This window comes from Mytilus galloprovincialis, chromosome 12 (assembly GCF_965363235.1).
Source record: "Mytilus galloprovincialis chromosome 12, xbMytGall1.hap1.1, whole genome shotgun sequence".
NCBI classification, from domain to species: Eukaryota; Metazoa; Mollusca; class Bivalvia; order Mytilida; family Mytilidae; genus Mytilus; species Mytilus galloprovincialis.
The window spans coordinates 18948141-19020229 of record NC_134849.1 but is presented as its reverse complement, the minus strand read 5'-3'; the positions used below and the strand labels follow the sequence as shown (position 1 = coordinate 19020229).

At 32.1% G+C, this 72089-nt stretch overlaps 2 protein-coding genes and 1 long non-coding RNA gene across 3 annotated transcripts; 1 reads left to right on the top strand and 2 right to left on the bottom strand.

The window, feature by feature from the left end:
* Positions 1-24777: 24777 nt before the first annotated feature.
* Positions 24778-26164, bottom strand: LOC143055236 (uncharacterized). The gene has a single exon (XM_076228369.1). It carries the CDS (start codon positions 26162-26164, stop codon positions 24947-24949), a length of 1218 nt encoding a protein of 405 aa, XP_076084484.1. The 3' UTR covers positions 24778-24946.
* A 3682-nt stretch (positions 26165-29846) lies between these two features.
* Positions 29847-38088, bottom strand: LOC143054280 (uncharacterized). Its single transcript, XM_076227234.1, has 8 exons — positions 37575-38088; positions 36488-36613; positions 35092-35199; positions 34088-34195; positions 33187-33315; positions 32041-32135; positions 30782-30911; positions 29847-30054 (listed from the first exon to the last, which is right to left on the bottom strand). Exons 1-8 carry the CDS (start codon positions 38062-38064, stop codon positions 29885-29887), a joined length of 1356 nt encoding a protein of 451 aa, XP_076083349.1. The 5' UTR covers positions 38065-38088; the 3' UTR covers positions 29847-29884.
* A 23838-nt stretch (positions 38089-61926) lies between these two features.
* On the top strand, positions 61927-71838 carry LOC143055408 (uncharacterized). The gene is made up of 4 exons (XR_012972019.1): positions 61927-62547; positions 66981-67068; positions 68417-68568; positions 71630-71838. It is a non-coding gene; the product is annotated as an uncharacterized LOC143055408 (long non-coding RNA).
* Positions 71839-72089: the final 251 nt, after the last annotated feature.

Here is a 72089-nt window from a genome sequence, read left to right as displayed (position 1 = left end):
CCTGACATTTAAAACCTAGCAAAACTCATGCTACATTGTATATGTTTATGTCTAAGAAATGAAAAATGGAGAAGTACAATAATTTATTTAAGGAATGACTGTAATATTTTATGAAGAAATAACATAACAAATCTGGTGCACACTGATTAACGCGCGTAGCGGGTTATTTAACAGTGTGCACTACATTTTTTATGTTATTAAGAATAGACAGAAAAAAATATTACAGTCACTTCTTATAATTTAATTCTAAAATTCATTTTAAACCGTAGAAAACCATGAGAAACGTTGATGACGTCACGGTCACATGGCTAAATCAAGTTTATAGGAAGATAACAAAATAACGTCACCCAATCAGAAGACGCGTTACATCCAAAATTAAATCATTACAATATACCTTTTTAATGGAAATCAAACAAAAACATTGCTGTTCTAATTCTAACAACAAATCTCATTCAAAACTTGCCTTACGTCTATTCTACTTGAACGTTTTATTTCTGATGCCGATTATTAAATATGTACGTACCTACCTCCTTGCTATTCGTTTACTTTTTAGGTTATGAGAAAATTTTATATACAAAATTTGGTCAATGTCAGAAAAATATCAACTCTATTTGTATGGGGCTAAACATCTAGGGAACAACGATAATTAACGAGTCGTTCAACAGTTTCGTGGTGAATAAAAACAGTTGATATTTTTCTGACATTGACTTTATACTTAGATTGATTTAGACAACAGAAAAAAATGGCTGCAAATATATTGATAAGAGTTCAAACACACAAAAAAGCTTATTATTTTCCCTAAACGGACCCCATATTGGGAAGATAAGTAAGAGGATATGACATCGACATTTGTATCGATATATTTGTTCGATACAATAGTCTATACTTATACATCCCGTCATTGTTGTATTGGGCATGGGATTTTTTTTTGTATTCGTGTCTTTCATTTTTGCGATGGGACTGTTTTGTACTCTGGTCTTTCATGCTTCCTTATGTGCTTTTACTTTATGCCTTTTTGCGCTTTATGTTATATGTTTGGTTTGTTTTATAATGATAAAGATTATAACACAATGTTTACTGCTGTACCCTATATCATCGTACTTTAAGAACTGTACATTGTATCAAAACTTACCTTATATTTTACCTATAACTCAGCTTTTTGAAAATGAGAGGTGGCCATTTGAAAAGATTAAAATTGGTTATTGCCAGCAGCTGCTTTTTTTCATTATCATTTAGACAACCTTTATACCAAATTTCATGCTTGTATCAAAATTTGCACAATTATTTTCAGAATACCTCCCACTATCACACTTTGTGACTTAAATTCAATTATTTATCTGCAATGGAGTGTGACTAAATAAAAACTAGAAGAAGTTTCTCATGAATTAACACTTGATGACTTGATACCCATTAATGCGTTTGAAATGTGACAATACGACTCAGAAATTAAACACAACATGCACACATCTTATACGTTAAGGTATTTTACATCAAATCTTTATGGTAATATTCTTTACAAAGCACAAAAATGTCAGTATTCACCTCAAAGGCTAACAAAACCTTTAGACAGACGTATTAAGAAACTGTTGTCAGGTCATTAAAGATTGCATCGAAATTTAACACATTTATTCTAAAACCAGTTGTTGGCATGACACGGGTTATGTTCTTCTCATATAATTAATGATGGTATAATACTAAACCCCTAACCGGAGGGAATGTGCCTGATATTCATATGATGAAAACATAATCTTTCTATCAGTTTAATGGAGGTCTGGAGCATGCATGTAAGTAACTACTAGTAGTCTGTTGTTTTTATGTATTATTATCATTTTGTTTAGTTTCTTTTGTTACCTATTCTGACATGGGAAGCAGACTTCTCTTAAACTGTGCGTAATATTGTTGTGCGTTTCTGTTTCTACATTGGCTAGAGGTATAGGGAAGGGGGACACCTAAAAAAACCATGTTAACCTCATCGTATGTTTGTGCCTGTACAAAGTCAGGAGCCTCTGGATTTTATAAGTCTTTTATGATTTTTTATTTTATTTTATTTTAAATAATTCGCAATAAAGTATGACGTCCATTATCACTGAACTTATATACATAATTGTTTAGGGGCCAACTCAAGGACACATAGAGTGCGAGAGTTTCGCGCCGCATTGAGAACCCACTGGGGGCCTTCGGATGTTGTCTGCTCTATGGCCGAGTTGTCTCTTTGACACATTCCCAATTCCCATTCTCAATGAACAATGACCATTCCGAGTTCCGAATAGTCAACTATTAAAGGTCCTAATATGACAAATAAAATACATTTCAAGCGAAACATTAAGGCCATAATTCATGAACAAAATAAGGAACGAAAAACAAATATGTTACACAGCAACACACGACAACCACTGAATTTCAGGCAAATTCATGATACATCTATTTTTTGGGAGTGAAAATAGTAAAATCTCGCCAAAACCTCCCCCTAACCTGCAACAGTTCTTACGATTAACTCATCATAGATAGCAGTATTCAAATTGGTTTTGAGTCAGACTCATCAGTGACCCTCAAATAAAAAAAGATAGAAAGGCCAAATAAAACACGAAGTTGAAGAGCATTGATGACCTAAAAATCCTTAAAGTTGTGAAGTGTTTTTGTTTATTTACCTTTAAGGGAAATACTTCAAACCTGAATCAGAACATGTTGATTTGTACGAATTTGATACAAAAACTAATAGTAAGTTTTCAGATATCCAAGTAAATATAAAAGAAATAATAAATATTATTCAGATATAAGATCCAAACAAAGCATCTGGTCCTGATTTGATCAGTCATAATATGCTAGAGCTGTGTCCAGAATAGGTAGCAGTTCCGCTCCATATTATATTAAATAAATCATTAAGAGAGGGGATATACCCAACTAGCTAGAAGATAGCAAATCTAATACCCATTTTCAAAAAGGGAGATTCATCTCTGCCATCAAATAATTGACCAATATCCTTTATTAGTTTGTAGGAAAAGTTATGGAAAGAGTTGTGTTTAAGCACTTATACAATCATTTAAAAGCTTATAAATTAGCTTATGAGTATCAATCAATATTTCTCCCTAAAAATTCAACTGTCAATCAACTCGTAGAAATATAGAATTGCATATTTAACTTCTGGAAAAAAAGATATAAATTGTTTTGTATTCTGTGACTTCTCTAAAGCTTTCAAGACAGTTTGGCATAGGGGCCTTATATTTACAATGAAAGCTTATAGTATTGACATAAACGTATCGAATTAGTGTCAGGATTATCTACACGACAGAAAACGGAGTAGTAGTACATAATTCGTCTTCTGCCTTCTGTAATGTTTCAGTTGGTTTTCCACAGGGATGAGTTCTGGGACCTCTTCTCTTTGTATTATATATTAATGATATTGCTGATAAGCTTACTTCACTGTGTCGGCTACTTGCTGACGACACCTCATTCAATTATTTTGGTAACGACAGAGAACAGATTAAATCTGTTATCAATCGCGACCTGAAAGAGCTGGATGTTTGGTCTTCTAAATGGCTTATGTCATTTAATCCAGATAAAACCGAAATTATGATTTTTTTCAAATATTGAGACTCCAGACCTTAGCTTTTCCTTAAATGGTAAAAATATACCTCTAAGTATATCTCATAAGCACCTGGTTTAATTTCAGTAGTGACGCAAAATTGAACAATCATATTGAAAGTATGATTACAAGTGTAGAGAAACACTTAAATATTTTACGTAAACTTAAATACCGATTATCTCGAAACAATTTAGAAAAACTATACTTAGTTTTTATTCGACCCATTTTTCAATATGCCACGGAAGTGTGGGATAATTGTGAAATAGGCTACTCACATAAATAAGAAAATTTGCAATTAGAGGCCTCCAAAATAGTAACAGGTCTACCAATATTTTCAAAAACTGAAACTTTATATTCTGAGGTTGGCTGGAAATCTCTTTTGAAAGAATAAGTAGAAGAAAATTACATATGTTTTATAATATAAACTAACAGCATGCACCAGAGTACCTATGTAATCTTGTACCTCCTTGTGTACAAAGTAAAACCAACTATCCGTTGCGCAACGGTCATGATATTATTGTTCCATTTTGTAGACTTTCCTTTACTACTGAATCATTTATTCCCTCTACAATACGTGAATGGAATAAACTTGATCCAAAAATTCGCAGTGTCGACTCTATTTCTAAATTTAAGGAAGAATTAAAAAACGATAGTATATTATGTAAAATTGAAATGTTTTATTTGTAAGGCACAAGGAAATTAAATATTATCTTAACGCAATTGCGATGTTCCGCTTCATTCTTAAACAATGACGTATTTAGAGCTTATATTATAAATGATCCTTCTTGCCATTGTGGGTCCGATAATGAGGATGTCTACCTTTACTTCTTTGTTTGTCCAAAATATACATTATGTAGAAAATCCTTATTCAATAACATTAACTGGCTATCCGAACACTTTGTTTTAGATACAAAACTTTCAATTTGTGGACACTTGGAACTTTCGAACGAACAAAATATTCAAATTTTCAAACATGTTCAAAATTTCATAAAAACGGTCAAACAGATTTCGTATGCATTGATAGAATGTTATTATTACTTGCACGTCATCGTCGTCATCAATACACAAGTCATCGTCACAGAATTATACAACTTTTCAAACCTTCTTTTACTGTTTTTACTTTCTTCCTCTTTTTTTACCTATGAAAACTAGTATTATATTCTATAAACTTTTTGCTTGATATGCATGTCCATTATATTATACTATTATTGTAACTTTATATTGTATTATGGAGAAGACCTCATAAGTATGATTTACTTGTGCCTAATCCATTTTGCTTTAATTCAGCAAATAAAAAAATTTGTTTAAACCAAACTTAAAACCAACCATGTGAAATTCAGTGATGTATAAATACGTAGAAAATAACAGTCACCTTAAAAAATATATATAAATGCGGTAGCGCTATACTCATTAATGGAGGTCGTATGGTGACCTATAGTTGTTACATTGCTGTGCTATTTTTGTCTCTTGCAAAGAGTTTACTCACTGGAAATCTTACCACATCTTAATAAGTTTATTTTAAACTCAGAAAGTTAGACCCGTAATGTTTAATAATTATCAAATAACCATTTATTACTGTCAAAATCACTTACGCTTGTATTGTAAAGGTTTATTGTTTATTGCTTGAACGAAAAGCTTTTACATACATCTATTTCAACGAAAACAAAACAAGAAAACACTTGTACATACTTGGTAATGACTTTGAGTTTTTTTTAGAATCAAATAAAAGAGGGAAGAATATAGTTATTTGTTATCTTATAAATACATCTAAATTAGATGGATGAAGATATTAACATATAGGAAATGTACACTCAGTAATTGTGACTTGGATGAAGAGTTCTCTAATTGGCACTCAAACCATATTTTCTTATATCCATTGACGCAAAATATCAGATAAAATAAGATTTAGACGTTATGTTCTGTACCCTTTAATAAAGAAAAAATTACTGTGGATTGATTTATTTTCGTACAAATTTTCGTAGATTGAGACAAACTTGCATTTCCGTGGATATTTGATTTCGTGGTTTACCAAAAGTCTACAGTTTATAAAACAGCAAATTTACAATTCGTTGAACATTTTAATTCATAGTTTCCCTGTAGCCACGAAATCCTCGAAAATTGGTATCAAACGAATAATAATGAATCGACAGTAGTCTATTTACCAATTACCGATATGAGAATGTTATAACATACTCTTAACACGGATTATTTTTCTTTTTCAGATTATTAACTCTGTCAATTACCGACAAAATGGGCTGATACAAAAGCATTGGCAGTTGAAAGTAATCAAAAAAGATTTAACCATTTGTTTTTAATAATAAAAAAACTGTTTATCTTAACCAACAATTAAACGAATGTGATATATGGTATGTAGGTAAGGGAAAGGGGGAATGAGGTGGGTGGTCAGAAGGATTTTTCCAGATTGATCATTTATATACTCCATTTCCTAAGGGAATCAAATAAACAAATAATTTCAAACTACAGAGCCTATTCAACGAGAAATCTTGCGGCCTGAACTGTACATAAAATAATGCAAAAAATAGTATAAAAATAATAAACTGTAAAGCAAATACAAATGTATAATAAATATAAATAAATTATTTCTTATCCTCATGAGATACAAATGATATCATTTATTTCTACACCATAGTTGTTTACATGATGACCTAAAGTCCGTATCAAACATCAAATATATGACAGGATTTACAACAGTGTTAAGAAGATGTCCTCTGTATACACATAAAGCTATGACGTAGTCCACATCCGTTAAATTATCCCAAAAATTAGCTTTAGCAGATTCTATGATCATCATTGCAATTCTAGGGAGATACGAAATACAATACAGTACTGTTATAAGAAAAAACATCACAGAGAATCGATGTTTGCGTGTAATAAGACAGAAATTGCCGCCAAATTTCGATTTTCGTCTGCTTTGGATAGCAGAAGGGATTGCAGTTATTTGCCTCCGAGTATCTGATCCTCCATTTGTGACCTTTTCTTGGTTGTTTGACGTCTTTGAAGTCATTTCTTTGCTGTTGGAATCAGTTTTGTCAACAGAATAATCAGCATCTGTTAAATTGGATAAAGCTGGTGGAATTGTATGTCTTGTACTATGTTTTTGAATTTCGTTTAAAGGTTGTTTATTTGGTCTGTAGATACTTCTCTTCCTGAACGGTTCTTGTTTGAATATTATTCGAAGTATTAATGAATATTATATGATAAGTGCACAAATCCCAGACAAACAAATCAATAGTAATGTTACTGAATAACCAAATAGAAAATCTTGATTCACATTTGGCACAGCTCCGCAATTAAACCCTGTTATTGTTTTATTCTTACTTTTAAATAGAACCTCGTCTTTACCGTACACAAATAAACAGGGTACTGATATAACAAATGATGCAATCAAGATTGCTGTAATTGTAAATCGTTTACTGCGCAGGCTCATGGAAGAGTTAACTAGTCGACTGACCTTGACATACCGTTGCACAGCAATTGCCAATAGCAACAGAGACGAGCTAAAGGAAATCGATTGGTGTAAAGTCCACACTAATTTACATATTAAGTCAGATCGAAAATTAAATGGATTAAAGTTCATAGAAATCGCATATGTTGATCCAATGAAACAAGCTATCATATCAACCAAAGATAAACAAGGAATAAAATATCTATCATCCGTTTTTGATTTGAGTTTAAATTTATGAACTACCAAAACCAAACCATTACCAACGACACCGGTTAGTAGAAACGCAAATACTAGTACAGTATTCGGTATCAGTAACTTAATCTTCGCATTGTTTAGTTCTACCAGATATATATTGCTGTGACTTCCGTTTGAAACCATCGTTCTTCTTGGAATCACGGGATTCTAAAATTATAGCGAACACAAATTGCGTCAAACAAACTTTGATGTCAATTACTTTAGTGTGTTATCTTTGTGTTAATACAAGCATACATATTATAGTAATACTTCTGACAAAATATTTATATAATTTCAATCAATTGATTTTATGAAATAGAATGAAATTATTTTCTTATGAATTGTCTGCCCATAGATGGTGTTTTAGGTTAATTGTTTTGTGTGATTTGGCGGTTAAATCGTTTGGTACGACAGGGTCTACTCGATAGGTCACGTTAATTTTGATATCCATACTATTTGATGTTTTGTATCATTCTTTACGAGATTACTTGAATGATTTACGAATGATTGTGTTTCTTCAAAAATATATATATACCTATATATGATGACATTTCGAACTGATTCGTAATTTGTATATGATAAATATTACTAAATTGTTGTTATTAAACCAGCCATCGGCTCTGTCGTGAGGTATTGCACTTTACTCTATTTTTGATATTATAAGTATGATTATTTTCTGTGATTGTTATGTATGGGTGTTAATGTAAGAGTGCTTTCATTCCGCCGTGTATTTATTCCGGGTAACTGTTTTTTCACTAGAGAATATTGAATGTAAATAGTGTGAAAGCATTGGTTTTTTTTTTTATATTAGACCTGTTTATTGTTTACTTTAATAAATGGGTAACAATTAAATTGATATTTAAGGAACCAGTTTAATTAATCTAAGTCAATCTGGTACATAATATAAATAATGACGAGGAGGATATTTTTATAATTTAAAATACTGAATCAATGATCAGGACATTGAACTTGATATAATAAAAATTAAAGATCAGGGGCCGGTACCAAGAAGCATTCTTATGTCTTACGAACGTCTAAAGGGCGTCTTAAGATTTAAGAATGTGACAAGACCCAACCTCAGACCTATCTTAGAATGATTGACAGCCCTTAATTTTTGGAAAAAGCGCATGATTTAAGAACGAGTCTTACGTCTACCTTAAAGCGATCTTACTAATTCCGGTAACACAAAATCATTCTTAAATTTTGGTCAGTTATTAAGTGCTCTTAAAACAAACTAAGCAACTAAGGGGTGTACCAAGAACAATTCGCAATAGCTTCACTTGATATATTTTTAAAGAGTGGTCCCGACTACTCTTAGTCGTACATTCACTTGTTTATAATAGAATAAGTTGCTTAACAAAAGTAAATGCGTGAACCTTAGAACTTTTTTATTCTAATTAATAATTCATCTTAATAAGAAATTATATATCAGTGTTTTCTCGGCCATGTGTGTGGATGTGGTAGTTTCTCTTTATTGTAAATCATTACAATTTTGGCTTGTTGAGAGAAGTGTTAAATTTAAAGCATAGAGTAATTTGTGACTTTTTTTCCTTTTTAAACCAAGAGTTCCAGATGGTGAAGCTGAAATCATCACTTTTTAAATTTTACGGAAGCCATCATGAGTTGGTTGACCGTTTATGGAATATCCATAAATACAGATGATATCGGATATGTGCATTATGTCGTAACTACAGTCCCATTCCCTTTTCACGAATGTGACCTAACGAATTAGACTATTTACCGGTTTCGTAATATAATGAGCAACGCGATGGGCGCCACACGTTGAGCAGGATCTGCTTACCCTTCCGGATCATCTGAATCCATCCGCAGTTTTCAGTGGGTTTCGTGTTGCTGTTATACACCTATTTGTGACATTTTTGCCTATTGTGGTCGTTTTGTTCACGCACTGTTATCAATATAATGGAATTTGATAAGACTGTCATAAGTGAGAGGTTTAGCGCTTTCAACCAGGTTCAATCCACCATTTTTTACATTTGAAAATGCCTGTTACAAGTCAAGAATATGATAAGTGTCATCCATTCGTCTGATGTATTTTATCATTTGATTTTGCCTTTGGTTCGGGACTTTCCGTTTTGAATTTTCCTCGGAGTTCAGTATTTTTGTGATTTTATTTTTTGTTCTAGAAGGCTTTCAAAATGTGACAAAAAATATTGTTTTAAGTGAAAAGATATTAGAAGATGTGGTATGAATGCCAATAAGACAACTCTCCATCCAAATAACAATTTATAAAAGTAAACTATTATAGTAGTGATTTGATCGAAATGAAAGTAGGATAGAAAAATAAGCCTACATCATTTATACAAGATTCAAATCCAGTACCATTGGCCTGGAATAATAGGACACCCAAAACGCAAAGCACTGATTGATTGTCCTGAGACAAGCATATTTTATTAAAATAATAATGGTCTATAAGCAGTTAAATTTATTTCATGTTTGAAGCGGTGCAAATTTTTTAATTATTAAAAGAGCATTGTGGCAAAGGGGAAGAATAATGGTGGTCTGACCAGAATTGTTTTCCTTAGGTAATAAATGGGTAGTGGATTGCTATGCGCATTTTATCGTTCATGAAAACGTTTTGATGATTCATTTAGGGTGATTCTAAATTCTTTGCGAGGAACCAAAAACGGAAACGTCAGAAAATTATTAAGAACTCGTAACTTGAAAACTATTATGATGCAACTTAAGGGGGAAATAAGACCGATCCACGAGCAACCTGAGGGAGCTTTGATTTACACTCTTTGAATGATCTTAGAATGATCGTATCTTCCCCTCAATTCAATACTTCCGACCTCTCTTAATACAATTTCTTGTTGCCGGCCCCAGATTTGTTCTTACATTAAGTTTCATGTAGAAGCATCCTTCGACATTGACAAAGATGATATGAATTTATGTCCAAGTCAACCGAAGAGCAAATACAAAGAAAACCTTCGGCAATCCAATAAATATAAATATGACAATAAGTGACAATTTAAAAGCTTAGGATTTTATAGATAAGCATAGACAAATTATTTACATCTAATTCGTTAACAAGCCTTATTGTGTCATCGTGTGTTCAAAATAAGTACTAATCACTTCGCCAATGTTAGGATCTAAAGCACTCGTGTAATTAACCCAGTATGATATTACTAGTGCAATCATTCCGATACAAAATCACTTGTGTAATCATTCTGGTTCAAAAACACTAGTGTGAACATTCCTTAGATGAAAACTCTCCACTTTTTATATAAATCAGCTATGCAAGTTTCAAATACACTAATAACTATTAAGCAACATTTCATATATACTAGTCAACAAAAGAAACGATACAAGACTTTTTTTTAAATTAAAGATAAAGTTTTCCGTTCATTGGACCAATATTGAAGGAAGTAATACTTAATCATTATGGAAATATAAATCCGTTTAAAAAAAAATTACTCAAAAATGACTTTTGCTTTTGTGACGTTTTTTCGCGATTTTTTTTTTTTTTTACAAAATTTACATAAAACGACAATTTTAAAAACAGAAGTTCCAACTGATGATGTAAACCTCTCATTTAAAGGTAAAGACAGTGTTTGCCATCAATTTGTTTTTAAAAATCATACAATTTCTTCGTTCATTAGTTAAGCAAAGTTCGGCCCCACGAGAAATCGTTAAAATGTATACATTATCAACTGATTTACCATAGACAGTATGTGTAAAGTGATATTCAAAAAGCGGTAACAATCTTAAAACTAATCCGAAAGGTTCCAAATTTACTGTGTATTGTTTTCATATCTAAAGCATTTATTTGAGACGAAAATAAAAAAAAAAATTTTTTTGCAATTTTTGAGATTTCAAAAAACACTTTTTTTCCCAAAAATTAAAAAAAAACCAATATTTCAACCCATTAGTTACAACATGAACATAACTTGATTAGCATATTGAATATTTTCAAACAAGTTTGAAATTTTATTTAGTACTTAGAAAATTATGTGTCGATTTTTTATTCAACTTTCCGCAAAACTAACTTACACTCTATGATCGTTTACACGGAATTTAGATACTTTCCGAAAAGTTTTGATTTTCATTATCACATGTGCATACATTGCAAATGAAAGCTTTTTAAAATAATGTATATCATTTTGTTTTATATGTAACACTTTTTGATAAATTTTATTTCAAAGTCGTGTATCGTTTCTTTTGTTGACTAGTATATATTTCCCCTTCAAATTTCTTTTTTTTTTTTTTTTTTTTTTTTTTTTTTAAGACTTGAAATTCATTTATTGAAAATCACCTGATTACATTTTCCTTGTGTAACCCAGGGAAGAATACACAAGGGGCCCTGTGTTTACAATGATCCAACGTCCAGGGATAAACGGTGGACTCTTATAAAAAAAAATCTATTTTATATTTTTTCCATACATAAGTTATACATTCATATTAATTACACAGATTGAGTTTGCGTATAAATTATTCACAATATTCTACCAGTAAATAAAATACATCAAAAGTCCCCCAAAACACACTATAATCTACACAATAATTTACCTTTACTTATACAATTGACATTTTATTTTTTGTACTTTTAACACCTGGATTACATTGTTATGTGTCGGTCAGTGATTTTATAGGTCACATGCTCGACCTTGTAAATGCGTGTATTGTATATTTCTATAGTTGGATGTATTATTATGTTCTAAACAGAAAAGGAAAGTAAGTACAAATTATTACGTCACTTACTAATGTATAAGATTTATTATAAGTTTTATTTCAGCTGCAACATTTTCTTTTTTAGATGATAATGATTTGTCCATAGATTCAATTAAACTGCTCAGTTCCCGTTTTGCATATGCTATCAATTGACTGGAAGTAAAACTTTTAGACTGATATTTGATTATATTCCTACATTTCCAAATAATCCATTTAACTGTATTCATAATCGTATTAGTTATGACATTGTACTTTTTGTTGTAATCGTACATTCCTAGTATGATAAGTTCTTCGCTCAATGGAATATATACAGTGTTATTAAGTACATTATATGTTTTAAGCGCATCAAAAATGTGTTCCCAAACAACCATTATAATGTTACAGCTGTGAAAAAGGTGTGTGAGAGTTTCGTTTTCAGTTTTACAAAAATGGCATTTGCCATTATTTGATTTGCCGATTCTAAATAGTTTTTGCTCCGTATAGATAATGTTATGAACAATTTTCCAGCTAATTTGATTTGCTTTCCTAGAGGACATACTTTTATTTAAATTTATCCAGATCTTTTTCCACGGTAATTCCGAATTATACTGAATATTCCATTTTATTTGACAGTTTGGAACTACATCTAAATTTAACGAATATTGGATTAATTTCAAAGATATCTCACTTGGGATTACTTCTTTATTCTGTTTATCGTAAAATTCAAATGTATTTTTAATGTAATAACCATTTTTGGGGGGTTCTGGATCAACGTGGACGTTTTTTAGTCTGTCCTTGAACAATTTTGGAATAGCTAATTTCAGCCTTGTCCATTCCGAGATCCAGTTTCTCTTATCTTTAAGAGTATTGTATATAAAGTTGTCGCTTTTGATGTTTTTCGTTTCTTCATCCCAAATATCTTTTATTGTATGAATTCCACTTTTTCCGAAGTTAGCGAAAAAAATAGGTTTTTTGTTGTATTGAATTTTTATGTTTCCAAAAAGTTGTTGGTTTAGGATATCGTTTTTATTTATTGGACTTTGTATACTTAAAAATTTTGACCACGTTTTAATTAACTCAAGATAGTATTTTGGAAAATTTTCCATTTGTAATCCTCGTAAGTCCGAACACTTTGCTAAAAAATTATCACAATTATATTTGATATCAAACTTCTGTAGCCACCATTTGGCCATTGTATTCCAGTTATCGGTTTTTGATCTTAAAATCTTTTGCATACTTTTGATTTGTTTGGATTTAATGAACGAGTCTATATTGATCATACCAATCCCCCCTTCCTCTACCGGTAAGCAACACACGTCCCTTTTAATTAAATTTACTTTCCCCTCCCATATAAAATTCCACATGACATTGTTTATTTCTTTTTTATATTTTTCAGGTATACCTCGCATTTCGATTTCGAACCCTATTTTAAATATAATCAATGATTTTAATATTAAGACCCTGCCCTTCAATGTTAGGTCACGAGATTTCCAAACCTCAAGACACGCCTTAATCTTCTTTATTTTTTCTAACCATATAGCTTCTATATCAACACTGTATCCATGCATGACTCCCAATGCTTTAATTGGTTCGCTTGACCACCTAATTTTTTTATATTTTGGTGTTTTATTTTTCCAACGACCCAAATATACCCCTACAGTCTTTTCATAATTTATCTTCGCACCCGATGCTTTTTCGTATATTTCTAAAACCTTGAATGTTTCCTCGATTGATTCCTCTGTTCTATTAAAAAATTGTGTATCGTCTGCAAACATGTTAATCTTAACCTCTTTCTTTTCATTTTCTATGTCAGGGTGGGGTAAATTTATTCCTTGAATTTTCGGATTAGCCCTAATTGTGGCTGCCATCGGCTCTGCTTGTAAAATGTATAGCATCGGCGATATTGGACAGCCCTGACGGATTGATCTAGAAATTGGGACGTATCTTGATTGAAAACCGTTAGTCATTAAACAAGTTTTAGCATTTTTTAGTAACATTTTAACCCATTCCCGAAAATTTTCCCCAAATTGAAATTTTTCTAAACATGCATCTAACCATTCCCATTCTGCATAGTCAAAAGCTTTTGTTTGATCAAGAAAAAGGATTGATCCTTCTTCGTCTTCCATATCTATAAAATCGAAAATATCTTGCAGCATTCTATTAGAATCAAAAATATTTCTGCCCTTAACAAACCCTTTTTGATCTGTTTCTATAATAGATGGTAGAACTATTTTCAAACGTTCAGCCAGAATTTTTGAGCAAATTTTATAGTCTACATTTAATAATGTTATAGGTCGCCAGTTTTTAATATCCTCCCTCTCCCCACTTTTATATAATAGGCTTATCATTCCAAGTCTCTGCGATTCGGAAAGTGTTTTATCAAAAAAGGTTTCTTTTAATATTTGCGTAAGCTCATCCTGTATCAAAAACCAATATTCCTGATAAAATTCTGCAGTTATGCCATCTTCCCCTGGTGATTTATCCCTTTTCATTAATTTAATTGCTTTGAAAATTTCATCTTTTGTAATTTCACTATCACATAACCGTTTTTCTGCTTCAGATAGAGTTTTATTTACATTATATAGTAATTTTTCCCCAGCCTCTCTATTACAACCACCCGAGGTAAAAAGTTTCTCGTAATATTTTAATTGTTCACCTAAGATTTCATTAATATTTCTTTTTTAAAACCTTACAATGACTGGTGGATGTTTTACACTGGACCCGAATAGAAAAACCTAGTGAGTGGATAAAATCACTGGGGATTTTCTTCCTCCGGATAAATTATACTGGCGGAATCAAACCACTGTTACATTAACGTAAGAAGAACAAATTCTTCTTTTTGTAACATCATTTTTAGTCGTAGAAATAAGAAAATGGTGATGACCATGATTTAGTGCAATATACATTTAATGGAAAATAAATACTGTAGAGAAAAAAACAGTTATTCTCAATTTTTACAACAAAACCTCATTTAAAATCTGCCTAAAGTCTGTTTCATTTGTCATGTTTGTAGGTTTTATATTTGCTGATAGTTATTAAATATGAACGTACCTACCTCCGTCTTATTCGTTTACTTCTTATATACATAAGGTTCTTAGAAAAATGTTTACATTTTTAGGTCAATCTCAAAAAGATATTAATTTTGTTTGTATGAGGATTATACGTTGGGGAGGGAACAGCGATATTTACAGTCCTAAAACAGTTTCGTAATAAATTCAAAAAGGTTGATGTTTTTCTGAAATGGACTCAATTCTTATATTGTTATAAACTTCAGCTAAAAATGCTAAATATATTTATGAGAAATCTAACACACAAATAAAGCTAATTTTCATTCCCTTAACGAACCCCAGAGATGAAAACGGAAGTGATATGAACTCGACATTGTATGATATACTACTTTGTTTAAATATTCGTTCGATAAAGACACCAGGATGTCTTCTGGATGCAGAATACACTAGTCTACCGACCTTTAGTAAGAATTCAATTGTTCAAACTGAGAAAATTGTTATCACTTATTAGAATGCAAAAAAAAGGAAACTGTAAAAGGAGGAAATCTTTTTTTTATAACTGAAATGATTTTATTTGGTTAACAACAATTTATATATTGTTTAATAAACATCCTTATTTTGTATAGACTATGCATGGAAAATACAATTTTGTGTGATAAAAAGAAAACTACATGATATGAATGTGAAAAGATAGCTTTTATAACATGCTTTCAGATAAGAAAAAGAAAAAATGGGTTAACCGAACTCATTCTCTTACTACATATCAAAAAAGGTAAATTTACAATGCTTGCTATTATAAAATAACTTCATCTGAGTTATCTTCCCTGATTTGGCAAAATCTAAAATAAATGAATCAAACACATATACGATGTTTTTAAGAAATTGCAGACGTTAGTATGATACAACACATAATTCTCATAAAAATTCTTACACATGAATTACATACCACTCTCACCATGCTCAAAATTTGGACACTTCATTAAAGATCTAAACCTACTGTCATCCAAGATGGTGAAAGACACATGCGCAACCTTAATTAGGTTAAACATGGAATACATGATTAAGCAGTGGTAACAGAATTGAACTTACCAATGGAAACGGCTTGATATATTTCAATGTTATTCAGAAAAAAATTTGTATGCATGTATAAATATCCGTTTTTCCGTCGATTTGAGAAAAAAATATTTATTAAGCTTAAAATTGAAACATTTACAACCAGACACCAATAGGAAATAGGAAAGATACCAAATGGATCTTTTAACTTAAAATAAAAAGAAGAATGACATTGCAAATACAAAATATGACTTACGAAAGCTCACAAAGCACAACATAGACAACTAAATACTGTGCAACACGAACCTCGCCAAACTTCGTGGATGATATCAGATGGACAGATGTTTTGGAATGATAGAGTGTAAAAATAAAAATAAATCGTACCGTACTCCAATGAAAATTTTAAACAGAAAATGTCAATTTTTTTTTTATTTTTTTTTTAAATTTGATCATACTTTATTGATAGTTTGACATTTGTTAGTGGATACATCAAATACCGGTACCTTATCCCGGCCTCGTTAACCGTTAGTAGCATATACAAAATATAGTCAATTTGGTTAGTATTTGTTAGTTTTTTTAACTGTAATATATACATTTATAAATCATTGTAAATTATAATATATCCAACTAAAACATTATCAATACAGAATGATCAATAAATCTGAATAGATAAAAAAAATAAAAATATAAAGAATAAATAAATAAAAATCACAGAAATTTGGAATTTTGGAAAAAGGAAAAAAAAATTAATGTACATAAAAATAATTCCGGTACACGATGTACCAATTTTTTGATAATCAACCTAGTCTTCTAAAATTGGAAGCCAGGGGTCCCAGCAGATATTGGCCATATGAAAAGGTTTTCTTTTAAAAAATAAATTCTTTTCTAATGCCAGAGATTCTTTAAGGTAGTTTTTAAGTCCTGTAAAATTTACCTTTTTTTCACATAGTTTTGTTCTGTAAATATAGAATTTTGTCAGGAGTATTATTAAGTTTTTTATCATATTATTTCCGTTGTTACCTAAATTTCCAAATAAAATAATATCTATATTAAATGGAATCAATATTTGTGTTTGGTTATAAATCCAATCACCAAGTTCAATCCATAAGTCTGAAATTTTATGGCATGTCCAAAATATGTGCTCAATATCTTCAATAGCTTCATTACAGAAAGTACATTTATCTGATTGTTTTATCTTAATTTTAAATAAAAATTCATTTGTGCCAATGATTCTGTGCACTATTCTGTACTGGAACCAATGAAGTTTAGAGCTTTTTGTGGTGAAGAAAGACATATTATGCACTTTTTTCCAATCAAAATTTTTATTTAATCTTAGAGACCATTTATCTTCACAACTAGGCCTTGTACTACTTTTTTCTAAGAAAACATTATACATATCTTTTGACCCTTTATTTGACAAAAAAAATGTTCTAATATTATTTGGTAGAATTGGTCCATGAACTTTATTAAGATTTTCTATAGAGATATTATGTTTAAGAGAATTTTGATATGATTTTATTGCTGATATAACTCCATTATAAACTAGAAAGTTAGATTTAATTTCATAAATATTTTTGCATTGCTCAAACGACATTAATTTACCCTCATTATCTACCAGATCATTAATCAATAAAATACCGTTATCAGCCCAGTCTTTATAGAACACACTTCTGCTACCTATTTTAATATTTCCATTATTCCAAAGTGAATCTGTTAAAAATTCTTCTTCATTTTTTGGTTTAAGTTTATTTAGCATTTCTGTCCATGCTTTAAAAATCTCTTTCCAAAAGGGGTTTTTACATTTGTTTGGTGGGCCTAGAAATACTAGTTTTTCAATATCAATATTTTCTGTGCTTTCTATAAGCTTTTTGAGTTTTGTATTGTTTTTTAGCAACCGTCGGACCCACGTTAATTTTAACCCTTTTATATATTCTTCAATATCTAACATTTTCAGCCCCCCAAATTTATGTTCCAGACATAATATTTCTCTTTTAATCTTGTCAGGCTTGTTTTCCCAAATAAATGAATAGATTGTACGAATAAGTTGTTTAAGAGTAGTATTGCATGGTGTTGGTAATGTTAAAAACAGATGATTTAATTTTAAAATAATTAGTGTCTTGATAATTGTTATCTTTCCCACTGGAGTAAGTGTTTGTCTAGACCAAATATTGATTATATTTTCAATTTCTTTTATTTTAGGATAATAATTCAAAGATTCCATTTCTTGCAAATTGACAGAAAAGTTTATTCCTAATAGTGTAAACCTACTGGAACCCCATTCCAATCCCCACTTTACACACATGATGTCTTGACTATATTTTTTCTTTCCTATCCACACCACCTTTGTCTTGTCTAAGTTCATATGGATACCAGACATTTCAGCATATTTATGTAATAAGCGGAGAGTTGCGTCTAGGCACTCTGGTGAACCGTCAAGAATAATTGATGTGTCATCAGCATATTGAGAGATCAAATATTCAGTATCATCTATTTTAATTCCCTTTATATCTTTATTTTTTCTAATTAATATTCCAAGTATTTCTGCACATAAAAGAAATATATAAGGTGATAAAGGATCCCCTTGTCGACAACCTCTTTGAATTTCAAAGAATTCAGATAAAAAACAATTTTGAGAAACTGCAGAACTTATATTTTTGTAAAAGGTTCTTACCCATTGTTTTATAGAGGGGCCAAAATTGAAAAAGTCTAAAACGTCTTCAATGAAATTCCATGATACAGAATCAAAATCTATGAGAAGGAGCAATCCTGGTAAATCATTTAGTTCTGTATGAAATAATATATCTTAAATAAGACGAGTATTCTCCCTTATAAATCTACCCGGAATAAAGCCAGTCTGATCACTGTTAATAATTTGAGGTAGAACTAATTTTATACGCTCAGCTATGCAGCTTGATGCTAATTTATATGTGGTATTTAGTAAACTTATTGGTCGCCAGTTTTTCATGAATTGTCTCGGTTTATCTCCCTTTGGTATACAGGTTATAATACCTTGTCTTTGAGTAATTGATAATTCCCCCTTTTCGTAACCATTAATTATAGAACGAAATACAAATTTTCCTATATCTATCCAAAAAAACTTGACAACTCATTTGTGAAACCATCTGACCCAGGGCTTTTTTCATTTTTCATTTTTCGCAAAGCAGTTGTCAATTCACCATAAGTAATTTCACCCTCCAAAGATTCTCTAATGGTATTATTTATTTTTTTAATATCAGTATCAGGGATTTCATTGTTTAGGTTAACATTATTCAAACTTTCTGTTTTAGTATATAGCCTTTTGTAATAATTGTTTGCTTCTTTTAATATTTTATCTTGCTCACTGATAATGTCCCCTTTTTCATTGACTAATTTTGGAATAGTTTTATTTATAAAATGTTTAGTTTCTAAATTTAGAAAAAAGTTTGAAGGTTTTTCTCCTTCTTCTATCCATTGGATTTTGGATCTGATGTAGGACCCCCTCATCTTTTCTTGTCTTAATACTTTTAGATCAGTTTTCTTTTTTTCAGTTTCAATAAATATTTCTTCTGTCAATATTTGTTCTTCTAGTTTTTTTAATATCTTCTGATAGTATTCTTTCTTTTTTATCTTTTTGTTTCTTCCTAAAAGAAGCATATGAAATTGATTTTCCTCTAATTTCTGTTAATAAAGTTTCTAGAAAGAGTTGATCGTTTATAGTAAATTGAATTTCTAAATCATTTATCTTTTCTAATGTTTCTCTCTTGTATACTAGTGATGCGTATTGTTCTTTAACTTTATTTATATTCTCTTTAACAGCAGCTGAATATTCAATGTCATGTAAAAGTGAATTGTTAAATTTCCATAGACCTTTACCAATTATAAAGTTATTCCTCTTTAAATGTAACATTATTGGGGAGTGATCGGATCTATAACTGTTGAGAATGTGTATATCATGAACATGTTGATTAAGGCCTTGCGATATTAAAAAGAAATCCAATCTTGGTTGTTTAATGGGATTATTTTTTCTCCATGTAAATTTTTTTAGTTCAGGGTACAATTCCCTATAGGGATCTGTTAAATCATAATTTTCTATTATATTTAAAACTTTCTCTTTGGCTTTTGGGTTATATACATTTTGGTAATTATAAGTATCAAGATTTTGGTTTTGGACTAAATTGTAATCTCCAGTTATTAAAACTGATTGCTTGTTCAAGTCTTCTATTGTATCACTTACTCTAGAATAAAATTCAGGTGAATCTTTATTTGGACCATATAAGCATATCAAAGTTATTCTTTTTCCTTCAATTTCAATATCAATTCCTAACAGATTTCCTTGATCATCTTTTTTTAACCTATATATCTTGTATTCAAAGTTTTTGGTAAAAAATATTGCTACCCCTCTTTTGTTTGTTGCAAAAGAATTGAAAATACAGTCTCCTCCCCATAGATTTTTTATTGATATTTCTTCTTTTTCTGAAAAATGTGTATCTTGTAAACAATATATGTGGCAATTTTTTGCTTTAGGATAATCAAAAACATCTCTCCTCTTCTCCTTTGAATTTAAACCTTGACAGTTGTATGAAACAATTTTTATACCACTATCACTCATTTATTCAATTTTATTTTTATAGCTGAATAATAAATACTTGAGATTTGATGAGAGTATTGCGACCGTCTTCTCCGATAGTGTTTTATATAAGTAAGTGATAATGTAACTCTGAAATGTCTGATCTCCTCTACCTTAATTTCCTGCTGTATCCTAAATACATCATAGTTTCCATACAATAAGTAATAATGTGTCAAAATGAAAAACAAACATAAATAATAAAAAAAACAAAAAAAAATTTGAGATCATAGTGTAAATATCAAACATCTAATAATAATTAAAAACAAATTACTATTGTATTGAAGAGTAACCTATCCACTTGTGTTCAAATATTTTTTAATACAGAAATACTATGTACAAAGGGAGATAAATCTATTTAATTTAAATTATAATAAAAATTATCTCCATTATATAATGTGTTTTCATATCAAAATCTAAATGCATTAAATATACACTGTTTTGGTTGATTTAAGTAACTTTTTATTTCATTTCAATTCAAATGAGTCGGACCGAAAGAAATAGTGGGTTAATGAAGACAATAAATATGTGTATATTTAGTTTTTGCTTTCAACGTGTACAAACAGACAAAACAAATGTTTGATTTTCAATGAAATCAATAGATTTGTTTTGTTTATATTGTTTATGTAGTGTTAACATTTTCAGGTTTGCAAGTGTTTATTTTTTTCTTAATACACTTCATGATATTTACACCATGAGCACAGGAAAGCATGTATAATATGTAACTAATAATTAATAGCAGCTAATCTAAAAGCTCTTGACATGTACAAATTAAGCTTCAGTCATGCACAAATTCAGCTTCAGGCAAATCAACACAAATAAAAATCATATTAATATAAGCTAAGCAGTAAGCAGTAAGCACTAGTAGAAAACATAAAGCATGTTTGATAGGGCTACAGGATTGATTCTCTTTTAAAAGAAATAAAATATAAAATTTCGCAATAAATTTTCAATTATTAGTACTATTTGTTAAGTCAGCTACACTTATTCATTCAAGTCATTTGTAATAATCTCACCTTTCTATCATGATATTATTTGAGACAGGATAACAGCAAAAAAATTCTGTCCCATAAAGTTTCATTAGAACAAGGCTTCTAGTGATGAATTTTGTGTAAATTTAACTGGTTTACGGTTTATATTATCTGGTGAGTACTGACCTTACAACCAGTCATTTAAGCGTGAGAAAAAAAAATTATCGTTAAGCTTTAAAATTTGGAGACTATATAATATGTATATATGACATACATAGTTTAACCTAGTATCCTATCTTGGCTATTTTAGTGAGGTAGAAAAACATTCCTGTTTTACCGACATTACATGCTGGAAAGCACTAAAATAAAAATATTAAGCTGTAGCAAACAAAAAACGCACGAAAAAAAAATTCCAACATACACACATCACAAAAAAAAAAAACAAAAAAAAAACAGAACATTAACACATCTATACTTACTTTATGTCACACCCTAAAAAATATTAAAGTATTAAATATACATTGTCAATTTTGTTAAGTAAATCCTGCTGATCCTGCACAAGTGAGTCATGTGTTGCTCGTGCAAGTAAACACATCGGTGATAAGTCTATATCGATTGGTCTTATTCGATGAAAAACGCACGGTATCGGGATTCCAACATTTGAACACATTTCTCATATACTAGTAGCAGTTACCATCTAAAGACCACCGGGCGGCCTACATAATGAGTAAAACGTATTAAGTATTGTCAGCTTTAAAATGATCTACCATGTCCAAAGTTAACCAAAAATGATCCAGTAGAACAAGAAAAAAATACAGTCTTATTTATGTGCAAAACATAAACGAAAACCGGTAACGGCTTACAAACGACAACCACTTTATCACGTCTACAAGTTTGTCTATTTTTAAGGTCGATGGCACTGCTGGTGTTGTTTTATTCCGCGTGGGTATCAATAATCAAGAAGTCAGCACTTCCCTGTTGACATGAATTATCATTGATATGGTCATAATCACAAATTGACTTTTGATTTTTGAAATACTTACGCTTTTTACCTCATGAATAGATTACATGTACCTTAGCTGTATTAAAAGAAATTTTTGGTCCTCAATGCTCGTATTTTATTTTGTTTTGTTATCCTTTTATAAGTCAAGTGTCACCGATGAGTGTTCAGTAGACGAAAAGCTTGTACAGCAAATACAAAATTTAAATTTTGGTATCTATTGTGAGCTTATTAACATTTTCCCTCTTTTAACATACTTCGCACAATGAAAAGTAACAATGCATATATGGCATATAAAACTGTTTATTTGTGAGACAGCTTTTTAGATAACATTATTGTTGCCAGCGCGCTCTCTACTGATTGGAGGATAATATATGTATTGGATATCTTGATATCAGATGGAATACATAAAAGAGAGACAAAAAATACCAAAGGGACAGTCAAACTCATAAATCTAAAACAAATTGACAACGTCATGGCTCAAAATGAAAAAAAAAAACCAGACAAACAATAGTACACATAATACAACAAAACTAAAGAATAAACATCATGAACCCCACCAAAAACTAGGGGTGATCTCAGGTGCTCCGGAAGGGTAAGCAGATCCTGCTCCTCATGTGGCTACCGTCGTGTTGCTTATGTGATAACAAATCCTGTAAATACTAGTAGTCTAATTCGGTAGGTCACATTCATGAAAGGGAAGGGGATTGTAGTTACGACGTAAGGAACATATCCGATATCATTTGTCAAACGGTTATTCCATAACGGTTAACCAACTCGTGATGGCGTCCGTAAAATTTACGAATGGATGATGACCTACATAAGAAAATGCCTGTACCAAGTCTGGAATATGACAGGTGTTATCTATTCGTTTGATGTGTTTGAGCTTTGGATTTTGTCATTTGATTAGGAACTTTCCGTTTTGTTCTACAATTCTGCTTTTCGTCTGTTGTCTGCTCTTTGATAAGGATGTTGTCTCTTTGACATATTCCCAATTTCCATTCTCCATTTCATTTGAATGAGCAAAACAATCCGCATCACCATATGTTTTGATTGATAATAGAAATGTGGCTGCACACTTACTCCAAAGTATGATATAGGTAAACTTCTGATTTTTAAGAAATATATTTACAGTCAATGGGAGATGTTTGATACTTTTTTTGTTTGAGCGTCTCTTATGAGTCTTATGTAGAAGAAACGCTCGTCTAGCGTACACATTTTTTATTCTGGTATCTAATTTCAGTTTATTCTTATGATCCCATGTTGACCCTAAGTCGGTATCAAAAAACTAAATATATGACAGGATTTACAACAGTTTTAAGAAGATGTATTCGTAGAAACATCAATAGATATAGGAAGATGTAGTGTGAGTGCCAATGAGACAACTCTCCATCACATCGAAGCTTATTTAGAATGTAAACATACATATAAAACAAATTAGCTTCCTCTAAGCAAAACCCACATAAAGTAAAAACAATTAAGTGATATGATATCGGCATTCAAATGAAACAGGGAAGAATATAGTTGTTTGTAATTATTTTAAATACAATTAAATAAGCTTGATAAAGATATTGTACACTTAGTTATAGAAAATTATATCTTGATGATAAAGTATACATACAAACTGGACGTAAAAATTGCAGATTGAGAAAGATTTGGATTTTTTGATCTGAACCGTTGAATACAGAAAAAAATATTTACCATCATGGTAATATTCTATTTGCCATTTGGCGATTTTACTTATTTCACACTCTTACCACGGATTGTTTTCTTTGCAAATTATTAACTTTGTCAATTCTCGACAAAGTGGTCTGATACAAATTTATTTTAAGTTGAAAGAGATAAAAAAAAAAAAGGTTTTAATCATTTGGGGTTTTTTTATAATGAAAGAAAAACTGTAACTGTTTTGTTCACCTTAGCTTACGATTAAATGGAATAAAAAAAATAACTTTTGAAATTCTGGACGAGAAAAAAGGGGGCGGGAGGATTTTTTCGGATTGATAATTTATTTACTTCGTTTCCGAAAGGAAGAAACTAATTAAGTAATCTCTAATTACCGAGCCAAAAAAAAACAGCGAAAAAAAAGCGGCCTGTTCTGTATACCAAACATTAACAAAAAACAAGTATACAAAATAATAAATCGAAAAACAAAGTATAGCAACAATCAGATTGATGTAAAAGGAAATCGATTGATTTCAAAACTAGACTAATTTACATAATAAATCACTTCGAAAATTAAATGGATTAAAGTTCATAGAAATCGCATATGTTGATCCAATGCTACACGCTATCATATGATATACAGCAAAAAAAAAGATTATAGAAATATATTTTTTTATCCTTACGAGATTTATATAGTCTCATTCATTACTACAACATAGTCGTTGACATGATGACCTAAAGTCCGTATCAAAAATCAAATATATTATAGGATTTACAACAGTATTGAGAAGATGTCCTCTATAAAAACATAAAGCTATGACGTATTCCGGATCCGTCAAATTGTCCCAGAAATTAGCTATAACAGATTCTATGATCATCAGTGCAATTCTAGGAAGATAAGAAATACAAAATAGTATTGTTATAAGGAAGAACATAACAGAGAATCGATGTTTGTGCGTGAAACGGGAGACATTTCTAAAAAATTTCGATTTTCGTCTTGTTTGGATTACAAACGGAACAGTAGAGTTTTTCCGCTTAATAACTGGTCCTCCTTGCATGGTGCCTTGTTGATTGTTTATCGTCGTTGAATCAATCTGTGTGGTGTTGGGTTCAAATTTGTCGACAGAGTAATCATCATCTGTAATATTTGATATCTCTGTTTGAATTGTATTTCCTGAATTATGTTGTTCATTGTCGTTTAAAGAGTGTTTATTTGGTCTTTTGAAACTTCTCTTCCTGAACGATTCATGTTTGAATATTGTACGAAGTATCAATGAATATAATATGATGACTGCAAAAATCCCAGACAAACACATCAATAGTAATATAACGGAATAACTAAACAGAAAAGTTTGATTCACATTTGGCACAGCTCCGCAATTGTATCCCGTAATTGTTCTGTTTTCGTTTTTCAATAAAAGCTCATCTTTGCCGTACAAAACCAAACAGGGTACTGATATAACTGTTGATCCAATCAAGATTGATATAATAGTCATTCGTTTACTGCGCAGGCTCATGGAAGAATTTACTAGTCGACTGACCTTGATATACCGTTGCACAGCAATTGCCAATAGCAACAGAGCCGAGCTAAAGGAAATTGATTGATGTAAAAACCAAACTAATTTACATATTAAATCACTTCGAAAATTAAAAGGATTAAAGTTCATAGAAATCGCATATGTTGCTCCAATGCTACAAGCTATCATATCAACCAAAGATAAACAAGGAATAAAATATCTATCATCCGATTTTGATTTGAGTTTAAATCTATAAACGAACAAGACCAAACCATTGCCAACGACACCGGTGACTAGAAACACAAATGCAAGTACAGTGTTTGGTATCAATAACTGAACTTTAGCATTGTTTAGTTCTTCCAGATATATGTTGCTGTGACTTGAGTTTGACATCATCATTTCTCTTTTACTCTCTGGATTCTGAAATTATAGAGTTCATAGTGCATTTCTTCAAGAAAAATTTGGTGTCAATTACTTCAGTGAGTTATATTTTTGTAAACATACAAAAACGAATGCCCAATTTTAAACCATTTGAATGTATTAATCTGTACATTACTCGATCTTTATTATCTCTGCATGGCAAACAAACATACAAAATTTTGAAAAATAAATAAATCAAGGAATGTATCTCCCTTTTGCTAAGCTCTGATTCTGTACCAGGCTGTGGCTATACTCTTTTGTTCTTTTTTTTATTCATAGTTCTTCAGATTTTTAATAAACTTTGGATTTTCAAATCTATCGGCATAGAGCATCACTGAAGAGACATTTTAAAATGTAGAAATAAGAATTTGGTGCAGAAACATTGGTACTCTTTATGTTATTAGTACTAAAGTTCTGACAAAACAATTCAGAACTCTTCTTGTTGCTACATGATTTGACGTATATAATACGCTTTTAAGAAAATATTTTTGTATAAAAATTTAACAACAAACATAATTAAACACCCGATTAAGTCTATTTCATTTTGGTAGATTTATTTCTGATGCCGATTATAAAATATGTAGTACGTACCTTCCTCCTAACCATTCGTTCACTTCTTAATGTTCTGAAAAAAGCTTATAAACAATATTCGGTCATCTCAGAAAGATATTATTTTTGTTTTTATGGGAATTATAAACTGGGGAACCACAATGTTAATCGAGACTTACAACAGTTTCGTAATGAATACAAAAAGGTGATATTTTTCTGACACTGACTTAATACTAATATTGATTTATACTACAATTAAATTAGGCTAAAAATATATTTTATCAAAATTTAAATACACAAAGTACCTCCTTAATTGAACCCCACATAGAGGAGAATAATGGAGAATAGGACATTGGTCTTAAAATGAAACAGGGAAGAATATGTTTCTTTGTAATTTTTTAAATACAATTAAATTAGCTTTACAAAGATATTGTACACTTAGTTATAGAAATTAATATCTTTATGATAAAGTATACATACATATTTGCGACAAAAGTGCACGGACCATTAATTTGTTACTATGTTCGTTGAATAAAGAAAACAGGACGTTTCTAGTTATAGAATACAATAGTCTGTTATTATACCTCCCGTCAATGTGTTATGTGCTAAGGTAATGTATTGTATTCCCGTCTTTAATTGTTGCGTATGTCCCCATTCTATATGCCTTTTTGTGCTTCTTTGTTACATATTTGTTTGTTTATATTCTGATTAAGATTATAACACAATGTTGACTGTTGTACCCTATGTTTGACATATTTACCTACTCTGTCAGATGGTTTTATTCACACATCGTTGTCAATATCATCGAATTTTATGCGACTGTCATCCAAGTGAGAGGTTAACCTAGCTATAAAACCATATTTTATCCAATATTTTTCATAAGAACATGCTTGTACATAATTTCATGTGTGTGATGTTTGATATTGTCATTTGGTTAAGCACTTTCCATTTTGATTTTTTCTCGGAGTTCAGTATTTTTGTAATTTTAATTTCTACTGAGTCTGACTAAGAAAAGCCTTTTTTGTCTATCCTTTAACTCAACTGCTATAAATCTTGAAACATATAAAATTGTGGTCACAAATTAGTAAACAGTAAACGATAATGTTAAGACATAACATCTCTATCTAACTGAAATGATTTTATTTTTTAACAACAAGTCTAATTTAGTTTGATAAACTTCATCTTTAAACCAAAAAGAAATACGACCACTTGTATTTTTGTCCATCTAATTTTAACTATATTTTATAGTTCGTTCGAATGCTGTACTCATATACCACTGTTCAAGGTTAGGGGAGGGTCGAAATCCCGCAAACATGTTTAAACCCGCCACATTCTGTATGTATGTTCGTGTCCCAAGTCAGGAGCCTGTAATTCAGTGGTTGTCGTTTGTTTATGTGTTACAGATTTGATATTCGTTCATTTTTTGTACATAAACTGAGGCCGTTAGTTTTCTCGTTTGAATTGTTTTACATTTTCATTATTTCGGGACCTTTTATAGCCGACTATGCGGTATAGGCTTTGCTCATTGTTGACGGCCGAATGGTGACCTATAATTATTAATTTCTATGTCATTTTGGTCTCTTGTAGAGAGTTGCTCATTGGCAATCATACCACAGCTCCTTTTTTATAGTTAAACTGTGTGTTTACTTTCTTCTATTTTATTTGTTTTGTTTAGAAATGTGTAGACTCTAAACAAATGTTCTCCAATTTATTGACAATAAAACAAGACAACTATCGACCATATGAGGAAGAAAAATGCATTCTTGTCATTTTACCAAATTATTAATTCTAAATGAGTTTTAAAAAAAAAGATTGTGGCGCCATTTAATCAAATAAAGTGAAATTCGTTGCCGGATTAGGCTTTATTTTATATGATAAAAGTGGTGTAATTCGACACACGACTGGAAAGAAAACAGCATACGTTTAGACAATTAAAGACTGGAGTACTGTTATACTTTATTTACAACCCCCTGGACTAAAGTGTATATCATCTAAAGCTATATCTCCACTGACACCACTTCCGCGAACTGCTTCAAATATGATCTGCAAATAAAAATTAGAATTAGAAACTGTATAAAAATAATTTAATGATATATTTATTGTGGTTTCAAATCAAAGTAATGTTACGTTTCTGTAAATAATGGACGCTACAAAAATATCGCATTCTGAATGAGTTCGTTATAATCTACTACAGCAAATACATGAATCGCATTACTTACATAGGAGGCAGATAATACCACGTGGACGTTTAAAACTTATAAATTGAGAAAAAAATAAAAAAGTCAATATCATGACAAAATGCAAAAACGACGAGAAGACGAACACATCTATAAGATACTACATTGAAACGATTGAGCAAATCGAACCCATACCAAAGACCGCGTTCAAACGCATGTGCTCCGAAAGGGCTAGCAGATCCTGCTCCACACCTCGTATGTTTGTCTAGATACTAAACTATTGCATTTTTGCATTTAGGAAACTTCGTTTTGATGATGTATTTATTAAAAAACTATTTGTCTAACATCAACAGTCGTACGCACAATTTCGTGTTAACCAATATACAAATCTGTGTCAAAAACTAGGGAGTAAAACTACAAGTTTGAGACAAATCAAAAAGCGACTAAACATTATAGACGTATTTGAACTCGAAACACCTTACACTGCAAATGTGTACAACGCAATGAAACTACTGCCGGACCTGTAGATCTTTTAAGTAATAAAGTTTTTTTTTAAATGAAATAACGCTTTATAGATTTCGTGCGTTCAAGGCGTTTTAAGTTTATTCACTTTACCATGTTGACTTTAGTCAGGAATATGACACAGTTTTTTTTTCTCACTAATTACGTTGGTTGATATAGTCAAGAGCTTGGTTACACCATTTATGGAGGTTTTTTAGTTGAACGTTCGTAACCAAAACAGGGGATGCATCAGTACTAGTTATATGACTAAAAGGAGCCGGAACGGAATTACTCCCTTTTACAAAAAAAGTTGTTTTCAAAACTCAATAAAATATATAGTATTCAAACAGAATTCCAAATTTAAAAGTGTATCCCTCCTTTTAAAAGTGTAAACCCTTTGGTTCCTTGTGCAGTTTTCAGCTTTTTGGTCGGCTTGTTGTCTCTTTGAAACATTTCCCGTTCAATTCTAAATTTAACTTACACGTTTGTCCATTGCGCCATCTACTTCTAGTGATAATGTATTCCACATATCACCATGACTACCAGATTGTGTCCACAACTTCTGATCCCCATGGTAAATATTAAGAGATCCTACAGCTGTACCGTACATATGGTAGCTAAACTTTAAACACCTTAAGCATGCTAAAATAAATAAGTATACGCACATCACCTCGTGTATATTTTCAATGTCGACGCAGTTTATAAAAAATGAATCCACACTTTATAAATTGCAAGTTTCGGACGCGCAGTTCTGGATTTACCGGCTTCACCAGAATCGCTCGAATATGAATATTAGAAAGCCAAGATTGAATAAGAAACGAAACATTTTAAGGTCTATTACTAAAAAATACCTGAAATCAAAATAATAGAAAATTCCATCAAACTGTATAATTTACACGACATTTTTAAATCATTGTCTGAGGAATTATGGGTAATTTTATTTTGAATTTAGAGAACTTCTATGTAAATGTTTTAGTGAATGAGATCAGATATGAATTTGTTTGTATACGAGTATTAGTCCGTTGCAATAAAAGTTTTTCTTAAACATTGGTGTAAAATGGAATAGAAATATTAAATTAGTCTGCATCAGGTTGGAGCTTAGAATATTTTATGAAAGAAATTCATTCACATAAACATAGAACTTACACTTGAAAGCAAAATGTATGTCCTTCAAGGTTACGGGTACTTAACTTCGTGATTTCACAAACTTTTATGAAACTTTGCATGCAATTAGGTCACGAAGATCTGCTTATGAATATTGTAAAAAGTTTAATTTTTCTGTGATGAAAAAAAATCTTTTCAATTCCTTCGAGGTACACTTTTGAAAAGATTCTTTTGATCTTTAAAGTTAGAAATATTTTAAACTTACTTGACAACGATTGGCTAGATATTAACCTAGCAATGTTTTTTTCCTGGACCGGAGGAGATGCCTCTATATACAGATAATACGTCCCTTCAAAGGCCGATGACGGACCTGTATATTTACTTGGTGTTGTACCCTGTTTTATAACATATATTTGAAGTTATTAGAAATTAGAACGTCAAATTACAACCTTCAACACTGTGTGTTTTTGCTCTCATCGAACAGCGAGCTACAAAGGCTCTACCCTACCTCCATTTGTTATTTATAAATAAGATATTTAATTTAAATCTTTTTTTCTATTTGTATTTTTTTTTTTTTTTTGTCAACGACATCTCATGTTATCAGTTATTTACAAATATCTTGTTAACAATTTTTTTTCACACGTAATCGAATTGTTGGTTCAGAGGTCAGGGGAAATTTTCAGATGCTATCGGAACAAGGAACTGAAGAGTGAAGGATGTTATTATGTATGGGAATTTTTATAGTTATGGTTAATGTTCCGGAGGAGTGTCGATAGAAATTCATAAAAAAATTCAAGGCATATAATTATATACGCATTGATGGTCTAAAAGAGGGGTTCCAACACTTGCCCACCCCCCCCCCCCCCCAAAAAACCACCTTCTTCTCTCCCTCAGATCGCTACCGGGTAGATAAAGGAATATGTGACATGAGTGCCAATGAAACAAATCTCCATTAAAGTCACAATTTGTAAAAGTAAACCATTATAGGTCAAAGTACGACCTTCATCACTGAGCCTCAAAGTGCTCACACCGAACAGCAAGAGAAAAAAGTAAAATCACAAAAATACTGAACTTGGAGGAACATCAATTCGGAAAGTCCATAATCACATGGCAAAATCAAATAACAAAACGCATCAAAAACGAATGGACAAGAACTGTCATAATCCTGAATTGGTACAGGCATTTTCAAATGTAGAAAATGGTGGATTAAACCTGGTTCTATAGCGCTAACCCTCTCACTTTGATGACAGTCTAATCAAATTCCGTTATATTTACATTGATGCGTTAGCTAAACAGACATTAAAATAAAATAGTCAAAATACGGGTACATCAGTCATCATCGTATAACAATTTTAAAATGAACATTTTTACAAAACACAAAAATCTATCTACAAACACATTCATTTATTTGTGTGTCTGACGTCAGAAAATTTTATACGTCACATAAATTTGTCGTTCAATGTGATGACCTGTTCAATTATAGTATAATTCATATATTAATAAACTTTCATTTTGACTATATACCGTATTTCTAGTCCAGTTGAAATTATCAGATAAATCATTTTGTAGAAAACATCCGTCTTCATGTTCTTCGAATGTGCAGCTGTAGTACTGTGCTCCTTAAAATGTATAAACAATAATACTAAATTATTATCATTGCAAAATTAGAACAGAAACAAAACACTGTTTTATAAAATTGTTTTAGAAAAAAACCTACGTATACGTAAATACAATTGACAGTATACTTCTAAAGAATAGTCTTTTCCTTTTTTTTTAGAAAATATAAAACATTAACTATAACGTGTTATTGTATTCTTTTATCAACTATCCACAAGAAACCAAATGACAAAGTAACTAACAAATATTCGTTGTTTAGTCTATTTTGGTGGTATCAATTTGCTGTGGCTCTGTACTTGTACATCTCGTTATTGTGTCATTGTTCTATGATAATTTTGGTATTCTTGTCTTTCTGTTTTGCTAATTTGTTTTGTCTGTATGCCTGCTTGAGTTTCTTTCTTACATGTGACGTGGCTCTGTACGTGTACATCCCGTCATTGTGTTATCGTTCCATAATAATTTCTATTTGATTGTCTATCATTTTTTCTGATATGCTTGGTCTATGTACCTTTTCATTTTGTGTTTCTTTCTTACATATGGCGTGGCTCTGTTTTTATACATCCCGTCATTTTGTGTTTTTGGCATAGTTAATGTTTGTTAATATATATTTTTTTTTATATAATTAAGATGGTGGCACAATTGTGGCTGCTGTGTCCCTGTTGTTAACCTTTATGCCTCTTACGTCTGGTTTTTTTTTTGTTCGCACATTCTTGCCACCAATAAAAAGTGGCCGCCACGAAATAGCCCAAATGTGGCGCATAAAAGTGGCGTTAAAACACTAACAAGCAATCAATCGTACATCGTTGCCAATGTAGTGGACTTTGGGTATATTGACGATTTGTTTTAACCTGTATCGCTAAGTGCAATGTAGTCCGACAAATATTCTAAGAGTAAGACAAAACCCTTACGTTTGATAAGTACTATTGGCCATTTACTGGAAATCCGCTTTTGCACAGCATTTAAACTAAATATCACTTTAGATACAAGCAAGTTCGACCATAATAATATAAGATCCCGATATTATTGTTTCCTGTTCGGTTTGAAGAATCTTACCGTATTGACAATATTTCTCACACGCTTCCCCGAAGTACCGGTAGCTACACGCACATGTAGAGGTGTTTGATGAGAATAGGCATGAACCTCCATTCAGACAGCGGACCTCAGGTCTATCGCAAGGTGTATCTATAATTGAATTTGGAAAACAAAAAGTTTAATTCATTGTTATTATTTATAGCTAAAATATTATACCGCTTATTTGACTGCTAGTTGAATATATCAATCAAAAAAGACAACAACATAAATTAAAGACAAACTGTCACATGTCTAGGGGAAGGTTTTGGCTTCAGCAAAACACTTTTACCCCACCGTATTCTATATGAGCCTATCACAAAATAAGTACCCGCAATTTAGTGGTTGTCGTTCATTCGTGACAGTCATATTTTTTTTGCGTTAATTGTTTTGTTACAAACATGGTCTATCAGGCTGTTTGTTTTTCTCAATTGAATTGTTTCAAATCTTTCATATCGTGCCATTTATAACAAATCTACTGATTATTTTCGTATTGTTGAAGGCTATACCGGTTACTTATAATTGCTAACATCCACTTTACGTGAAATTTGGTGAATAGTGGTCTCATTTGCAATGATACCACATCTCCTTATTTCTCGATATACATACTGACTTGCGTTAGTCTTATATGTTTATCGTTTATTGTGGTTCATTTATAGGTTTCGAAAATTAACATGGCAGTCTTTTTCGCTGAACTAGTCTATATTATTGTCCAGGAGCCAACTGAATCTCGCCTCCGGGTGAGAAATTTTCTAGCTCTCACGTGTGGGAGGGGGGGGGGGGGGCTAAGCTGTTTTTCTACTTTTTGGTCGGGGTGTTTTTCTCTTTGACACATTTCTCGTTTCCATTCTAAATTTTATTTTAAAAAGATCTCCAACATTCTTACGTTCACAGTATTTTCCGCTAGTACCATCAGGACAGGAGCAGTTAAATTTCCCGTCGACGGAATAACAAATTCCGCCATTTTTACATGTGACGTTCGAACAAGGTGTTCCTAAAAATAAAAAAATAAACTTTTTAACCATTATTTTGATGCTTTTATTTAGGATATTTGTAACAATTTAAAAAAAAATAATGAAGTCTTTGGATATTGCCGTCAATGATTCTATTTCTCTGAACTTAATTGTATTTAAAAAAAACATGTAACTCCCTCGGGTATACTTACTATTCCCGAGTACCTGAGACCTGTTTTAGAGGGGTTCGTGTTGCTTAGTCTTTTAATTAATTTTCTATGTTATTATTTGTCTGTTGGTCTTTTTCTTTTTCACCATGGCGCTGTCAGTTTATTTTCGACATATGAGTTTGACTGTCCCTCTGGTGTCTTTCGCCTCTCTTTTAGACCACATATAAATAAATAAAATATGATATATGTTTGCTAGTGAGACAACTAATGAACTATCCATCAAAATCCAAACAACATGGATAGACATTACATGTCTTATTACATAGCAGATCCAATCTGTTCAGAATATGCTATATATTCATTGATACTCCTTAGACTTTAAAGTGTTTTGCTACCACAACGTTTTAATCTTTAGCGTAGCCTGTAATTCAGTGGTTGTCGTTTGTTTATGTGTTACATATTTGTTTTTCGTTCATTTTTTTTACATAAATAAGGCCGTTAGTTTTCTCGTTTGAATTGTTTTACATTGTCTTATCGGGGCCTTTTATAGCTCACTATGCGGTATGGGCTTTGCTCATTGTTGAAGGCCGTACGGTAACCTATAGTTGTTAATATCTGTGTTATTTTTGTCTTTTGTGGATAGTTGTCTCATTGGCAATCATACCACATCTTCTTTTTTATATTAAGAATATTCGGAAAACACGCGTACTGTGCACTGGATTTGATATATTTTCGCGCCAGTATTCGTTTAACCAATTATATGTTACCTTCACAGTGTGATCCATAAAACCCCGGAGGACACAAACATTCTCCAAAAGAACCATTTATTACACAGAAACCTCCATTATAGCAAATGATGTTACTACATACCATATCTGTAAAAAAGAAAGAGAACAGAATTTTTTTATAGCGTGTTAAAAAAAAAAAATTACATGTGTATTTCACATACAGCTATTTTACTATTATGATGTTGACAAAGCTAAGAAATTTAAGAATTGTCCATTGAATCTGATTCTTTGTCTTTACTCAATGATCAAGGTAATGACAATAATGTTGCTGTTCTCATCATTTTGCGTTTAGTATAGATTCTTATATGTATCGAAAATCAATTTTACTAAAAGGTTTCTTGTGTTTTCTGTATGGTTAATTTTCAGCCTACCAAAGACCAGGTCACACATTTTAACAATTAGAAAGGACGGATATAAAGATACTTTATTGGATAAATCTCACAATTAATCTTTACTTTTAGAGAAATATAATAGTTGTGTGTTCATTGTGACAGAGTCGAAAATGTTTAATCATTAATGGTACGAATTAAATGAGTCAAGAAAAACGCCTTTTAAAATTATACATGTGTAGGACTCTAAAGTGCGATGGGGCGCTAAAATACGATGGTCTACTCTAAAGTGCAATGCTTCCATACGCTTAACCCTCTTGCTGCCGACCGTTTTTCAAGGTTGCATTTCATATGCCGGAAAATACGACAGAACAACGTCTGTGACGTAACATGCCAAACAACGACGGCATTCGATATATGACGTCACGACATAATGACCAATACATTTGGGACCCACTGGAGAAAACATAACTCTGTTTTATCTTCGGTATTTTAATTGAAAGAGATACAGCATTGATGAGAAGCTTGCATAAATTTATCCATGGACATATGTGTCCCTCCGGCACTGCCGGTTTGGACATATGTGTCCCTCCGGCAGCAAGAGGGTTAAGTCCGATCTCCGCGAAAATATTGACGTTAGAAACGTAGTTTGATTATAACGTCGGTAAAATAGAGATGCAAGTTGTTTTGCGTGAATTATAAGTGTTTGCTATTTACATTAGTTTGTTCTGTACATTGCAGGAAAGTAAAACATGTACTAGTATTACGCTACGAAAAAGGAGAAAGCTCGGCGAACATTTCATTTCTTTCGCATTTAAATTAAAGCTTATACAAATGAATGTTGCATATTCCGACAATGAACGAATTTTGTATCTGATATTTACAATGACGACTGTGAGTGAGGTTGTCACATTAGTGTGAACGGCAATCTACATTAAATATCCAAATATTCAATACGCTCCAGAAACATAATGCCGTTCAACTATCGTAGGTGGGGCATACAAACTCTTCGTAATGTGGCTTCTGTAACAATTTCGACTACTTACGTTCGCATACCCTTCCATAATAACCTTTCATGCATTGACATTTAAAGTTGGTCTCGTTTTCAGAACAAGTTCCATTGTTGGCGCATACACCATATTCACAAATGCTTTTAACATCAAGTCCTATTTCTAAATACATGAAAAAATAGCATGTCACACAATAATATAGTTTCATACAATTAAACACAACATGTGTAAACTTGTAACTTGTTCCAAGTCAGATACATGTAACTCAGTGGGTTAATTTTTTTAATGTATATCATATTTAATTTGTTTTGCTTATTATTTCTGTACAAAAATGAGGCCGTTAGTTTTGTCATTTCGCAGCCATTTATACCTTACTATGAAGGATGGTTTTGCTCTTTGTTGGAGCCGTACAGTTATAGTTGTTCAATTTTGGTTCCTTAAATAACATCATTACATCTCGGTCATTTATATAACAATACAGGGAATTTATTTTTCTTTGGTGGATACTCATTTCGAATATTGGGGTAAACTTACATATTCGTGGATATTTGATTATAATATGGTTTTGCCAGAGTCTGCATACATTCTTATAGAAAATGTGCAACTCGTTGGAATTTGTGGTTCTCGAGTAACAAGGAAATCCACGAAAATTGGAATCAAACGAATAATAATGAATCTATAAGACTTTTTTATTCTTTGTAGAGAGACAGAAGATATCAAAGTTGAAATCAAAAATAAATTCGAAGAGAGACAGACAAATCATATCAAAACAAAACAAACCTATATACAGAGCTCAACATAAGTAGATATAAGAAAATGTGGTATGAGTGCCAACGAGACAACTCTCCAATCAAGTCACAATTTGGAAAGACCAACGGTTGTGTGAACAAAAGTGAAAGCAGAATATCGTCCTATTATTCATGAGACACGTTAATATCATGTCCCGTCAAGATCAAATAGCTGCCAGTGAAAACACTAAATTTAAAGATAAGGAATTAAATATAAAATAAGCAAAAAGAATGCCAATATATCCAATGCAATAAATTGTATTATGGGACGATAATAAGGTATTTCTGACCTCTATTTTCTTGTTGTATTACTATGGGTCTATTATTTTTCTTACCTCCATCTTTATCTGTTGACTTCTGAAGAACAGAGATCAAAATAATGATGATGATTAACAAAACAATACATATAACTGCCAGCACTGCAATAGACAGCTTCCAACGATCCGTAACTACTTTGAGCATATAACTGTAACATATTGATTCTTTGAAACAGTAAAGTTTTGAGTTCGAGTTAGATGAAGTTCTTTCATCTTTCAATACATGTTCACCTATGCGACTTCCGTTTTGAGACTTTGGTTGCTCAGTTTCGGTCTCATTTGCACAGACTGAGTCTTCATAAGCTACGGGATTTGTGTAAGCATATTGCCCTTCTCTCGAGTCAGGATTTGAGTGTTGATACTCCTTTTTATACACATTTTCTTTGCTGTACAACTCAATTCTTTCATTTCTTCCTAGTGTGTCTTCCTGATTACCATTTTCTCTGTTCACCGAACTAATTCCAACATTTATATCACTTAAATTAATATTATTCGGTTTAGCACTCATAATTCATGATAGTTAGAAAACAAAACAAAAACTTCAAAGGGTGAAGCATACAGGGTTTAAATTGTCATTTTCTGCAAATAGTTAATTACAATTCACTGTGTATTTGTTTGCCAAGAAAACAACATTAATGATTTATGACGACAGTTTTTGAATAAAGTTTTCAAAAGACAAATAATTATTTACATTCTATCAATTTCAACATGTAAAATCTTTTCTTATGATATTTATTGTCATTCAAAAAACCCACTGTGATCCTCAAATAAATGAAATAAATGATTTAAATTCAATCACCTACGTAGACAATGCATGATTAAATGATTGAGATGCGCAGTGACCTGGGCTACTGTCGTGGATTGTCATCAACCGCCCATATCTTTAATGCACACTAACATCAGATATATTTAACAATACAGAGGCATTTAATTCAAATATTAAATATGAGCATTTTTCAATTGGTAAACCATGTCTATTCTTTATATTTATGACAGATCCCATTTAGATAATGATTAAGCATGCGTACATTGTCTGCTGAGAAAGATATATCTTTATATGTCAGTAACAATTTTCCTTGTGAAAATACATATACATGCGAGGTCCATTCTTATATAAAGCGTAGATTGATTTATTTTTGTCTGACGTCCAGGGGCAAACATTTCATGCATTTTCAAGATGAGAAAAATAATCATTAAAATGATAAAACTTTTAAGGTCGATTAGGATTTAGACTGCATCTCACAGTGAAAAGTGAATGTATTATGTTTGGCAGACATGTTTCCTTGCAATTTGATGTCTACAGGTTCATAAGTCTCTAAGACAAGCAATTTCTTGCCTTTTATAGTCTTGTATGTTTTTTGGTAAATTTTGGTTCATCTATATGCTTGGGAGTTTAGTTTGGCGTCCATTGTCTTTGAACTGGTACCATTTATGCTTACGGACCAACTGTAGTCCATCTCCGGGTGCGGGATTTTCTCTCTTGATTTAAAACTCATTGGTGGCTTTGGCTGTTTTCTGGTCTTTAATCGGGTTGCTGCCTCTCTAAAACGTTTCCCGTTTCTATTCTCAATTTTACTTCTCATTACCTCTAAAAATTTAATAAAAATTCGGACCTGAAAGTCAAAATATAATAAGGACTTATGGGAAGTCATATTTAACCATCGTATGACCACCGGTTGAAATTTTCAACTTCGGCAGCAAACTTCGTAAGTCATGGTAAAAAATTTGGTATGCTTATCAGCTGCCGCAAGACATTGCGTTCATTTTTACAGAGGATGACCTTGGGGTCACTCCGATGTATTTATTATCGCTTAAATTTCCGTCATGCATACATTAGTCAAATTAGTTTTGGGTTTTCAACACCAGTGAAAAAAGTGCATTTTCATACCTGCGATTTCTTTTCTCCGGTTGTACGATGCTTCGACAAAATATGGAATCATTTCAGTTGTTGATTTAGCTTGGAGAAAATTTGACTGAATTATATCTTAATAAATACGGTTTTATATGTTTAATTGGTGTTTAAGAAAGAGGTCAGGTGCTCTTGTTATTCATAAAATTATCGTTCATTCATAAATTTATCGTAAAATCAAAATAACTACACAGGTTATACCGTGTAGTGAAAATGACTACCTGTAATCTAAAAATAGCGGTCTCGCTAATACCGACAAGAAGAATTTTAGCGACAAGAAGCGTCAAGAACGGACAAGAAGAATAAATTTAGCGACAAGAAGACTATTTAGCGACATGAAAACTTCTCGTATCGCATAAGGATGATACATATCAAATGAACAATTATGTGTGGGACTTAGTTTTAAGAAATGATGTCAAAGTAACACTATGAAAATATTTTTAGTAAGCTGAAATATATATTTATTTTTTACATGTTAATGTCTTGTAAGATATTTCATTTCTGTCCCATTTTTCAACATTAGCGTCTCGAAAGGTGAAATGTTTTAACTGAATGGTTAATTTAAATTAATTATGAAAATTGTTAATTGCGATAAGACGTGTCACGGTACTTGTCTATCCCAAATTCATGTATTTGGTTTTGATGTTATATATATATGTTATATTTGTTATTCTCGTGGGATTTTGTCTATGTGTGTTACATTTTAGTGTTATGTCGTTGTTCTCCTCTTATATTTAATGCGTTTCCCTCGGTTTTAGTTTGTTACCCCGATTTTGTTTTTTGTCCATGGATTTATGAGTTTTGAACAGCGGTATACTACTGTTGCCTTTATTTAAAATTAAATCAATAAAAGTAAGTAGTGCCCAGTTATAAACACTACCAGGGGATAATCCATAATAAACCCCAACTTTAGCCTGGTAAACTTGTTGTCTCCTTGTGAAATATAAAACTTATTAAAAATGATTTACTGCTTAAGTATTTTATTGATATAAAGTCAAAACCTTCTTGCTTTTCACTAGACTATATATAACAACAAACCAGTGTATTCTCCAAGGTATACTTATTTCTTGCACTACAATATAAGTTATTACGGTGAGATTGAATTTCCTGTCATTTATTCATCATCCAAGCACGAACTTGTATCAGAAAAAAATATATCTGTAAATTAACCCCAGTTTCAGGTACAATTGACCATCCACAAGAACCTGCGGTAATCCGATGTTCAGTACTTCAGTACTTTGATTTCATTTGTATGGTCATATTGGTGACATCTTGTCAAGTCGTGTCAGCTTCGTCTTCAAGTCTTGCGACTATCAGTGCCATCGGGCATTTTTCGCCTCTAGAATACAAGACGAAAGCAAAAAGAAGTTGTCGATTGTCATAGATGCAAACAGGACCATTTGAAGACCTCGCAATTTAGCCGTTTAATTAAAGTATGTTGAAATGGAGATAGGTCCACGGTATCGACGAAGACAGACGAACTTGAATAGCTTGATTTCAAAGGTGTTAATATACCTGCAGATAAATTGTTTGTACACAGATTTGTTTTCGAATAAAGATAGTTGCATTCAGTGGCGGATTCCGAGGGGGGCGTAGAGGGCGTGCCCCCCCCCCCCCCCCTAAGCTCGGACTTTTTTTTTTTTGTTTTTTGTTTTTTTGTAAAATGATTAATCAGACTAGACTTCGTAAACTTTGCCATTTCCCGTGTACTCTTTATTTTATTTTTATGCGAACATTCTTCAATTATAAAGATATTTTTAGCTGGAATCTACTGATTGTCAAAGTCATATGTCTGTGATTCGCTATGGTGGAGTTAACCAGTGTATCGAAGAAACCGTCGCTCAGTCATTTTAATATTCAAATGACAGTAACACATTGCTTTTGCTGAGGATGACAATCATGACACCTTTAAAGCGACACAGGATTGAGCAAGAACGTATTGACTTCTATTTCATTATTCCACCAAACAGAAAGTAATACTCTCTCTATATATACATGTAGACTATTACACTCTCATGACAAAAAAGTTCCGCATCAATATTAAACACATACAAAAACATGTTTAACCCCAAACGCCCCGGCCTATTTTAAAATAACATAGCTGAATAATGATCCCCAGTCAGTATGAGCTCTATATACATTTAATGTCTAATATACGAACAAATTCATTTGAGGAGACAGTCTTAGCTATTGGAGAGAAAAAAATTGACTATGATTTTTGCCTTAAACAAAAATTCTGGTCGTATCTGGATTGAAAACAATAATCTTGTCCACATTTTTGTTATTAGAAACGAAAATTTCCAACAGAATTATTAAGCATTCAATGAACATGATGAATAAAAACGGGCATATTTTATTTTGTGGCAAAGAGTTTGCATGTCTGGCCGGCATATCTGTTTCGCCGAACTGATATATTGAATACTTTTTCCAAGACCAGACTGCAACCTGCCTGCTGGGCGTGGCCTTTATGTCTCAATTTATCGGCCGTCAATCATAACTTCGTTGTCATTTCAGACTCATTATTAGCGATTGGTTGATTTGAAAACTCTCATTTCCTTTAATTTTGTTGGGTGAAATATATCAACCAAATATTTGGATAAAAATTTCTTGTGTGTCTTTTTTTTAACTCGTGACTGTCGTATTTTAAATTTTAATCAAATAGCCCGGCGTATATCTTGTTTACAACACAAAATTTGTGAGGTTATGATGAACTTATTACTTGCAACAAACCAGTGAGAATTTTCCATGTCTATTTTTTACTGATAAGTCCCATGCACACCAAATTTATTAGAACATAGCTTTGGATCCATACTACTGGTATCATTTGATGATAGACAATAATGGGGAGAATACAGCATCGAAAATATCCAACCCTTACACTTTACAGCAACTACAAAATATACATGCCCTGCGTCAGGAACCGTTTAAAAAGTGCATATTACACTTTATATTTATTATTTTTAGCCCAAAAAAGGTCCCAAAATTTTTTCGACTCGCTCCGCTTGGCGAAATTTAAAAACTTCGCCCCCTTTCTAAAATCTTGGATCCACCCCTGGCATTTGATGTAATGATTTATTTTTCACAATTTTTATACGGTATAAACCAGTAATTCTGAAGGCACGTTCCTAACCATAAACAAAAACAAAAAAAGAAAAAAGAAAAAAAATCGTGTGTTTTACAAATTATTTATTCCAATTCATTCACATGTTTGTTTCTAATACGACAATAATGGCTTAAACATATTTCTATATCAACATTTGCTGAGTGAATTCCAACCTTTTACATCATTGTTAATACTATATATGCAGTGTGCTATCGCGTGTCACCTTTTTTAAAATGCAAAATCATAAATAATCAAAAACTTGTTATGCTTAAATGTCTCTTTGCTTATTATATGTCTATATCGGATGAATGTTTTGTCTAGACCTTTTGGTTGCTGGTCGAAACATAAACCACCAGCCGAGAACAGCTGCTCCTAATATCACTATCGTCCCACAAACACATACGATTATAATTATTGTCATCATTTCGATTTTGTTATGTGTTACCTGTAATGATAAAATGTGATTAACTGCCAGACAAATTCATTTTCGTTTTTTTTTTTTTTTTTTTTTTTTTTTTTTTTGGCTCACCTGGCCTGATCCGTCGTTAACTTTTACAAAAATCTTCTCCTTTGAAACTTCTAAGTCAAACTTGGCCACAATCATCATTTGGGTTTCTAGTTTTAAAATGTGTCTGATTACCCGGCCCGCCAACCAAATTGGCGGCAGGGCTAAAAATAGAACTTAGGAGTAAAATGTTGATTTTGGTTCATATCATTGAAACCAAAGCATTAGAAGCAAATCTTCCAATGTAAAAATGTTCATTAGGTCAAGATCTTTCTACCCTGACATTTTTAGACAAGTCAGACATTCTGTTGTTGGGTTGCTGTGCCTGAATTGGTAGTTTTTGGTTATAATGCAGTTTTGTGTTTCAATTGTTTTGAATATTATTATAGATACAGATAAACTGTAAACAGCAATAATGTTCAGCAAAGTCCGATCTACAAATAAGTCAACTTGACCAAAATTTGACAAACATTTGTAACGTATACACACAACCCAATATTTTCTTCGGAAAATGCCTGAGCTAAGTTCTGAACTATAAGTTTTAATGTTTGGTTTTGCAATTTTTTTCGTTGTTAAAGTAGTCAATATAATAGCAATCCCAACATATTATGAGTATGATGCATATTGTTATCATTTTATTATTTCTTAGAATATCAACTCCATATGGTGTACACTTAAGCTTACTAGTATAAAAATGAAAACACATTAAAAAAAATCCATCCGCCCGAAGCACTTTTCTGGTGATTTCGAATGCATGTCGATCTTTCACTTCTCGAAATAATAGTTTGAACATACAAAGTAAAGAAAAACACATATCATCATGATTGACCTATAAATATTATTTCACTTACCACTACTTCTAAATCTAAAAATAAAAACGAAAAGTCTTTAAGTCAAAGAAATCTGTCATCTGTAGCACACATGCAACAACAGAAACATTCGAAATGTCCAAACTTTCAACTTATAATCCATAAAATATTGAAAGACATTTTATATACGAATTAAAGGAATGCATCGTACATGTCAGCGACTCAACCACAATATACAACATATCAAACTGACCCTCTAGAGGGCACCATAGTCGTCAACCATCAATAGTGTTTATGTACACGCTATGTTCAGCTCTGAGTTGTATACTTTTAATTTTTTGTTATAGGTAACATAAAAGATTTAATTACACCTCATGTAAGAATACTGGGTTTTGATTGGTTGATTGCCAGTGTATATTTTTCACCAATTTCTGTTATCAAATGAATATCGTTCCTTTTTTAACGCCGCTGGGGTATAAGCAAAAAGGATATGCCTTTTTTACTCTCTCTCTCTCTCTCTCTCTCTGCCATGGTATTTGCCAAAAAATACTCTATCCGACTGGATGCTTGTAACGTCACGATCATCAATGCGTTTTTTGAAAGTTACCATTCGGTGTAATTATTACAGATAAATCATTTCTTGAGGGGTATTTGCGAAAAATACCCCTCCTTAACAATATCTATATGTTTTAAAATACTTTTTATTTAACAATATAAGGCGAACAACGTCTTTCATGTAAATTAGTTGTCGGCAGGGCAGGGGAAAGTACAAAATAGAGTCAAATTCTAAAAGAACAGACAATAGACTACTTTCGATTTTGTCCGTCACCGGAAAAAACTCGACAGTTATGCGTGCCTTTATGATGTCATTTGTCAGATAGAGGGTATCGTCTGTATCCCTTCACTATAAACGTTCACCAAGCGTCTTAGTGATCGTCTTTGTGCAGGTTAAACTAGAAAATATATTTGTTCTGTATTAACTTCATCACTATTCCCTTATGACAATTGTGCTGAAAGACAATTATTAGAATTCAATTTGCCGAATAATTCGTGCAATATAGCTTTATAGTTTCCCAACCACTCGCTTGACATTAGAACGGGAGTGACGACGCCCATAAAGGCACACATGATGCTCACTAAAACCAGAGTTTTTGACGGAAATGCATGAACTCGAAAGTTGTCTATTTAATAAACACATACTCATATATTCAAAGGAAAACATATTCCTCAGCTGAAATCGATTGCGATGTGATTGTAGACTATAAGAATTTCTCTCGAATCGACTTTTGTTCTTAAAACAAGCGACATACGCAACATTTTTTCAAGTTGTAGCTACCAAAGCAGATAAAGCCTGTGGAAATCGACTCTGCAGTTTGGAACATGCAGTTGCAATTCGAAAGTTAAGCAAGATGTTTTTTTTTTTATTTTGATAGTCAAATAATAAACTCTGAGCAAAAACACGTAGAACTTAAGCAATGTATTTCATGTATTAATAACTTGATGTAAATTCGATTCATTTTTCATTTTTCAATTGTAGATTTTTGATTGGTCTAGAGGAGAGGGTAAAATTTTTAAAAATGTAACCCTCTCAGCCATGTGTTAGAGTAAATTGTCATACATTTAGTAGTAAATACAGTAGTTTTGAATATTTGATAAATAGTCTTCTGTTTAATTCATATCGCGCAACTTTGATGCGCACCCTTTATCATACCCTTTATCACACCCCTACTCCTATTTTGTTTACATTAACTCCGTTTTAATTAATGCAAGCTTCTTCAGAATTTTTTTTCTCCTGAAAATGGGTCCGAAATTAACGGTTATTCGGGCGTGACGCAAATTATTTATTAATTGTTTGGAATGTGACGTCACAAACGTCGAGTTTTCATATTTCTGACACACGGGATGCAACTATAAAGAAGAACTAAATGAAATACCATACAAAACACACACAAAAAAATACAACAAACAAAATATTTTTAAAACAACAGCACGCAAATTGTAGGGTAAATTAACACCCTCGTATTAGCCAATCAAACGATGGGATTTTAACGTGAAGTATAATAATGTAATTTAAACTATGTGCATTGATTTTGCCGAGTCCCAGTTATTAGAATATTATATTTATCTTACACTCTCAATAGTGACAATCAAACACAGTTCTTTCATCAAACTGATGTCGAACTGTTTGCTCAGATTGAACCAACTTTGTACATGTTTGGCTTTTTAACAATTTTGATAAGAGCGTCACTTATCTGGCATACTGAATTATAATCCTGGTACCTTTGATAACTATTGCAAAGTATTAGAATACAGTGCATCAAGTAGACTGTCAGACAATGAGCGTTCTTCATAATGATTTTAAGAATTTGTAAAAGTAATACACATAGCTAAGCATAAAAGTTTTGACATATCTATTAAAATAAAAATACCTGTTGTTCCAAGTGGAATAATTGTATTTTTTGTCGTCAAGATATTGGTTGATGGACGTCCACTACTATTAGTCGATTTTCGACTTATTCCTCCAACTGCAAGGGTAATTATAAATAGTAAGTATATTTCTATAGTCCAATAACTAATGCTGGTATAGCGACATGAATCAAACTAATTATCATCACTTAATTACAAAATACGTCAAATTAAAAGAGGGGAGAAAGATACCAGAGGAACAGTCAAACTCATAAATCGAAAATAAACTGACAACGCCATGGAAGGGTAAGCAGATCCTACTCCAAATGTGGCATGCGTCACACATATGAAGTTTGAAAATCGAGGTTCGAAATTCGAAATGCTACAGGTATCGGAATAAGAGGATTAACATTCGATATCCAGAATATCACGAGTATTCTCCTCTTTGAAACAAAAATAAATCATTGAAACTATTAAAAATGGAAACGAAGAACGGATTTGTTTTTGCAAAACAAATGTCACAAAAAAAGGGTTCCCATAGATACCTTTTTCAAGAGGAATTTAAAGCAATTCAATGCTGGTTTTGGAAAAGACACAGCATGCAGTGTGGCTTTATTATTTTCACGGTCTCGAAAACGTTTGTAATAAAACAATACAGACCGTTTGTCATAAAACCTAACACATGAACACATGATCACCTGGCAGGAGGCCACTGATTTGAACAAGGAATTAATGATCGACATGTGGTTTGTAAACCAGGACAAACACGTGATTTTTGCTACAGGAAGTAAGCTGGAGTAACTACAATTGGTTTTTGTATACTGCAGCTTGAGAAAACAAAAACATCAAAACAAACACTACTGAAATAGTTTGTTAAGTCTCATCATAAAATTAACATCAGTAGTATTTGGGAGAAGCCAGTTTGTATTAAAATCGTGAGATCATCAGACGGCAGCGTCATTTTAACTAACTTAGGTTTTGTATGTCACACCTGTAGCCTTTACTGTTGAAATACATTTCTCAAAAGGTTCTGGTGTCGAACAATCATATATTTGCCTCAGCTATTTTTTTATAACTATTTTTTTATTTTTTGAGATTTTTTTTTTTTTATTATTATTTATTTTGATGTTATTCGTCGTTTCTGTGAGTAAAATAGTACCTGTAGTTTCTGGTAGAACTATTGTGGTTCTTGTCGTCATTTTATCAGTTGATGTATGCCTTCTTGTAGTAGTCGATTCCTCACAAGTTATTTCAGCTGAAAAGATGATAAAACCAGGAAAGCATATTTCTGGATCACTTCTGTTGGTATAGTGACATGTTTGTTTAGTGATTCTTATCATTTTATTACAAAGAAACTGAATAACTGGACCCTTGATGTTGGAAGGGAATAAAAAGAAATAACTAGTGCATTTATTCCTGGTACAAACTCACTTATTGTAATCATTCCTGGTACAAAATCACAAGTGTAATATTTCCAGATTCAAAAGCACTATTGTATATAATCATGCACGGTACACACGCACATTCGAGTGTAATCATTCCTGATTCAAAAGCACTAGTGTTTATAAACATTCACGGTACAGATACACAAGTTTAATTATTCCAGATTCACTTGTGTGAAAACTTATGGATGAAAAAGACTAGTTTACTTAATCCATGTTTTACATAAATCAACTATGCAAGTCTTGGTTAATAAAAAGTACCCCCCCCCCTTTTCCAAAAAAAAAACCAATACCATGTATTTCTATTTCAACAAACCCTCTTTCGAATCTTATGCTGAGTGATGGATATTTACATTGGACCAGAAAAATGGTGATTTTTTGTTGGTTTATGAAAAATCACTAGGAATTTTCATCTATCGGATAAGATACACTGGTAGAATCAAACTGCTGTTATAACATCATGTCCAAATATTAATAATTACATAACACATAATTATATAAAATGTTTCTGTCCGAACCGTAGTTTATCTAACATAAACATGCTTACTTGTATAATCAGCACAAATTCCACAGAACCTTGCACAGTTATCTTCCCTAAATAATTTGTACAAAACGTTGGTACATAAATCTGCATCATATTCGTGACAGTTTGATATCTTGTCTAAACAAGGAACACGGATGCATGTACCTAAAACTTTAAAATAATAAATCATTACAATATCATACAATTATACATGTTATAGTGCTGATCAAAGTTTGTTGATCAAAATTGATTAAATTATGGAGGACAGAGTCGAGGACACTCTTAAAAAAAGTATGTTTGTTTTGTTCACACATCGTTGACAATGTAATGGAATTTGATGCGACTGTCATATAAGTGAGAGGTTTAGCTAGCTATAAAACCAGGTTCAATCCACCATTTTTTACATTAGAAAATGCCTGTACCAAGTCAGGAATATGACAGTTGTTATCCATTCGTTTGATGTGTTTGGACTTTTGATTTTGCCTTTTGATTTTGGACTTTCCTTTTTGAATTTTCCTCGGAGTTCAGTATTTTTGTGTTTTTACTTTTTAAATCTTTAACCAAAATGTTATGTGTCCCCTTGTGTGGCAAAATGTGCATCTCAGGAGGATGTGGCATTCATTAAAACGAGAATAATAAGCCTTTAGTTTTGTCTTTATCAAAAGGTAATAACATTACTACTTATGTAGAATAGCAATTTTCAAAATCATCTAGTAGACAAAATGTTATATTCTAGATGCATTCGTCATAACTCGGCCGATTCCGTACCTCCATCTAACAGATAGACGGAGAGTATCGGATTCACCCGAGGATTACCGATTGATTCTGGATACATTCGTCATAACTCGGCCGATTCCGTACCTTCATCTAACAGATAGAAGGAGAGTATCGGATTCACCCGAGGATTGCCGATTGATTCTGGATTGGCTTTTTCCTCACTACCATAATCTCCTTGCAGCAGGTATTCATGTTTTCACCCTGGTCGACCCAATCTGTAGAACCTTTCTATTGAAATATGTAACGCTTAAGCCCGCAAGAAGTTCAAGCTCGAAGCACAAAAATAATGCTCGAAACATGAAGTCCAACGTTTTGATTGGTTGATTGTGAGGTATAAGTATAAAAAAAATTACTCGAAAGTTTTATCAAGACCAGGCCTTGAAGGCATAAAACTTTGCTCAGTGCTCGGAGCACAAAAATCATCCTCAAAACATGAAATCCAACAATTTGATTGGTTGATTTTCGAGTCTGAGTACAAAAATCATGCTCGAAAGTTGACGGATTTTCACGCTGTGTTGAGGGTCCATTTGATTTCTTCTTTCTGCCCTTTGGTCTGAATGTTACTCTTTGGCATATTCGAATTCGCCATTTTCTTTCACAATTTTATTAACATGGAATCTGTGTCACCTGATATGATGTTTAACAAATAACAACCAATCAATCAAACCTGCATAAGATTCGTGTGTAAGTGCTGACATCTATTTTCTGACGTTGTTTTGACAGCAAACTCCCTAGTTTCAGATCGTGTGTTTCAGTGGAAATAAGAATCAAGCTACGCCATTGTGTGCTTTTCAATGATTGTGTGTCATAACTTTTTATATCAGATTGAAAATGCAAAACGATTTGTCATTTCAAAATATAACAAGGTTTCTACTAGATTATTTTTCAAATTATTTGTTGTCTTCTCGAAACTAAAACCCGAAGGTTGAAGTTCGTAATGCCTGTTACATTTGTGTACTATAGAACGACAGAATAAAAGGCAAAGTGATCTTTTTATTTATGAATGAGTTTAAATATCCCTTTGGTATCTTTCGCCTCTCTCTTACCCGCGGAAAATGCAAAATGTTTCATCCCGTGCGACACATTACATTCTGTTAAAAAAATAAATTTCAAACAAATAGAAATATTGACTGTGAAGCAATAGTTATGTCCAACTCTTTGATATGAGTTCACGTCTATTAATATATGCTCATTTTTTTAACTTATGCCTTTTTTGTTTACCCTTCTGAAAGATAATTTTTACAATTACAATGCTATAGGCTAATAATCATATTGCTTTGATTACTAGTAGATGACGTTTTGATGAACCGATTTGTTTTCTTTTCGTAACAAGCCAAAGGTTTGAATTATTATTAAAAATCTTACCTCTTTCAATAACTAAACATAACAATACAAATGTCTTCATTATTTGATCAGTTTCATTTGTATGGGCAGTTCACTAAAATGAAACTTGTATTTATAGATGTTGTTTTCGTTCAATTTGCATTTGTTATCAACTGTACCAAGTACTTGAGAAGATAAATGTAGCCCCTAAAAGCACGAATGATTAGACATAAAGCCATTGTTTCATACATTCTTTCATAATTTATGTAGTAGTAAAACTTACTCTTTTTCTGCTATCAACCTAAATTCGTCCACACACTTCCTTGATTAAAAAGTCATTTAGATACGGTCCAGCATGCAGTAACTAAGCGAGAAGATTTTAAATAAAGACCCAAGTCCATAGTGTCGTGACAAATTGACAGTCGGGTCTTTATTTAATCATTCTTTAGTAGCAGTGCCTTTCAGCTTTATTTTTTAGAGAAACAAAAGGTCATTTGATAATCATTATTTAGTAGCAGTGTCTTTCAACTTTATTTTTTAAAGGAGACAACAGTTCATTTGATTTTAAAAGAGGATAATGACATTGAGATTATAAATTTTAAATTGATTTGAAATAAACTAGCTTGTCTATTAAATATCTTTCTCGTGTTTAACCTTATTTATTCTTTTTTTCCTGGTTGTTTTTTCACAGTAGGGGGTAAACTACCGAATGTTTTCCTTTAAAAACAAATAATTAATCATTTAGATTGACAGATTTAATGCTCTCAAATATAATTTAAATTTTCAGTATTCGTTCGGATCTTGGTGTAAAAAAATGCATTTACAAATATTACAATTACAGTAACCAACGCCCTTCAACAATTCATAAAAATCCCTATGAAAATATTAAAATCCCATTCCTTTATCTTTACAAAATAAACTCATTTACTAACAGTTTTTCCTATAGTTATGTAATACCTTTCGGGGCCATGTGAGCTTATGCCATTACTTGGCATCCGTCGTTGTACGTCGTTTGTCGACGTCGTGGACTATTTCAGGAATCTTCTCGTCTGAAACGTCTTCGTGAAATAACTTCAAACTTCAACTGAATGTTCCTCATGGTACTAAAATTATAAATTGTATTCGAAGTATTGATCCAATTTCAAACATGGCCGTCCGAGCTAAAAATAGAACCTATGGGTCAAATACAGTTGTTGGCTTATATCTCAAAAACTAAAGCATTTTCAAAGAACCAAACAACTTTTTGTTGGGTTACTTCGGCTCAATTAGTTATTTTTAGGAAATTCTCATCGGAGTTCAGTATTTTGTAATTTTACTCTTTGCAGTTTTTTGCTTTTGGCTGATTATTTGTGAAGATAAAGACATACGGTAAACATCAAAATTGTTTAACAAAATGAGATCTTCAAAAATATTATTTTGACCAAAATTGTCAATCGACCCTTCTAAGGAGTCATTGCCCATTATAGACAATTTGTTCATCATGTTTGCTAACATTTCAAAATCTTCTCTGAAATTACTGGGCCTAATACTTCTAAACTTTAACTGAATGTTCCTTATGTTGACTGGTTTATCTGCATCATACTCCTGACAATTTGATATCATGTCTAAACAAGGAACAAGGATATGTATGTTTAAATGATAATTAAATCATTACAATACGATAGAGTAGGTCTAAGATGTCCCATCTTGTTCCACACAATTTATAACTTTCAAATAGAGATTATACACCTAGTTTGTTAATTTTTAAAATGCTGATTCAAAGTTAAGTTCCTTTTTAAAAATTAAGTCGTAACAGTATTATTTCTTCATCTTTTTCCAATTTTACCGTGTAGAACGTAGTGTTGGTTATGTTTGCGATTTAGAAGCAAAGACAAACGGTCAAAGTTATTAAAAGTATATGTTTGTTCTTCTAAGAGACCTGATAGTACCAAAAAAGGTTGCATTCAAGGTACCGACCAATGATATATTTCTAGTAAGCAGAAAGAGACTTCCACAGTGCATAGTCTTCTCAAACACACTCCACGCGTTTCCGTGTAGAAACGATTAAGACTTTAAATGCTAAATTTTGGATGAATGACATCTAGAATGGAAATGGGGAATGTGTCAAAGAGACATCAACTCGAACAGTGGCAAAACAACTACTTTTTGGTAGCTTACTTTTTTTTATTTATTATATTAGAAATTAATATATATCATAGAAGCATACCCAACGTGTACTTATCATTAAACATGTCTTTGTCTTAATCAAGATGTTATGTGTTGCTTGCGGTGGCAGAATTTACATCTCACGAGGATGATGCATTCATAAAAACGAAGCTAATAAGCATTTAATTTTGTCTTAATCAAGACGAGGCTAATAAGCCTTTACCTTTATCTTCAGCAAAACGAGGCTAATAAGCCTTTACTTTCATCTTAAGCAAAACGAGGCTAATAAGCCTTTACTTTTATCTTAATAAAAAGGGGGATAATAAGCTTTTACTTTTGTCTTTATCAAAAAGTAAGAACATTACAACCTGTGTAGAAAAGCGATCTTTAAAATCATCTAGTAGACATAATGTCCGATTCTGAGCTGTGGATGAACTTTTTCCTGTCTTACATGCTCCCCGTGCAGTAGGAATTTGTTTTCACCCTGATCGACCTATTCTGCAAAGCATATCTTTTAAAATATGGAACGCTGAAGCCTGCTTCCTGGTGCGATGTATTATTGCTGTGTTAATTACCTATTGGTGGCCTTCTTTTCTGTCCATTGCACCGTTTGTTGTCTCTTTGTCATATTTCATTCTCGGTTTTATTTGCGTGAATTTTGTGTCACCCGATGTTCAGCAAATAACAAACAACCTATCAATCAAACCTGCATAATAGTTATCAAAGGTACCAGGATTATAATGTAATACGCCAGACGCGCTTTTTGTCTACATAAGACTCATAAGTGACGCTCAGATCAAGATAGGTAATAGCCAAAAAAGTAAAACGTTGAATAGCATTAAGGACACAAAATTCTAAAAAGTTGAGCAAAATACGGCTACTGATAAGATTCGATATTTTCATGTTTAAATGCTGCCATTTGTTTTACCAGGTTGTTTTGACATTAAACATACATTGAGTATCCGTATCGTGATCTTTGAAATGCACCAAGGCTTTGACTCCCAAGATTCAGATCGTTTGCTTCAGTGGAAATAGGAATCTGTCTACGTCACTGGGCGGTTTCTAATGATTCGGTATCACAACTTTATTAGTATGTTCATTCCGATATAAAAAGTGTATATATAGAAATCTTAGGTAGTATTTACATAATTATATAGTTGGAACAAACTATGTCAATATTTGCGTATTACAAAATTATATCTTTTTTGTTTGTTTACCTAACTGAAAGATAATTGATATAATGTAGTTGTAGGCAAAATAGGAGTAAAGTAGGGGCGAACGATACCAAAGGGACAGTCAAACTCATAGATCGAAAACAAACTGACAACGCCATGGCTAAAAAAAAAGATAAACAGACAAATAATAGAACAAAAGACACAACATAGAAAACTAAAGACTAAGCAACACGAACCACTAAACACTGGGGCGATTCCATCTACTCCTGAAGGGTAAGCAGATCCTGCTCCACATGTGGCACCCGTCGTCTTGCTCATGTTATTCAAAATCCGGTAAATAGACTAATTCGTGAAAAGGAAATGAGGTTGTAGCTACGACACGAAGAACATCTGTGAAACGGTTATTCCATAACGGAATCTATATCTATAGAGGAAAGTGAAGTTAAAGGAAATTTCTATAGCGGAAATTAAAGTAGTGTTAAAGGATATATTTCTAACTGCTTATCTTTCTTCTGTAGAAGTTCCTGTATTAAGTCAGCCTCTAGAGTTAACCACTATCGGATCAAAATCATAATGTTTTAATAAGATGAAGCTTTGATGAAACGATTTTTTTTCTTTTCTCCACAAGGTTTTGAACTATTTTCAAAAGCTTACCTCTATCAATAGCTATACATAAACATACAAATGTCTTCAATATTGGTTCAGTTACAATAGTATACGCAATTTGCTAAAGTATAATATGTGTTTCTTCAGCCCAGTAGGCAGTACTTTGGTACTGGCATCAAAATACGGATTTGTTGTGTTATTAAAATTTACTGTTACAAAATGTTAGAAATTATTATAAATTAAGGAATGTATCTCCCTCATGCAAAGTTCTGATTCCTTTCACGGATTTGGCTACACTTTTTGGACCTTTTGGATTATAGCTCTTCATCTTTTATATAAGCTTTGGTTTTTCAAATATTTAGGCAACTAGCATCACTGAAGAGACACGTATTGTCGAAATGCGCATCTGGTGCAGGAAAATTGGTACCGTTAATGTTATTATAAATGTTTGTTTCAATTGTTTTCGTTTATTTTGTTTTTGTTATCAATCGTAGCAAGTATTTAAGAGAATATTTTAGTCACTTAAAGCACGAATGTTTAGACATCAAACAATTGTTTTAAATATTCTTTCATATTTAATGTAGTAATATGACTAAAACTTTTTCTAGTACTTGTCCACACAGTTTAAACACTTCCTTGATTAAAATGTCATTTAGATACTATTCAGCATGTAGTATCTAAAAGAGAAGGTCTTAGATAAAGACCCAAGTCCAAAATCGTGGTAAATTGACAGGCGAGTCTTCATATAATCATTATTAGTAGCAGTACCTATCCAGTTTATATTTTAAAGAACGCGACAGTTAATTTGCTTTTTCAAAAGGAAGATACATTATATCTTGATTTGAAATCAACTAGCATGTCTATGAAATACATTTCTCCTAAACATTTTTAACCTAAATGAATCTTGTTTTCTGGGATATTTTTCATAGCCTCCATCATGTGATGATATGGGCATCGTCTGTTAACTTAAGTTTTGGGTTGGAAATAGCTCATGAACAATTACACGTCTAACGTTAAGGTAGTACGGTAGTATTTCCTTGCCCATAAGGGATAAGGATGGCCTTTTTAGAATTTCCACAACTTTCTAACACTGCTACAAATTCTCCATACACAGTTAACTGAAGTACTTTTATTATTCTATTCAAAAATGAATTTGAATATGTATCATGACCGTTTACTTTTTTTGCTATCCTTAAAAAAACGTAGGGCATTTGTGCTTTCAGGTCTTTTACCATGCAGTGAATACAAAATTTAAATTGTTTTTAAAACATTCATTTTTACCTTTTGGTAAAACTATTTCATATTGTTCTACGCCTGATTCATCCCTCAGTTTGGGAAAGTATGTTCAGTTTATACTGTATTGTTTGTTCAATCACACTGTTAAGATACATTGACTTACGTAGATTAATAACAGAGAGAGAAAGTAAACAAAACGGCGTTTCCGGGCACAACTTGTACAATTCCGTATCAACATATAAAACTGAATGACACATATCTTAAACATAAACTAAACATGCTAAATTCAACATCAGACTTAACAATCACTGATCGTTCTATACAAAAGGAAGAAACTGTCCATTTACGAGACACCTCTTAAGAACAGGACATACTTTTGAGAATATCACCTTTCAAATAATTGAGGTAAACCAAAATTGGGACTCCGAAAGGAGAAAACAAAGAGAAAGGTTCTGGATGCATCAGATACGTACTCTTGAACCTGGTGGACTTAATGAGAGGGTTGAAAAACAGTTCTACCCAAAACCAAAGGAATAAATCATGAATTTCATTCTATTTAACTTTAAACAACTATTTGTTTAGATTTTAAAATTGTTATGTACAATAAACGGCAAAAATATGTTTTATCTAGACCATCAATCAATATGTTAAAACTATTACACGAATTTTGTGTAGCTCAAGCTACAAAGATTTTTTTTGTCATGCATCCGATTTCACTTAGATAGATGCACACGCCCGATGAAGCTAATTTGTTTAGCGAAATATTGCGTGAATAATACATAAAATATAACAACTAATTTTATAACACTCATTAGTGTGTTAAAGTTACATTCGCTATATAAAAATATAACTTCAATAGTCGTAGTGTTACCTTGTCACGGAAGGTGAATCTAGAGATAGACATGAAACACTGTTTGGTGTAATTTTCAGACTTATATAAATATTTACATTAACCTTGTATCTATATCACTCTTAGATCCAGTGGACATGTATATTGTATGGTTTGTCACTTGTTTAGACTTGTTTGTATGATATACTTATTTCTAGTGACTGTATAATGAAATGAATCATGATCCTATATGATATATAAAAATTGTTGAGTTAGATTGCTGATAAATAATAAATACACTGTGTATGAAAATAATAATATAACATCTACACACGCTTAAAAAACACGTGTCTCATGTCTATCTCTAGATTCACCTTCCGTGACAAGGTAACACTACGACTATTGAAGTTATATTTTTATATAGCGGATGTGGTCGAGTGGTCTAGAGCGCTGGACATGAGGCTAAGCGATTGGTGCTGTAGTGTATCAAAGGTGTGAGTTCGAATCCCGCTGAGGGACGGACAAAAATTTGTCAGTAGAAAATCTAACTCTAACACTGTTTGGTGTAATTTTCAGACTTATATATATATATATATATATATATATATATATATATATATATATATATATATATATATATATATATATATATATTAAATATATAATTTACTGACCGACTTTAGAAACGCAACACTAGATTATTCTTTTTAATTCCCATATATGTTCCAGACCGTACGAGTATTTGGACCGTACGCGTACGGTCTGGACCGTATGCGTACTTTTTCAATATACGCATACGGTCGGACCGTACGCGTACGGTCTGACTAATATTAAGAATTTGGTCAAGTTTATTAGATACAAATGTATATAACAGATCAACATAACTTTTATCTAAAATTTACATAAAAAGTTGAATAGTTATTGAAATAAAAGCTTAATATTTTAACTATTTGTAAAAAATCAGGCTTATTTAATCTGTTAATCTCCTGTACTTAGCATGTCAGTAATTCATTAATTACAGCCCGGTATGCTCATTGACATTGAAGTTATCGGAAGTAAACATAACGTGGGAGGACAATTGTTTTAGAATATTTAGGAACTTTACAAAAATGCATATGCAAAGGAACATGCATGAACAAAACATGTTAATGTTAAAAATATATGACGTTCCTTGTGGAAGCAAGTGTCATCTTGGGCCAGAGTAACAAAATAGGATTTACGGATATATAATTAAACAAAATTTAATATTTAATGTTAATTGTTCGCTTATTCACTTTCTCCATCTAATTGTAATAATAACAATTTGTATAACTAAAAATAAAGATTTTGATAAATGTTTGTTAACATTTAACCCATATGATCCCAAAACATGTATGGTCAGCTGGACCGTACGCGTATACTCATACGGTCCGACCGTACGCGTATGGTCGGACCGTACGAGTATACGTATACGGTCCGGACCGTACGCGTACGGTCCAAATACTCGTATGGTCTGGAACATATATATTATGAACAAATAATTATTAAATTGACAGTTTTTATGTCCTCATACATAATTTGTTGGGATCATGATGTAAACAAACATAAAAAAAAATATGTTACATTTATAGTAACTAACGACCTTCAACATATAAAAATCCCATTCCTTAATCACAACAAATTCATGCATCAGCGTTTTTTCCTGTAGTTATGTTTTCATTTTTTTTATATTATTATTCATTTACTTGAAATAACTGTATAAGAACAATTTGGTTTTTTTTCTTTTTTTTTTTTATTATTATTCCTGTTTTGTTAGGGGTTGTTTTGTCTTCATTGCATTTTTTAAACCATATTATTTTCACTTTAATCACCGGTTTATCAATGGTATGAATGTAGGTTAAATATGTCATTATTTTAATGATCTTTTTTTTTCGATGAACGAAACACTACAGTATTCGGCCGTACATTACATGGAGGCATTTTGGCAGTTGTCTCCTTTTGCGGGCTGACAAAAAAAGTAAAACAGAAAAACAGAAAAGAAATTAAATGGTTGAAATCATTCATTATCGGATCAACATTTTTATCCCTCTGATTGGAAGCATCACCAAACATCTCAATGACAAGTTCCCGAACGATGTAAAGTCAATACTTTACGGACTTAAGTTAAAATGTTTTGTAAAAGACACTGTATGCACTATAGATAATGAGTATATAAATGTTATCCTGTACCCTGACGACTGGCAAAATGAGATTCACACATGGAAAAATTTACGTCTATTAAGCGGTTTGTGTCAAAATGTACAATAAAGCAAGCAATCAAACATCGTACTTCATCATTCACATTCAGAATCACGTTTCGGTCCTTACAGCTCAAAGAACGGTATGGACCAGCTCCTGATTATCCGTCAGCTACCACAAATACACAAACGATTCAAAGACAAACTAGTTAGGAGGCTCCCGTACAGTAAACCCGCGTCACTCTGAAACCAATTGTGGATCGGTGAGTTTCATATGCTCCACAGACGTCCGAGGTTCTATGTGAATCGAAGTTTTAGTGAAATTTGCAGTCATCTACTAATGAGTCAATGATTGACCTACCAGCAACACCTCGTCGTGGTTTGCGGGCTGTCCAGTTGATCAACTTGGCCATGAAAGCAGCCGTTGTGGAGACCGTTCAAACAAACATCATAATAGTAAAAAAAAAAATTAAAAAATCGCGTAAACCAAGATGACCACCTACCAAGATAGCGCCTTCCATCTGTTTCTGACCAATTGACACATACAATATTGAACGTTTTACTATCGCCCTCGCAGCTCTGCCCATATATAATACAAACACTATTGCTTTTATGCACCTTGTCCTTTGGGTCAGTTGTGTGTGATCGTTTTCTGCGTCACGGCTCCTTGAAACATGGAACAGGTCAACACTAACGTGTTTCAAATTTGCTGCATACATTTTTCCTTTGCGGAAATTAACTACGCAAAGTTCGTTCTGTCTCTACAGTCTCTCCAGGTGGTTTTGGGACGTCAAACTTTCCTTTTTACCTCTGATTCCCATGTCAGTGCAACTGAGCGTATACTGTTGGTATCTATCCATCCTTAGTACATGGCAAATCCATCACCATCGCCTTTCAATTATGTCATCACTTAGATTCCTTGTTCCAGCTCTTAAGGTGAGTTTTTTTTTCAAGAAATCATTGAACAAAATATAGAAATCATTGATGGGACCCTTTATAAATAAAATTTTCTATTATTCCCGGAGACTGAGTTAATAATTTTCTTTTAATCTTTGCGAAATTATTCAATTTGTTATTATGTTAAAATATTTCAGTTCATAATTTTTATGAAGAAAATCTATTTTAATTCATTTTTTGTATAATTAAATGATGATTTCATGTTCATCTATCAATAAACTTTTTAAATTGTAGTGGCTTGGTCAGTCAACTGATAATTTGCATGGTTGATTACAGGTAAAGCAGTAATTTTCCATATTACAGATACATGCACCCTGGGGTTAGGAATACCTTAATTTTATGGGGGAAATCATGTCCACGTGTAAAACTTTATATATACTGCAACAGATGACATTACACAAATGTTCTTCTGTTAATCATGAAGAAACATTTTGGTACAATAATTATTTACCATATTACATTGAATATTATGCATATAGAATGAAATAGGTCCACAGTATGATTGGTTTATATAGCAATTATTCATAAGTTTTAGGAATTTATGTTCGTAATCATTTTAAAAAAAACAAAAAAACAAAATTTAAATTGTTTTATATCAACATACCCATATTTGTATTGTTAATACTTTAGATTGCATAGCCATATTTGTACGGTAATAAATATTTATATACCCAAATTTTCGATTCTTTCACATGCTCATCTTTTGTTTTTTGTTGTAACAAGTGTAACAACAGTATATCATATAAAGATAAATAAAGATAAAGTTATATCACGTATAATGGTCATGATTTGTAAAACTCAGAATTGTCAAGTAAATTTAAGACACAATTCAAAATGTTCAGAATATGTCAAGCGATACTGAGGAAAAATAAGAATGTCGAGAATCTGTTGAGAAATTTCAAGACAGTATTCAAATGTCAAGAATTTGTCAAGAAATGTGAAGAACGTTTAGAATGTGTCGAGTAAATTTAATGCATATTTAATATAAATGAGAATTTGTTAAAAAATCAAGACACAAGTCATTCTTTTGGAGAATGTAGAGTAGAAAATCATGCAAATTAAGACAAAAATTGGTCTTTTAAGACTATGCTTTTGTAGCGATGACCTACAAAACATTGAGCTATACCCTTATTGCAATGCTCTTCAACTTCGTACTTTATTTGGTCTTTTGAACCTTTTTTTATTCGAGCGTCACTGATGAGTCTTTTGTAGACGAAACGCGCGTCTGGCGTAAATATAAAATTTCAATCCTGGTATCTATGATGAGTTTATTTATTAAGGTAACAAGGGACATATACCAAGGGCTAATATATGTACCATGATAACTTAAGATGAATAACACTAAAGCCAAAAAAAGAAGACAAACAATTATTCATAACACACAACCAGATATTTAGCAATAGAACCCTTCTGTCACAAAACGGGGGATAAACGTATGGGTACTTAAAATGTAATCAGTAACTGATCCATAAATGACATCCTTCGTGATGCTCGATTCAAGCAAAATTCAAACAAATATGTAAACATTTATAATATTTCAGGTGTTTGGTTTCGGATTCGAATAATTGTTTTACAACTTCAAGGAGTACATATAAAGCTGAAGTACTGTAAATTTCAGAAATGATTGAATGAATTTTGGAATATAACCAAAGTGTGGAATAAATTTAAGAGAAATTGTATACCTCTTTATCATTCAACGAAAAACGTTTTACAAAAAAAACTTCTTTCTAAAAAAAAACCTGTCACCACATTAAATCGATTACAAAAATTATTCCGATGATGACCAGCACTATAAAGGATTTTTTGTAGGGAAAATGGTACTATTACATTTTCCTTGCATTAGGTTGGCCTTTTATGTACACAAGGCAGTTGAAGGAAGTCAAATTATGAGCGCTGTGATTTGATGTAAGAGTACAATATATATTTTTTTATTTATCTATGAATAACTGCAGTGTGTATATTTACAAGATAAATTTTGAAACCTATTGAAATATTTTCTAGAGAATTATTCGAAAAGACTTCCAAATTATCTTAAATTTGGTGTAAAATGACGGTTGGCATGGATAACATAAACAAGCTCCGTTGGAAGTTGGTCATGATACTATTTGGCTTTAATTACTAACACCACACATAACTGTTTTATTCAGGTTTTTATTATAAAAAGTGGTATTTAGAAAATAGTAGTCTATGGCAGAATAAATAGTACCGTTTTCACTTTGTAAGTGGATATTTAATATTATAGTTTCCAGAATCATTTTTGATACTTTATATCAGTTCTAACTTCCATTTTAAATTATGATTTGTGATGCTCCCAGGAGTTAAAACGCATGAGCGGATTAAAATGAAGGGCAACGTTTAAGTTAGTGGGCCCTCTTTTCGGAAATCCTAGATCCGTTACTGATTAAAAGGTCGTTCTGCACCATGTACTAAATTCTATATTCAGACATGGCTATTAACAGTTATATTGTGCGTCAGTTGAATGGTTTAATAAAGTAAAAACCAGTTAAATGACAAACAAAAACTAAGAATAAAATGGCGTTAATGGGTATTTTTACCATAGGGCATTATGTGCATGACAGTGATCGAATTGTTACAGTAAATAAAACCAGCATGAACAATTAATAAGTAACAGTTTTAATATTTGCGTCAGAAGCATTTTATGAGCTATAAAGTAAAAAAAAAAACATAATAAACTTAAACATAATGTCGGTTGACAGTCCATTTTTGTGTCCTGTTAAAATATTTTTGAATTTTGGAGTCTACATCCGATTTTTTGCCGCGTTTAGTGGTAGCAGTGTGACTGCAGGACAATTTGAAGGAAACACTTACATGAAAGGAGAAGTAATGAGCATAATAAGTAATATTGGACCAACAATGTGTGTTAATAAATGTAAAAGTTCGTATGGATGTAATGGAATTAATTTTGATCGACAACAATTAGCTTGTGAATTATTGCGCATGAACACGTCAGCGGACGACAGATCTGTAAAATCTGGTTCGATGTATACTGCTGTGTCTTCTTGGAGGACGGTAGGTGTTTAAGTTCCAATTTGATAACGTTATTATTGCAGTTCATTTATCTTTCTGGGTAACATGTGCAAACAAAATATATAATTATCATAATTTGTGTATTGTTGAAATTTACTGACGTGTATAGTGCTTTTTTAACAATGCAGTTATTTCGGTTATGTAATCGGGTGGTCTTGCCATCATATTGGCTTTCAAAAAAATATATTGGTTTGAGAGATCCAGATTGATAATTTGTTATATCAAATTAGAAAAATTAGAAAATATCGTATATATTGTGTCATAGATCAAATTTTTTGGTTTATTTTACTATGTATACTTGGTTTTTTTTTTTTTTTTTAATGTCCTTTCTATTGAGTTAAAGCCATTTCAATTGATATTCTAATATGACGTGCTTCTTTAGCTTTGTAAACAACACTGTGATAAAATTCTCGATAAAATATACTTAGAGCAGACTCAGAGATTTACATAATAATGGCTGTTATAATATACTTCCCACGTAAATCTATATGTATTGGAACCTATTTGCAGACCCTTTGCCGATTTTATTGTTTTAAAAAGTGCAATTAAAAAAGACAAAATAACTTTTATTCTTATTCGTATGCATAATAAAAAGAAGTAATGCACAAGAGCTCGGTGAAATCAACAAAATAAAAATTAAATAAAATTCCGCGAAAGTCTATTAATCTTTTTGGCGCATTTAAGTCATTTCAAAACATGACGTCATACAAATGAAACCGCTAAAGTTGAAAGTTTTCTTTTACGTGAACCATCGGAATTCGTATGATATTGTATTAAAACTGATTTTTGAGGTAGGTTTTGTTTTATTTTCTATTCTATTGCATTATTTGCATATTAACTCATTTTAGCAAGTCAACATGGAGGCTCCTTAGTTACGAAATGTCAACTTTGGATTTGACGGAAGCTTACGAACAAAACATGTAAATTAAAAATGGCAAATGTTGGGTTTGAGAATTTAAAGAATTAAAAAGTTTTTTTCTAGCAGTTATTCACGAAATAACCTACGCAAGCTACATATTTATAAAGATATTTGAGCTTTATCTAACAGGGAGTAAAAAAGCCACACACACAGCATACCCACCCTCGCTTCAGTTTTTTAATGACCGTATTTGTCCTATTAGACTCGAAATAATTCATGGAAACCATAGATTGTTGGAAATTTACACATAGCCTGGGCCGTGATATTCGTTGATTTTATCCCTCGCTAACGCTCAGGATAAAATTCGAATATCACGGCCCAGGCCAGGTGTAAATTTCCAACAATCTATGGCTTCCATGAATTATTTCTTAATTAAAAATTTGCTTTTTTATGTTGTTATGTTACAGTGCTGTCTCAGGTTAGGGTAAATGTTTGCGCCTGTTAAATGTTTTAAACCCGGCTGCATTTTTTGGACCTGTCCTAAGTCAGAAACCTGTTGTTAAATGGTGTGGATTCATAGGATTTTTCGTATCTCGTTTTTATATAGATTATGCCGTTAAATTTCCCGTTTGGTATGTTTTTCACCAGTCTCTTTATATGCTAGCTTGCTGTTCGTGTAAGCCGTATTGAAGACTGTGCGTTGCCTTTTAATTGTTAACTTTTTTGACTGGATACAGAGTGATAACTACTTACACCACTTGGTCGATGCCACTGATGGTGGACGTTTCGTTACCGAGGGTATCACCAGCCCAGTAGTCAGCACTTCGGTGTTGACATGAATATCATTTATATGGTCATTTTTATAAATTTCCTGATACAAAACTTTGATATTTCGAAAAACTAAGGATTTTATTATCCCATGAAAAAATAACTTTAGCTGTATTTGGCACAATTTTTGGGAATTTTGGGTCCTCAATGATCTTCAACTTTGTACTTGTTTGGCTTTACAACTATTTTGATCTAGGCGTCACTGATGAGTCTTATGTAGACGAAACGCGCGTCTGGCGTATTAAGTTATATTCCTGGTACCGTTGATAACTATTAACACAACTAGGTAGATGCCACTGTTGGTGGAATTTTTGTCCCCGAGGGTATCACAAGCCCAGTAATAAGCACTTTGGTGTTGACATGAATATCATTTATATGGTCATTTTTATAAATTTTCTGATACAAAACTTTGATTTTTCCGAAATAATAAGGATTTTCTTATCCCAGGAATAGATTACCTTAGCCGTATTTGGCACAGTGTTTTGGAATTTTGGGTCCTCAATGCTCTTTAACTTTGTATTTGTTTGGCTTAACAACTTTTTTGATCTGAGCGACATTGATAAGTCTTGTGTAGACAAAACGCGCGTCTGGCGTATTAAATTATAATCCTGGTACCTTTGATAACTATTTGCACCACTGGGTCGATACCACTGCTAGTGGACTTTTTGTCCCCGAGGGTATCACCATCCCAGTAATCAGCACTTCGGTGTTGACATAAATATTATTTGTATGGTCATTTTATAAATTTTCTGATACAAAATGTTTTTTTTTTCGAAAAACTAATGATTTTCTCATCCTAGGAATAGATTACCTTAGCCGTATTTGGCACAATTTTTTTTCGAATTTTGGGTCCTCAATGTTCTTCAACTTTTTACTTGTTTGGCTTTATAACTATTTTTATCTGAGCGTCACTGATGAGTCTGATGTGGACGAAACGCGCGTCTAGCGTATTAAGTTATAATCTGTAGTCATTTTCACCAAAAATCTGAAGTGTAAAATTAGTCTTACGATAAAAATATTTAGTTGAATTATTAAGAACTGTTAAAAGACTTACGATAAATTTTACACTTAAGATTTTTTTGTGAAAAGGACTTCCTTTGATAACTATTGTCTTATTGGCATTCATACCACGTCTTCTTTTTAAAAAGGAATGGTTTAAAAGGTTTCTGTAGTACTTTTTTTTTAATATATTGTTGACTTATCTGTTGTCAGAACAGAAAGAAAATGAGCGTTGTTAGGTCCTTGTAAGCGTTGGCAGAGAGTCTGTAATTGGTTCACATTGTTAGTTCTATATTTTAGATTGATTGATTGTCTCTCACTAAACTGTTTGTAACTGGCACACCTAGTGGACGTTTTTTACAGACACGCATAAAATTTTATGGAAATATTGTTGTTCTAGAAAAATGACAAAATTCTGTTTCACTCATTTACAAGAATGTTTTGTTTGGTGAATACAGAAAAAAACTCTGCGTCATACAACGTAATACTAATAGCTTAATATCGTACATAAATAATTCAAGGCAATTAATTAGTTTCTTACAAAATTCAAACAAAACACATACTTAATTAAAGCATGATACTATCGTTGGAAGATTAATCGTTTAGATGAGGTTTTACGAGATCAGTACGATGCATCATCAGCAGCTGCAACATCCTCATCTTAAAATAATTTAATCGTTTCGCCTTTTGTTTACACAATAGAATTAAGTTAAAAACAGATTATGTTGTACAGTGAAACCTGATCAAACCGAAACCTGAATAAACCGGAAACCTGTCTAATCCAAACTTGTTCTGAAGACCAATCATATCTCATTTTATGCATTGTGAACCTGATCAAACCGAATACTTGCCAAAACCGAACAAAATCTCAAGTCCCGAAAGGGTTCGGTTTTAGTCAGGTTTCACTGTATATGAAAGATTGACAGAATGTTGCTTTATGTGATTCAATAAATCATATGTTGTATTTATTCATTTCAAATGAACATTTATATCCTAAAGGGTTGCTAGGGAATTATATTCTACAACCATTGATACAATACATACAAACTTCGGCCTTCTTTTACTTTAGGGGTTCCAGCCCATATACAGCTATTCTAAACTATCCTTAAACCTAAACCTTACCCTAACCCATACCTAAGCCTAACACTAGCTATAACTCCAGAACTTTATCCTTATCTATAGAACAGGTCCTAACCTAACCATAACCATGAATGAACTCTAACTCTAAAGTATATGGACCATTAAAGTAAATATAAAAATAAATATAGGTATACAGTATAAAATCCGATCAAATCTACACGTATGAAAAATTAAGAAGATGTGTATGATTGCCACTGAGACAACTCTCAACCAGAAACCAGATGTGGTAGAAGTTAACAACTATAGGTAATCGTACGGCCTTTAACAATGAACAAATTCAAACACAAACCTTATATTTACTAAGTTGAAAAAAAGCGACCCCCACAAATGACAAATGTGAGTACACAACTCGTTGTGGGGTACTTTCGGCCTCAACCTTTTTCAACAGGTATTGCCAGTTAACTGCAGGAGTCAAGTACACCAACTTCTACCACAAATAAAAATTGACACGAAATTGTATATACGGATGCTTAAAGTGGCGCTTAACATCAACATACAAACTAGCTTTAAAAACCTTGATTTTATATTAAGAGAACTGGCTAATAGTTCTTTTTTTATAACGGGTAATAGTAATTAAATTATATTTCAGAACAATACTACATGTTTGCCAAATCCTTGCTCTCAAAACATGAGATGTACAGTATCCAATCAAAATAAAGCAATCTGTATACCATTTGGTAAGTTGATAATATTATTTGCATGCAATATTGTATTTCATTTATATCCTGTAAATTTAGAATATCACAAAACACACAGGTACTTCAAAATGCTAGTAGTAGAAAGGAAGGAAAGAGTTTATTTTTCACCAAATATGGCCGTAAATGTTAACTTTTAAAAATATCAACAAGGCCATAATTTGGTTCAAAAATTTGTCGTTTTTTTTAATCTAACTGCTTGGTTAAACAAAGACGTCACTTTCAAAATAGATAACTATATGCTCCGAAGTTATCACAACAAAATATAATATTTATATAAAGTCAAATTACGATGACTTTGTTATTTTTGGACTGAAAAGATTAAGGAAAATTTAGGCCCTAATCATATTCCAAAATCGTATTGTACTCTCAGTATTTATTAAACCAAAAGCTGCCAATGATGATGTGAATCCCTTGACACACAAACATCTGGATAGGGGATTGTGTCCCATGTAAATTACTTGTATGTCGCATACTCGAATGTATAAGAATAATAATAGAAAAAATTGGACTAAAACTGACGTTTCGACAGAAACAATGCATACTGGTAATTTAGGGGTCTCTACGATATAATGTATGATGTAGCGTGCCAAAAACAAGTTTTGGATTAAACAACGCCATTTTAAGGTGGTAGCTAACACTTTCACTAAAATTAATTTGGCTCGTTTAATTTTCATAAAATTTTAACAAAGTATTTACTTTGACCTTTTAACAAAAATATAAAAATTTCAAAAATTTTGAACCAACCGTTTAATCAGAAAAATTACACTGGTTATATAGCAGTTTGACAAACACTTATTTTGGTCATTGAGAAGCTTAAATATTCCCTTTACAACACAACGTTATTAAAATGTTTGGCTGATTTTACAGAGTTATCTCCCTGTAGTGTTAGGTAGCACCTTAACGTGTCGTGGCTGCCTATTAAGGCATTCCGTGCAGGTAACCGGGACCACACCTCTTTATCCCTAGTCAACCATTTATAAATATGTATACTGCCTTTTCTAATTATATCATGGTGAAATATGTAAAAGTAAATCAATAAAAATACGGAAATCCAATGATTATTTACTGAAAGTCCCTTATTAAATGGCAAAATCAATAACTCAGACATCAAATGAATTATAATGGAATATAGCTGTCCCATCCCTGAATTGGTACAGGCTTTTCCTTAGTTATGTAGAAAAAGGTGGATTAAACCTGTTTCCATAGCCATCCAAACATCTCACTTGTATGACAGTTGCATCAAACTCCATTATATTGACAACTATGAGTGAACAATACAAACAGACATAGTTGGTAAACATGTACATTGTGTCTGTATTTTTTTCAGTATTTTTTATGGAAACTATAACTTCAACAGATTACCCAGGGCAGTATCCAAACGACGAAGTGAAAACTTGGAGTTTTGTTGTCGAAAGTAATTTCAAACTGGTTTTGAAATTTACAGCATTTAACCTGGAGACAAATTTCGATTTCTTAAAGGTATACTGAAAATAATTAAAATGTATAATACTCAAAATCAGTGCAATCGAATGTATGATATGCAGGGGAAGTATAGGCTACTTCAATGAGACAATAATCCAACGATAGAAGTAAGCAAAATATATCTAGTGTCTACATATTAGGGTCTTGTTCGTTTCTTGTTGACACTTTTAAGTGTATAACTTTTCTGTTTAATCTCTATTGAACCATGCATTCATCGACTTTTTATGTAATTATCATCAGTTTGTTCAAGACTTCTGTTTATAATTTAATCGATAAATATTATTTTTACACACCAAGGGAAATTGATGTTAAGAAATATGATTTAATTTCTTCTGGCATCTATAAAAGGCCCCGAATGATAAATGTAAATCAATTCAAACGAGAAAACTAACGGATTCATGTACAAAAAAATGAATGGAAAACCAATATGATAAACAGAAAAAAGTAAAATCACAAAAATACTGAACTCCAACGAAAATTCAAAAAGGAAAGTCCCCAATCAAATGACAAAATCAAAAAAATCAAAAAACACATCAAACGAATGGATAACAACTGTCATATTCCTGACTTGTTACAGGCATTTTCTTATGTAGAAAATGGTGGATTGAACCTGGTTTTAAAGCTAGCTAAACCTCTCACTTCTATGACAGTCGCATCAAATTCCATTATATTGACAACGATGTGTGAACTAAACAAACAAAAACAATAGGTAAAAATGTCACAAATAGGGGTAAATAGTCTAATTCGGTAGGTCACATTCGTGAAAAGGGAACGGGATTGTAGTTACGACATAAGGAACATATCCGATATCATCTGTTAAACGGATATTCCATAGCGGTCAACCAACTCGTGATGGCGTCCGTAAAATTTACAAAGTGGTGATTTCAACTTCAATTTTCATTTGGAACTCTTGGTTTACAAATGAAAATTCACACAATTTGGAAGCTGAAATCCTCTCTTTTAAATTTGTCGTAAAGGTTTGTTTCCAACCGACCCTTATAATCAATTCTAGACATAAGTCTTAATCAAATGGCAAAATCAAAAGCTCAAACACATCAAACGAATGGATTACAACTGTCATATTCCTGACTTGGAACAGGCATTTTCTTATGTAGAAAATGGTGAATTGAGCCTAGTTTTATAGCTAGCTAAACCTCTCACTTGTATGACAGTCGCATCAAATTCCATAATATTGTCACCGCTGCGTGAACAAAACAAACAGACACAATAGTTAAAAATGTCAAAAATAGGGGTACAGCAGTCAACATTGTGTTATCATCTTAATCACTATAAAACCAACAAATGTAACGAAGAAGCACAAAAAGGCTTGCATAAAAACTAACATCCTCATTTTGCTTATATAATATACGATTTTATTTATCTATGTAAAATGCACCCATAAAGGATGGAAGGTTTTAAGTACTGGTGTAAAATTGCGTGTTTAAAATTCGCACAGGTAGAGATAAAATAATGTTGTCGTTCAAAGTATGACGGGATACATAAATACAGTCACGTAAAATCGATATAACAAAAACAGACTTAACAGTAAATTAAAGTAATAATAGTAAATAAAAATTATAAAATAATAGTGTGATTCAAAGTATGACATCAAATGTTTATCACAAAAAACAGACTTAACAGTAAAAGTAATATTAGTAAAATAATTGTGTCAAGATACATTGGTACAGAGTCACATCATAAAATAATTTTGCCGTTCAAAGTATGATGGGATACATAAGCACAGAGTTACGTCAAATGGATATCTCAAAAAACAGTTTTAACAGTAAAATAATATTAATAAAGACAAATAAAAGAATAATATAACACGTTATTAAGATGATAAACAACGTCAGTACGCAAAATCTATACTTCAAGACCATCGTGTATTATTTGTGAAGTTGATACGGAATATTTATCAACAAGTTCTTGGTACCTTCCGATGAACTTTAGAAAAAGGACGAGACGTTCCTTGACATATACCCCTGGTTCATCAACTTTCTGCTCAGACACTGGTGACGTTTTACAAAGTCTGAGTTGGAGTTGCAGGCTCTTGAATACCGAATAAGTTGGAAATGTTTATTCCATATGCAGGTGAAGTTGGTATATTGCTACTAAGTTGGGGAAAATTGATAATTTCAAAATCAAAATTTGTTTGTCATAGATTCTGGTACTGAGATGACTGTGTATGTCAAATTCGAGGTATAAGTCTAAAAATGAGGCGGAGGAAGCCGTGTCTGTTGTCTCTTCAATTTCTAGTTCTGTTGGATATATTAATGGAACCCAATCGGAAAAGTTCGGATTGTTAATGAAAAGAACATCATCAATATATCTGAAAGTGAAATTAAATAACCTGGCTTCTTTGATCTTCTTGTTTTTGACAAGTGTCTGAAGGAACTCCGATTCATATGAAAATAAGAAGAAGTCAGCAAGGAGAGGCGCGCAGTTCGTTAATTCCTATAGGAATGCCGACAATTTGTTGAAAAAGTCTACCTCCAAATTCAACAAATATGTTGTCAATAAGAAACTCCAGCATACTGATCACTTGTTCCTCTGTGTACCATGTTTTACCCTTTTGTAAACGACAAACGATGAATAACAAAGCTCCTAACTTAGGACAGGAATATACAAATTGTGGCGCGGCTAAACAAGTTTTAAGACGCCAATTCTCGGTCTAGCTGTTCCGTTTAGAGTCGGCTGGTCGAAATGTTTCATGTTTCCTAGCGTGGTATATATAATGCTTTCCAAACTTTTAATGTTGGAAACAAATATCGCATTTATTTTTTTTGGATATATTTCGAATACATCTGAACGATTTCTTAGAAACGGATTTAAGTGTTTCTTTCAAGCTAGAAACGAGTTAGGTGTTCTCAGGCTATGCTAATTTTTAGACATTCTCAGAGGCGGATTTAGGGGGGGGGGGCAGGGGGCCAGGGCCCCCTTTTGAGAAAAAAAATTGGTTGCTTATATAGGGAATCACTGAGGCGTGACTATCTCGATAGTGAGTCTGAATATAACGACTGGATTATTCGGGTTAAGTCGTGTCTTATTTATTTTTCAGATTTATGACAGAGAAGGTGGAGCAGAATTATACAATTTCACTGGTCAACATCCGCCCGACGACATTTGGTCGAAGGACAATGGTCTCTTCGTTAAATTTACCAGTGATAACTCGGTTACCTGGCTCGGTTTCTCCATTGATGTATATAAAACCTCATAATTCATACTTTCTTGTAAAATATTTGAAAAATACAGAAATTTTATGCTCAATCTATCCTTGTTTATTTCACAAAACGTATTTTTAGAATTCTATGATCTTATAATACATTACGTCTGAAGAAAGAACTGTTCACCATTTCAGTCTTTAGCGGACTCTTTTTATTTAAGTTTTTTTTTCACACATCGTTATCAATATGACGGAGTTTTATGCGACTGTCATACAATTGAGAGGTTTAGCTAGCTATAAAACCAGGTTTAATCCACGATTTTCTACATAAGAAAATGTCTGTACCAAGTCAGGA

Coding starts and splice junctions, on each gene's coding strand:
- LOC143055236 (XM_076228369.1), bottom strand. CDS start 26,164: ATGATGATGTCAAACTCAAGTCACAGCAACATATATCTGGAAGAACTA.
- LOC143054280 (XM_076227234.1), bottom strand. CDS start 38,064: ATGAGTGCTAAACCGAATAATATTAATTTAAGTGATATAAATGTTGGA. Junction 32,136..33,186: donor TGAGAAATATTGTCAATACG/GTAAGATTCTTC, acceptor ATACATTTTAAG/GAGCACAGTACTACAGCTGC. Junction 30,055..30,781: donor ATCTAGCCAATCGTTGTCAA/GTAAGTTTAAAA, acceptor TATTTATTTTAG/CATGCTTAAGGTGTTTAAAG.